At 41.9% G+C, this 72,089-nt stretch overlaps 1 protein-coding gene and 1 pseudogene across 1 annotated transcript; one reads left to right on the forward strand and one right to left on the reverse strand.

Moving 5' to 3' along the window:
- Positions 1–403: 403 nt before the first annotated feature.
- On the reverse strand, positions 404–35,443 carry LOC104611966 (ubiquitin carboxyl-terminal hydrolase 17-like). Its single transcript, XM_088890824.1, has 11 exons — positions 34,763–35,443; positions 31,055–32,369; positions 28,754–28,842; positions 8,771–8,856; positions 8,498–8,660; positions 8,291–8,411; positions 3,910–4,067; positions 3,425–3,509; positions 3,132–3,344; positions 1,403–1,464; positions 404–1,304 (listed from the first exon to the last, which is right to left on the reverse strand). Exons 1-11 carry the CDS (start codon positions 35,047–35,049, stop codon positions 494–496), a joined length of 3,390 nt encoding a protein of 1,129 aa, XP_088746950.1. The 5' UTR covers positions 35,050–35,443; the 3' UTR covers positions 404–493.
- A 34,241-nt stretch (positions 35,444–69,684) lies between these two features.
- Positions 69,685–70,416, forward strand: LOC109115501 (secreted RxLR effector protein 161 pseudogene; annotated as a pseudogene).
- Positions 70,417–72,089: the final 1,673 nt, after the last annotated feature.

The raw sequence follows: 72,089 nt of genomic DNA on the forward strand, positions 1-72,089 counted from the left end.
TGTTTCTATTTGTTTGACACCCTAACTATGCAAGCCCTTAACTAATCCTCGTAAATGAAAATGTGTCAAACAATAAGAGAAGAATGGGTTTTAGATAATAGTAGGAAACTAGGAACTTGGAAGAACCTGGGAATGTTTTGAATCCACGTGCTTTCAACTATGAACCCCCCATTATGAAGAATTTTTCCATGCACTCAAACGCTTCAAAACGCCTCCATTAGCCCCAATGTCAAATTTTAGAGGGAAGAATTAGGACAGATTTATGAGAACCCTAAAACATCCAAACATAATACGCTAAAGCAACTCCTCTTCAAAGCTGAAATGAAACGTGAAAATACAAATTGGAATTTGGAATTGCTGCATTCCAGGTAATTCTTGGACGACCACATGAGAGAGAGAAAGATGCAAATTAACAGCTGATTTCTTCCATTCAACCAGCAAAAGGTATACATTACATTACAACTTAAACTCTTATTTCCCAAACTCAAACCTTTCAATAAAATGTTTGAGCCGCTCTTTCCCTAGTGCCTCTTCTCATTGTTACACCAGATCTCCAACCAAAAGGGTTAACAACACCTAATCGTTTCCGGTCAGTCTCCCTACAACTACAACTACCAAGACTATTGCTGTTGCTGCTGCCACTACTACTACTACGATGGGTTGTAAACTTTCTACAGGATTTAGTTGTGTCAGAGTACAAAAGGGGAGGCCTTTCCTTCCCTTGCAGATCCTCTCCTATGCCGCTCTTATCACGTAGCTTCGTTGAAGCTTTACCTGTCTCCGGTTTTGTGCTGTAAGTTTGATACCCACTTGTATCAGGAGAATTCAATGAATGACTCTTTGACATTGATTGGGGTGAAAAACTCGAGCCCAAAGGGGAAGAAGCACCATCAGAGTCTGATGAAACCCTCAAAGGGCTTTTCCAACCACAGATCGCTTCCCCAAATATGTAATCATGCAAGTCCTCTGTGCTGGTAGAGTCCCTCGTACTCTCTGTACTGCAGGAACCTTCATCCGAGCAGCTGAAAAGGGACGAGCTATCACTGAACCAATCAACTTTAGGAATCTGATGACGGCGGAAACTCCTATTATCTGAATCAAAAGATCCATAGTTAATAGTACCATCCGTAGTCGTCCAAAAGGGAAGGTCTTTAGGGCTAGCACTTGGAACTACACTAGGCCTTTCATTAGACATATTATTCCCACTATGGCTGGAAGGAACAGCTTCAGAGCATCTGCTTCTCTTCACTTTGTCATCATGGATCAATGAATTCCTTACCAAACTTGGGGCCCGTGGTGAGCACCTAACCATAAGACAATTAAATTTGTTTACATGACAGGGATCAGAAACAAGAGGAATCATAATTCATAAAACATATGGATCCAGAAGTTGTCTCATTACCTTGCATAAAAGAGCATATATGCCCCTTTTGACAAAACCTTCTCAGGCTCAACAGGTTTTACCTAACATCCATGACCATAATTGTTAAAAGCAATACATCCAATAGACCAATACCATAATATTTTTATTTAAAAGTAAAAAGAATTAGTCACAGAAAACATGCTGACAGAACATTAGATTGTTGATGTTGTGAGGCACCACTACCCTAGTTGGACCATAGTTATCAATTTTGGTCACATTCATTTGTCGAATAGAAAAGGGGCCAAAACTTCATTCATTTTGAAGATATAAAGCCCAGATAAGGACTCCAATTTATTAACATTTCAAATAAAGTGCCTAGAATCTTGCATATTTTAAAGAGACCTAATAACTTAGTAAACAAAAATCAGTATTTTTCTTCATCAATAGCAATGATGATATTATTAGCCACATTTTATATAGAAATCCTAAACATTTAGGAACCGGAAGACCCTCCCTTCCCTAAAGTTTCTACAATGAGTTTGTCAACAACTCTGCCAATATTGAGCTTGTCATACACTTTCAGTCTCAGGCCAGGATAAAAGAGAACGGTTGTTACAGCCTTAAAGGTTAAACAGCTTGACTTGACACATTCCAACAGTCTTCAAGGTTTTTGACATGTTGGTCGACATAATAATTGGTATCAGAGCCTACCCATGTTTCAGGTTCAAATCATGGAAAAGGCTGCCTAGAGCAGAGTGCCACTAGACAGAAAGGGCTACCTGCCAGGACATTGGCTGCAAAAGCTTGGTCAAGTACATAACAAGCGTTGCATCAAACTGGCAGCAGCAATTAAAACTTCTTGCCAAACTCTTATGAACATGAATCCTGAATTGCCATCTTATTCCCATAGTCAATTCCATATAGTTGGGACAAGGCTTAGTTGGGTTGAGTTTGTCCTAAAAAAAAAAAAGAATACCTCCTTTTACATGTAAAATTTTAATCCGCATTTGCAAATTTTTTACCACATAATGCATCAATGCCATACATATAAAAAAAGGGCAGCCCAGTGGACAAGGCTCCTGCCAAAGCAAGATCAGGGGAGGGACAGACGTATGCAGCCTTACCCAAGCAGATACACAGAGAGGCTGTTTCCATGATTTGAACCCCGGTCACCCAGGTCGCAATAGAACAGCCCAACTGTTGTGCCAAGGCCCATCCTCATCAATGACATACATATAATACCACAAAATAAATTTTCCTTTGTTAAACACTCCCACCAAGAACTCTATGCACTAGAAAAGGAATATAATATTAGTCTTAGCAAACCTAGTTCAATGAAAGGATGCAGATTACGAACTCAGAATCCAATCAACCAAACAAACCAGTGAATAGGTAAACAATGAAGTGATGAAGTGGTAACATTTTGCAAGAACCAGAAATGTGAAACACAGGATCCAATTGATCCACCTACAAGACACTTTTAAGGCAAGATTAAACCATCAACTCTATGCTTTTTGACTAGAAGGTTCATATTTTCTTCTTATCATCCAAAAGTTTATACCAGATGGTTTGTTAAACCATCCAATTAAACAATTTCCATGTTAGGTGTAATCCCCTGGACTGGATGCATCCGCTACAGGTTGGTTTTCAAGGTACACAGAACTGATGCATTGCATTTCTCAAAGATGGTCCAAAATCATGATGTAACGCAGAACACAAATAGAACCATGTTCTAGAGAGATAGATTAATGGTACAAAGGAAACATACCATGCTGTCATCAATCTTGAACCATTTCCCTTGAAAATTTTTAATGTAGCATATGTAATGACCAGAGAATGCAGCATTCATAATATCCAAGTGAACCACAACCGCATAAAGTGTGTACACAGGAGATTTGTCACTTGTCGCATTCATATATGGAGTCAGGTTCAGGACCTCAGGGAACCGAACCAACTTATTTAGTTTGCCAAATTTACCAGTCTGCAAAGCAGAGAGTGAAGTTATCATTAAGAAGCTGAAAACAACCAGAGCATCAGGATTATACATTCTTTTGAAGTTACCTGAAACCGCTTCAAGGCAATGGTAAGGACATTAGGAGCCTCCAATACCGTCAACTTCTTTTTAGCCTTCTCATAAGATTTGCATCTGATTGGACAAAAAGGGCATTAAAAAGGTTTTATTTTTAAAGATCCTACAAAGGTGACAGGTAAGACTGCAATTAGCACAGCTCTGGCTATTATATAAGTTCAGACATTTGTAACGGCTTGGCCAAAACACCTTAAGATGGAATGTGAAGCTCAAGCATCCATCTGTGAGTTCTAATTCCAATGGTTGTACCATAGGCCCATCAATTTCTAGTGCAAGATTGAACTAGAAAAAGATATGGCTGCATTCTATAGGTTATATAATTGCTATGTCTTCTCATCCACGCTAAATTTCCCAAAGAGGATCAAGGAGGTCAGAAACTATGGTTCCCACCTCTAAAATGAATAATGCCAAAGGGTAATAATCAAGAGGTGTAAAGCCAAACAAGAAATTAACCTACCTCTCACACTGGTATTTGTTTTCTCCATCCAAGATTTCAGCAGTCGTAAATTTTGCAAGTGCCTCTTCAAGGGTTCCAATGTCACCTTCAATCTCAACAGTAAGATCCAGCATGCGTTCAATACGCTCAGATTTTCCTTGGCACTTCAAGCACCTTATCTGCATATCCCAGTCATGGTTATACAAAGATTTATTGGTAAAGGTTATCAAAAATGTTTTTCTTAGATCAGTATAGTTATACAAAGATTTTCTTTTCTTTTCTTTTATGAGAAAAAAAATAATCTTTTTACAAAGGAAAGATTAAACAAGATTTACCTACCAAAAAGTTTGTAGCAGGTATTGCACACCAAAAACAGTTCACCTATTTGTATCATTTGTTACTTATATGGATAAAGAACCTTAAAGAACTCAAGGACATTAAAGCTAATGATAAGCAAATCTTAAAGCAAGCAGAGTAACCCTTTTTTCTTGGTATCCCTCCAGGGAGGGCAGCAAAAGGAGAAGGGAGTGCTGCATAGAGACCACTTGAGTGATGTGTCATTTTCCTTTTGACCTATAACTGAATCCTTTTCATTTAATTATTAAAAATGAGTAGATCAAATGAACCAGCGAGAGATAACGCCTCTTATCTCTCCCCGAACACAGTTAGTTACAAATCACTTCTATTACAACTGTGCCCAAAAAAATTGAGTTCTACCTGTCCCCTGTCTAGCATGTGTCATGTTGGCTTGATCAGGTCATCTAAGAGAAAGAAACTCCCTTCATACTGGACTGTTTTCACAGCCCCAAGGTCTGAGACTATTTGAAATGTCATTTCCATGCGCTAATGTAAAGCCAAGTTTACTTCATACATTTGTCATATTATCAAAAAATGAGATTTTTTTCTTTGCAGTTTGTATAAAGCATTCTAAATATAGTTATGTCTATGATTAGAAGATCCTAAGGTGAGTGGGACTTACACAAGGGAGTTAAATAACTCAATTCCTTGTAGACCTAAAATATCCCTTCCAAGCTTGAGCCTGTGTAATTCACTTATATAGTTGACACATGTGATTGCCGTTGGATGGGACACTGATATTTTGACCATGGTTTTGAAAACCAGACTGGACCGGATCGTCAGACCAGTTGACCTAGGAACGGCCACGAGTCCAGGTCTGGTTTTGGACCCCAAAACCACCCGACCTGGGTTTGGACCAGATGGCCAGACCATTTGACTTTGACCTGGGAACCAGTGGCCAAAACGGTTCTGTTTCCAGTCCAGTTTTGAAAACCATGATCTTAACTACCAGAATGGGACTCTAGACCAACATGTGAGTGTGTACTATGATACATATTGATATGATCCATTTAAGAAGATTTATTAGGAATATTTTCACTGTTGGTTGCATCAATCACTCAAGTGCAAAACCTTGTATACCGTATTTCTAAACCTTGTATTTGCATACATACCAAGGTTTAAAATTTCATAACGTATCAGTTTGTATCGGCCAATACGTATCGTTTCTGTAGGAGTCCGATACGTGGAACGCAACAAAATCAAGAGTTCCGTTCCTTTTTGTCTGTATGGTTTGATACATGTCCGTATCGGATCGTTTTGGATCTGTATTTGCTGATACAGACCCGATACAGGCCACCACTATGTATGTATCAGCCAATACATTCCGATTTACTATTCCCCCTCCCTCTAATAACTCCTATAATTACTATCTATAACCCCTATAATTACTCCCCCTCTAATAATTCATTTATTTAATGCTATGTTAAACATACTCCTTCATTTCATGCTACATTTTCAATCAATATTCAAATTCAAATTCAAATTCGAATTTATCATATGCCATTAAACACGCCTTAAATTTGGCTATAAAAACTACATGTGAGATGATTCAAACCTTAGTCATTAGTTTGTAATGATCATAAGTCTACCATTGTGCCATATTATAGTTGCTTGCCATAAGCATATGCACTTTAATTCTTAAGTAAATTTTATCTTCTTAAGGAATGTTGGGTAATAAACGCTAAAATTGATATACTAATAAAAAAAGAATATAAACTATATTGGTTTTATGAAAATGAATAAACCAAAATCTTAATTCTTCCATCAATTTTCAATTGTTATTAAATGTGTTCCAATGTGTCACAATGTATACAAACTACTACAAACAACTAAGACCCCTCAAACAACAACACAGATAATAACTGACTACAAAGACAACTACATAAAAATACCAACAACTAAAAGAAAATAGAAACAAAAAATCAAGCAAATAAAAAGTCACATTCCAACTGCTACTATCTGCAATTTCAAAAGACAGCCTGTTTTTAAACAGCACACCAACTAATCAATGAGGGTGTCAAAAACTCTCCCAAACCCTCAAACCCCTATCTGTCGCTTTGGCTTTGATAGAAAATTTTTAGTTACAAAAATGTGTAGCATGGGAAATTTTATCAATAGTAAGATGACTTGATTAGTGACCAGTAAAGGTATGATATTGAGACTTTAGATCTATCTTGAGCCTAAATCAAAGTAAGTGCTTAAGACATATCAGCAATTGGTAAAGTGAGAAGATGAATCTACGAATCTATGACACAAACAAGATAGAAACAAAGATTGAAGGAGTTCAGTCATTAGAGAGAAATGAACGGCAGCGATACAGAAGAAATAGAATGAAAAAAGAAAATTCGGTTCACTGGTTTAGGTTAGTAAATTATAAGGATAAAGCTAGGTGGAGAAGGGAGTACCGTTACTAGAGTATATACTATGCATAATGCTTTGGATTTGGGTTGAGTCGGGTTGCTCATGGCCTCAACCCTAATCCAACTCAAAGTCAAATTGGATTTATAAATCTCAACCCTAACTCTAACCAACTCAACCCGACCTTTTTGAACTGGGTTCAAGTTGGGTTTGGGTTAACCCAGCCCAAGTTGCACCCCTAGGCATATATATATCTTCTGAAGGGCTACACGACAGGGGTAGCCCACCCCCCAACCCAGGTGCAGGCAGGATTTGATCCCCAAGTCTCTGCTACAACAAGCAGGAGACCTTACCAACCAGCTAGCTGGCGCCTTGCCTCTAGGCATATGATATTTAGAGACCTCAAAGCATATTAGATGTCCAGCCCTAGACAGCTGTTGGAAACTTTTGAGTTTAACAATAGCATTCACTTTTGACAGCTGATTGCTAGAGACAGAAAGGAGTAAATGTGATCTCCATTGGTGGACATCAAATTGTAGGTGGATCCCATCTCACATGTCAGAAGATTTTTCAGAATCTGATTTTCTGCTTGGAATATATGTAGGGGTGCAAGTGAGGGCTGGACCGGGTTTATGGTCAACCCAGGTCCAACCCTAAGATTTGGGCCTAAGGCCCGAGCCCGAGGTCAAGCCCGATCTTCCCAACCCAAGCCCAGCCCGCACTGTAATTTGATGCACTTGGGTTGGGCTCAGGCCTAGGCCAGGCTCAGGTTGGTCAATGAACCCACTCTAAAATTACACATGTATGTACGCATTTATGCAAATATGTATGCATATATGTATGTATATATGTACATATGTATGCAAATATGTATGTATATATGTAAATACATATCTATATATGTATGTATGAATGTGTATAGTTGGGCCAGACTCAGGTTGGGATAAGGTCAGGCCGGGTTCGGGCTAGGCCCAAGTCCAGCCCAAAAAATAAAAAATAAAAACCTGAAGTCTTGAGCCCAAGCCCAGCCCATGTTAAATTCAGGCTGGGTCAACCCATGCTCGGGTTAGGCCCGCCCATGTTGCACGCCTAAATGTATGCACATAAAAGAATAATGTATAATTTGTTTTACAAAATTAAAATAACAAGAACACATGGACATATTGCAAATAATGGTTAAAAACTATTTATACCAACAAAACCAAGGGGCCTAACAATTTATCCCCAAGGGAAAATATCTTAATTTGAAAAGTGAATGTTTAATTAATTATATAATAAAGAATGATCAACATTCACCAGTTAAAGTAAAGGAATTCTTTGTAATTTGTGCTAAATACTCAACAATTTAAAATATATATATTCGACATGTTAACAATACAAAGATAAAAAAAGGAATTCAAGCAACTAAAGGACACCCCCCAAAGAAAGTCCTCTTATATAACTTTATATAACCTTCTATACTTCACTCACACAAGTTCAATTTTGCTTGAGAGTGCATCATATCTGGAACATTGTATCAGTCCAGGTGGCTCCCATCCATGGTCCCTTGTATAGACTGACAACATTCCAGATGTGTGGTATATCATGCACTTGTACCCAATAAAATAATAAAAATTTTAACCACTAGCAACACTCAAGTTTTCCACAATAATCTGAACAGTAATTCCTCTCAAATGCCACAAAGTACCTTAGATCGAAGGTAACCCCCAAATATCAGGCCTATGAGAGTTGTTTCTTCTGCATAGGGGACATCCACATTTGATCCAGCTTCTCTTAGGCAAATAGATTGCATTGCATCAATGGCATACCTACCAAAATACTCATTGATTAAATCAGAATACAAACAACATGGAAATGACATAAACTCAAATAATAAGCACCCAAATATATTCACCTTAGAAATTCATGGGCATCCTCTTCTCTCCCATGACCAAGATGACTGCCAATGTTTTGTATTTGGGAAAGTATACCAATAGGGGATAAAGGGGATTTCCCTTCTCTCGCCCTCAGAATTAGAGCCTCAAACTCACAGGTGAAACACCACTCTTTCTTTGGGCCTGATAAAGACAAAAAAGAACTTAGCAAAACAAGGATGCCATAAAACAAATTATCACAGAAAATCAAATAAACCAAAAAACCAAAGACAAGATGAAGAGCAGAAACATGCATGCTTTGGAATGGTGCCCTTGAAGAAGATAACAAGCTAGAGGCCGAGTAAATGCCAGGCACTGGAGCACTGCATTAGCATAGCAGCTGCAGAAAATTAAAAAAAAAAAAAATAGAGATATGAGAAATGAATAAGCACACTTCAAATCAGATACAAATGTATACTTCTGTTGAGCATATGGTAATTTTATTCCATAAAATAATAAAAATAAAGTTGACCAACATACATCAATGAAAAGGAAAAAATCTTTAATAATGAGTACCATTGATACATTTGCAAACATAAAGTAATGACTGCTGTTTGAAGCGTTGGAAGGCCAAGAAAGAGATGGCAAACACAGTTTTTAGCAAAAACCTAGTAAGTGAAAGCCATCAAAAGCACTACAAATTCAAGACCACATACTGGTGTTAATTTGATAGATAAGAAATGCTTGTTAGTGTGCCATTCAATGTAAAGTGAAGACACAAAGGATCAAAATTGACTCAAGAACAAATAGATGTAAAAAGAAAAACAGCCTTTTGAAAAGAAAGGACTGTTTAAAAAGTTGCAGAAAATCAAAACAAAGTAGCAGAAATCAGGTTTCAAGAAGAGAGAAGAGGAAGAAGAAGGTGGCGGCAACTAGGGTTCAGAGAGAGATTTTCAAACATAATCTCCTCTTACACCCCTAATTCCATTTCATTAAGTTAAACTTTAGTAATTTACAGAGAGGCCCCTGATTGGGCAGAAAATTAAAAAACATAACATAAGAAAGAATAAGAGCCCAGATTAAGGCCCATTACAGCAAAGAACATAAAAAAAAAGATAAATAGCCTATGGGCCATTCGGCCCATCTTCTCTACACTCCCCCTCAAGCTGAGCATAGAAATCAATCATGCCAAGCTTGCCAGTATCATGCTGAAGTTTAGCCTTTGGAATGCCCTTGGTGAGGAAATCAGCTAACTGTCCTTTAGAAGTTATGAAAGGTAGACACACTTCTCCAGAAGTCAGTCTTTCTCGAATGAAGTATCTCTCAACTTCAATATGTTTGGTTCTATCATGTTGCACTGGATTGTGAGCAATGTTGAATAGCAGCCTGATTATCACAGTATAACATCAATGCCTTATCATGCTCAATACCCAGTTCCTCCATTAAGGATCTAAACCATAGTAGTTCAGAAACTCCATGAGCCATGGCTCTGTATTCAGCTTCGGCTGAAGATCAAGCAATAACTGATTGTTTCTTGCTTCTCCAAGAGGCAATATTACCTGCCACCAAGCTATAATATCTTGAGGTAGATCTTCTGTCATCAATATTTCCGGCCCAATCAACATCTGTGTAGGCCTCAAGTTTCATCTAAGTGTCCCTGGGAGCATGCATGAACTAACTAATGCAACTGACAACATATGCAATGTTTGGCCGAGTCATGCATAAATAGAAAAGTTTTCCAAGTAGCCTCTGGAAGAATCTCTTATTTTCCAACAATATTCCATCTAAAGCAGAGAGTTTATGACTCATATCAATAGGAGTAGAAACTGGTCTAGCACCCATCTTCCCTGTTTCAGAGAGTAAGTCAAGTACATACTTTCTCTGAGAGATAAGGATCCCATCTTTGGATCTAGCAACTTCTATGCCAAGAAAGTATCTCAATTCCCCCAGATCTTTGATCTCAAACTCTGTATGAAGGAATATTTGAGATCATTAATCATTGATACATCATTACCAATCACAACAATATCATCTACACAATCAGGTAAACTGCCAAGGATTGTCTCCTCTTCACAAAGAGGGTATGATCAAACTAAGTCTGTACATAGCCAAAGCTAACAAGGGCAGCCCAAAACCTTTCAAACCATGCCCTAGGGGACTGTTTAAGTCCATAAAGAGATTTCTTCAGCCTGCAGACCTTCCCTTTCATATTTGTTTCATACATCCCTGGAGGAAGAGACATATAGACCTCCTCATGTAACTCTCCATTTAGAAATGCATTCTTTACATCTAACTGATAAAGTGGCCAGTCTAAGTGTGTAGCCACAGATAGCAGAACTTTCACAGAAGTCATCTTGGCAACAAGAGCAAAGGTCTCCAGATAATCAATCCCATATGTCTGTGTATAACCTTTTGCAACCAGCCTAGCCTTGTACCTTTCAATGGTGCCATCAACATGATATTTGATGGTAAAAACCCACTTATAGCCTATTGGATCCTTTTCTTCAGGTAAATCAACAACTTCCCAAGTGTCATTCTTGTGTAGGGCATAAATTTCTGTTTTCATAGCATCCCTCCATTCTGGAATAGTAAGAGCTTCTAACACTGACCTGGGAATTGGGTTAGAAGCAACAGAAGAAAGATAGCCAAAATATGAAGGAGAGAGCAAACTATAAGAAAGGTGTTTGGAAATGCAATGTGTAGTACACTTCCTTTTTCCTCTCCTAATAGCAATAAGGATATCAAGGTCTGGAAATGATGACTCCAAAGGGGCTGTATCAGTACCTGTTGTCTCTTCTGTGACTGGAAGTGTAGGAGGCTCATGTGGTGTAAAGGAAACAATCTGCTCACTTCTGGTTCTCTGCCGTTGGTACAACCTAGGATTAAAAAGAGGACGAGGAGGTAAAGGAAGAGGGATAGGGACACTAGAATAAGAATGAAATGACTGATCCTCCCTTGACTCAGTTGAAGGAGGAAAAGTCTCAACAGAAGACTCAACTAGGATAGGAAGGGGGAGAGCAAACAACTGTGACAAATTCTCCCCCTTTGGACAATGCCTTTCCTGAGAATAATCATAAAAGGAAGAGAGCTCATCAAAGGTGACATCCATTGAAACATACCGAGTGCCAGTCTTCGAATCAAAACAATAACCCTTTTGTGTGGGAGAATAACCAAGGAAGATACACTTGTGGACTTTTGGTTCAAATTTATGTCTTTGGACACTTGGGATATGTACATAACAAGTGCAACCAAAGACACGGAGTGGAATAGGAAAAAGATCCTTACCCGGATGAAGAAGACTGAAGGGAGACTTAAACCCCAAAACCCTGGATGGCATACGGTTGATTAGGTAGGTTACAGTGAGAACAACATCACCCCAAAATTTTGTAGGGACATGTGAGGCAAATAGGATACTTTTTGCAACTTCAACAATATGTTGATTTTTTCTTTCAGCAACTTCATTCTGTTCTGGGGTCCTAACACAGGAGCTTTGGTGAATAACCCCCAAATTAGTGAGATAGCAGGTCAGGTTTTTCTCAAAATATTCTTTTGCATTGTCGGATCTGAAAATTTTAATTCTGGTATCAAACTGGATTAGGACAAATTCATGGAATTGCCTCACAAGTCTGGGAACTTCATCATGGGATTTCATCAAAAATATCCAAGTGAACCATGAAAAATTATCAATGAACAAGATAAAGTATTTGTAGCCACCCATAAAAGGTAAGTGGTAAGGCCCCCACACATCAAAGTGCACAATATGGAATGGAGAAGAAGATCTTTTATTACTCAAAGGATAACTGCTTCTACAATGTTTTGACAACTCACACGACTCACAATGAAGACTGGACAGACTAATTCCCTTAAACAGTTCTGGGAATAAATGACTTAATGTAGAAAAAGAAAGATGACCCAAACAAAAATGACATAACATGACTCGACTGATGGACTCTGTAGATGTAGACCCAAAAGTAGCTTTTCCAGGTTGTCCATGGCTCTGTCCAGGAGTGTCCAGTAGATATATTCCATTTGCCTCATAGCCACTCCTAGCCACTCCCAATCACTTTTTGACACTCCAGATCCTAAAAAACACAGTAGGAAGGAAAGAAGGTTACATAGCAGTTCAATGGCTTAATTAGGCTACTTACAGATAACAAATTTGTATTTAGCTTGGGTACATGAAGAGCAGAAGGAAGTACCAAGGAATCTGTAGCCTTGATGGTTCCCTTGCCGGAGATAGGGGCAAGAGAGCCATCGGCTAGGGTGATTTTGTCACGGCCAGGAAGTAAATCATAAGAAACAAACAAAGTGGAAAGGCTGGTCATATGATTAGAAGCAGCAGAATCAATAATCCAAGGGATCCTACGATTACCTGAAATAGTTGCATGATTGGCAAAAGTCCGTATACCTGAATGAGGAAATGCAGAAGAAGTTGAATTTCCTGGAGGGTTGGAAGAAGAGGCCACACCCTCTAGGTGACTGATCATCCTTCCAAACTTCTCATACTCTGCCTTCATAGCTACTAACTGCTCACTAGCAGTCATCTCTTCAGTTAGGCATCTGTCACTATCTGGACCAGCAGCAATATTGGCACTCCCTGCCTTCATATTATCAGACTTCTTTTGAAACCGAAGAGGAAGAAACTCATGATGCAATTTCCAACACTTGTCTTTAGTGTGTTTTGGCTTCTTACAGTACTCACAAATAATTTCTTTCTTCCCTGAGCTACTTGGAGTCCCTGTAACTCCCTTGGGTTTCACTCCCATATTAGCAAAGTGATCATTTAGACCAGCCCCTTGAACCTGGACAAGTCACCTGCTTTCTTCACTACTTACCAAGGCATAGGCTTGAGACAGTGAAACACTATCCTTGCATAAGATATTTTGCTTTGTGATATCATATTCTGAATTCAGCCTTGTCAAAAACTCAAAAACCTTGTTTCTCTCAACAAGTTTCCTGTAGGTCTCAGCATCATTAGTGTTGTCCCAGGCTACATCTTCTATCAAATCAATTTCTTGCCATAGAGACTTCAGTATTGAGAAATAAACAGCTAAAGGTTTCTCCCCCTGTCTCAAATTCTTCACATCACTCCTCAGCTTGTAAGCCCTAGCCACATTTAATTTCTGGGAATAGGTTTCAACAACACTATCCCAAATTTCCTTTGCTAAATTCATCCACAAATAGTGTTGACTAATCTGCGGTTGCATTGAGTTTACAAACCATCCAATAACAGTATAATTTTCTTGCATCCATTTTTCATATGATGGATCATCTTCCGAAGGAGCCTTTTTGCTCCCGGAGATAAAAACCCCATTTGCCTCTACTGCAGATATGAATTTTTATTGATTGTGACCAATCCAGGTAATTAGTTCCATCTAGCTTGACTGTGGTCACAGCCAGTAGAGAGTCTACAGAGGCTCCCAGAACCTGTCTGGATTCAGCAACATGCTTGTTTTCAACTTCCGAAAGGTTCATCTTCTTAAAATACTTCAAAAATAACTTCTAACAACTTCGAATAACAACAAATGAAGACAAAAGAAAGACTGTGTTGTGAGTCAACCTCTATGCAGTCGTACTTGCTACTTGTGTCACACCTGGAACCCGGGAGAAACAGAGAAATCTCAGTCGCTCCTTGTAGACTTCACAGAACACCAATCCACTTGAATCGATCTTCAAGATGAAGGATGAGAAGACTTTTAGTCACTGAGCACCCAAGTCAAACTCCCTATGGGGCCCGCAATCAAATTTCTCCAAAAAATTAGGGTTTTGGGCAACACACTTGAATCTGTCAGGAGGACGGCAAAACTAGTCCCCTTCTCTACAAAAACCACTAACAACTGGGCTGAAATAGGTTTCTTTAACTATTCATACGATTCAATTCTCCATACACACTGTGTATGGAAAAAAAGAGGTAAAAAAAGAGAAAAGTCGAGCCTGCTCTAATACCATGAAGAAAAACGGCCTTTTGAAAATAAAGGGTTGTTTAAAAAGTTACAAAAAATCAAAAGAAATTAGCAGAAATCAGGTTTCAAGAAGAGAGAATAGGAAGAAGAAGGTGGCGGCAACTAGGGTTCAGAGAGAGATTTTCAAACATAATCTCCTCTTACACCCCCTAATTCCATTTCACTAAGTTAAACTTTAGTAATTTACAAAGAGGCCCCTGGTTGGGCAGAAAATTAAAAAACATAACATAAAAAAGAATAAGAGCCCAGATTAATGCCCATTACAACAAAGAACATAAAAGATAAAAAAGATAAACAGCCTATGGGCCATTCGGCCCATCTTCTCTACAATGTAAAACATAACCTTGCACTAAGGCTAAGATTTCAGATCTAATTGATGTTCCAATACTAGCAGTGCTGAATATACATGAAGTATCTTTCCATTTGAGTTCCTAAAGACCCTCACAAGTCATGAATGTTAGACAGTTTTGTATGCCCTTAGCTTCAATCAGAATGATGTACTTTATGAGTTTATTGTAAATGAATAAAGATACATATTTGATTCATGTTCCCTTGGTATGTTTCTGTGTAATACCCTTAAACTGGACACTTAATGAGACTCGTGTTAGTTTAGAATGTTCACAGCCAGTGGGTCGGTCTGGGGAGACCTATCCTGACAAGGCTGACACTGTGGTGCCACCAAGTCGATTGGGGTGGCCTGTCTCAGCTGCCAGGGTGAGATCCTAGGCACATACAGTGTAGGATTAATTGAATCTTTGAACTGGACCAGATTTTCAGTATTGCCCTGGACCTTGGAGATTGATGGGCAAAACTGGAAAGTTACACCCGACCCCTACACTCGATTATGATACTGCACTAGGTGTCGGATTGGGCTATCTTTGGTGTACCAATCAGTGAGATCCTTAGCGGGGGTCAAAACCTGGGTATGTTGGGACAGTCCGAGAATTCATCTAAGTGGGTGATCATAGTGACAGGATCAGCCCCTTTGTCGGACAAAGGTAATGATCGGGGATGCACTCTCACTGATGGAAACCAAGACTGCCGGCAGCCGATTTCAACCGTTGAGATTTGTTGTGCAAATATATTTTATATAGGATATAAAAGTATATATATATTATCATTTCTAAAATGTTTGCAAAAGGTTTTAATACCCGGGATCCATATAAGTGGAGAGTGCAACACTGTTCCTTACAGCCGAGGGAGAGGTCCTCTCTTGTCGGGCAGTGTATGATCATTATGGGCTGAGAGGTTAAGTGTAAGACCATTGAGGATAACACCTGATGAGCTAATCTTGCATCTGCCCACAGTCCCTGGGTGTTACAAGGTGTCTTGGCCCAGGGACCACTTAGTGTAAGTGTTGGGCCCATAGAGCCCATTTGATGGGTTTCAGGGGGTACACTGTCTTCAGCAGTGCATTCGGCCAGGCCTTGTAACAAAGGCCGGGCTGAACCCATGTGGCTGATGTGTAGATCAATGCTTGGGTCCCACGCCATGCAAAGAAGCCCAACTGGACAGCAGTTTGGAAGGCTTTTTGAGTACATAACCTTAAATGGGCCTTAAGCCCATTTCGAACTGGGCTGATTTGATCAGTCATTTAAAGGGGGCGAATTCTGAAGTGGGTCAGCTAAAAGGATTGGGCTTAGACCCTATCCACTCAGAGAGTCCAAGATCTAAATGAGATTTAGATCTGGAAACCTCCTAATTAGATTTGGAGATAGCTGATCTGATCTGCAGATAAGATAAGGATTATCCCTTATCACTAAGGGACTTCTAACCCAAATATGATTTGGATTAGCAACTCCTAATCTGATTAGGAGCTGATCCCTTTGAGATTATAAAAGGGGAAGGGGGCGGCAGCCTTTTACATGATCAACAACATTCTTCTCTTTGAAGAAAGAGAGATTGAGAGATTTCCTGCATACTGCGAATTCTCTCCTGCCGCCACCTTCCTGCCATTGCCATTCCTTCAGTTCGATCTCCAGTTCTTGGGAGCAATCAAGATTTGATCTTGATCTCAATCTTTTGGGAAAAGATTGGTTGGAGCTGTACTCACAAGCCGTCCAGTTGATTCTTGCGAAGGGTCAAGTTCTTTTGAAGAACATTGTTGATTCTGCTTCATCCTTCAATGGGAGCAGATTTTGGATCCTTCCTTGGGCGTGAACACCTCCATTGGGAGATAGTATTTCTCCGTATCAGGTATAATCCTCTCCCACTCCTTTTGGTTCAAATCTGTTTCAGTTTATGGTTCAAGATTGATCCTTGAAAATATGATTTTCTAAATAGGGAATACGATTCCCAGTTGAAGGGAGAGATAAATTTTTGAAATTCGCCCCTTATTCCGCAATCTTTGGGCGTCCATAGGATGGATCTCTCATCCCTTCAGTGGTATCAAAGCCAGGTTCAAATCTTGAACCAGTTTGTTTCAGATCTGAACCTGCGCAATTGGGCAGAAGGTGTTCTACCCAATTTGCACAGATATGGGTTTTGGGAAATTTGTTCCCAAAATTAATGGGCGAATAATCTGAAATTAATTTTATATAAATCTGATTATTATTTAGAATTGTTCTTTATGATTTTCTTGATTTATGGGCTGTTCGTACAAGAGGAGATCGAAATCTTGGTTTGCGCAAGGAACCTGCAAGATTTGCAGTTTCTTGATTTATTTATTGCATTTGGTCTGTAAATAATTTTTTTTATTTTCTAGACTCAATGTATAGGTATTTGATCTGATGTAATTATTAATAGAAATAGGATTTCTATTTATTTTAATTATGGATCGAAGATGGCGGCGCAGAAAGGGAGATTTCGCAGAGAAGAAGATTTCGCAGATGGGAGAATCGCTATCTGCGATTTGCAGTTTGTGAAACTGCATTCTGTGATCTAACCTTTGTTTTGTAGGATGGATTGTGCGAACAGCCCTGATTTACTGATTGTTGTTTTCTTTTATCAGTAATTAATTTCAGATTATTTTCTTGAATTAAAGATTTAATTAAAGATCAAACCCTAGGCCCATTCGAACCAAGATTGGTTCAAATTGTTTGGACCGAATCAAGGGTTTAATCAAGGCTGAAAGTCAGCCCTAATTTTCCCACTAATGGGCCTAAGGATTGATATTTAATTAAATGGTTAATTCGGCCCAACCTGTAAAGGCCCAGTTTTAAACAGTTAAAACTGCTAAAGGCCCACTTAACCCTTAAAGCTATATGGGTTGAACCGTTCGGCCCACATACCTGAATAATATTAATGGTTAATATTATGGATTTAAAATGGGCTTCAAATGGGCTTTACAGAAAATTAATTGATTGGATCAATTTATCCCTGCATGTGATGTATGGATGTGTGATGTGCTACGTACATGGGCCATAAATACTTGGCCCATGCTCAATCGACAGCGGCTCTTTCGCACACCATGGCTGAATGCACATCATTGCCATGGTGTCCCTTTTTGGTCATTGGATGACCTCTCTCAGTGGTGGGCCCCACACCTCATCATGAGGTCTCGTGCGGAACCCTAGCCGATTTAGGCCCACCAAAATCTGGCTTTATGAAAATCAGTGGGAGCCACTTTGGTTTGACCCAAAGTTAGAACTAGGGCGTAATTATCTGTTCCCTCCAGACAATATGAGTGCATGTGATAGGGAGATTCATATGATGAACTCTCTAAAGGCCTTCCATCATTAGCGCAAGGATGGGTCCTTCAGTAAAGAGGAAACGCACCAGAAAATGGGCTATCCATTTGCTGTTGGGCTTGTCTAAGTGTTTCATAAGATGATAGGGGCGTCATAGACCGATGTGGGAGGGGCTTCACCAGAAAATGGGAACTCTCTCACGGTACCTTGGCGTTCACGAATATGATGGGTAAGCACTCACTGGACAGAAAGGTTTACCTGAAAACGGCTCTGAACCTTGTCTGACAGAGGCCAAAGGGAAAACTCATATGATGAGTGGATATGATCCTTCACAGAAAGGTGGTGGGGTTATGCAGCTGAAACAGTTGGCCTCATGCACCCTATGTGAATTTCCACATCTCCAGAGACAACCCGTAGTCTCCGTCACTGAGAAAGGAGGGAAATCTCAGAGATGAATAAATGGAAATGGATCGTAGATTAAAATCCATATCTATGAAATGAACATGAATCAAATTAGGTCGTGGACTGATGTTTGCTCTTTTATCAGAAAATGGCAAACGGATAATTTGCAAAGCTACTTGATGACAACAAGTTGAAGGGCCCAAACTATGCTGACTGGTATAGGAACCTTATGCTGGTCCTTGCTTCTGAAAAACTTGACAAAGTGGCAAAGAATCCTGCCCCGGAGCGTCCGGGAGATAGGGCTTCTAAGGCCCGAAGGAGAGACTATCAAGAATGGGAGGAGAAAAACTCCTTTGCCCGGTGTTACATCTTTGCCTCCTTGGACAATCCGATACAGAGGCAGTTCGATCAGATCAAACTTGCCAAAGACATATTGGACAGTCTCAGGACAATGTATGAAGAGCAGAATCGTTCTACTCGACAAAAGGTCTTGAAACAGTTCATGACCACACAAATGTCCAAGGGACAACAATTTCACGACCATTGTCTTCGGATGATGGGATACATCAACGAACTGGAGGCTCTTGGATCCGGACTGGACCTTGCAACCCAGATAGATGCTATCCTTAACTCTTTGCCTCCTTCCTTTAATCCGTTCATCATGAACTATAACATAAAAAAGCTGAATGTCAGCTTACAAGAGCTCAACAATATGTTGCAAAGAGCTGAAGAACTGATTAAAAAGGATGAACCTGTAGCCATGCTTGTTGAATCTGGCAAGACAGGCAAGAGAAAGAGGAAGGCAAAGAAGCCTCAGAAGAAAGCCACTAAAAGCAAGAAGCAGAAGAAAGACAAAGCATCGGATGCCTGTCACTTCTACAAGAAGACCGGCCACTAGAAAAGGAATTGTCCTGCCTACCTGGAATCCAAGAAAGGTAACTTCGAAACTTGTGTTATAGAAACCAATTTGTTGGTAGCTTCTGCGTCCTGGTGTATTGACTCCGGGGCTTCAACTCATGCGTGTAACTCACTGCAGGGGTTCAAGGTAAGCAGAAGGCTGAGTGAAGGAGAAGTCACACTCTACTTGGGGACTACTGCAACTGTTGCAGCCGCGGCCATAGGAACCGTGGAATTATATTTTAGAGAAGGAATAATTGTACTGAAAGATTGTCTTTATGTACAAAATTTAAGAAGAAATTTGATTTCTGTCTCAAAACTGTGTGCAGATGGTTATTCTGTCTTCTTTAGTAATACGATTACTATTAAAAGAAACAACAGATTCATCGCATACGGGGAACTGGAGAACGGTCTCTATGTTCTACATCCTTTTCTAGAAACTAACATAACCGAAACTACGTCGGCTGAAATCCCCAAGAGAGCCCGTGATACAGTTAATCCCACGTGTCTGTGGCATTACCGACTTGGCCACATCGGTGTTGACCGAATCACAAGGTTGGTAAAGGATGGTCCTTTGGATTTTCTAGCTATAGAAGATCTTCCCACCTGTGAGCCTTGCCTACAAGGCAAGATGACGAAACGGCCATTTAACGGTAAGCCTGAAAGATGTACGGGCACACTTGACCTAATACATACGTATGTGGTCCCCTGAGTGTTAGGACACAAAATCAACATGTGTATTTCATCACCTTCACAGATGATTTTTCACGATATGGTTACGTGTACCTAATGAGACACAAGTCTGAATCCTTTGAAAAGTTCAAAGAGTTTAGACAAGAGGTCGAGAAACAGTTAGGGAGAGAAATTAAAGCCCTTCGATCAGATCGAGGTGGCGAATATCTCTCTGACGAATTCAGGGACTACTTAAAGGACAATGGGATACTGTCACAATTAGCTCCTCCTGCTACACCACAACTTAACGATGTTTCAGAGAGGAGGAATAGGACCTTATTAGATATGGTCCGATCACTTCTCATACACTCAGAGTTACCCACATCCTTTTGGGGTTACGCATTAGAAACTGCGATCTACGTGCTGAATCAGGTTCCAACCAAATCGGTTCCGAATACTCCATATGAACTTTGGACCGGAAAGAAACCAAGTGTCAGACACTTGAAGATTTGGGGTTGTCCAGCACACGTTAAAAGAACGAGTGCAGACAAGTTGGAATCTAAGACCAGCCGTTGACTATTTTTAGGCTACCCAAAAGGCTCTGTAGGTTACCTTTTCCATGACCCTAGCGAGCAGAAAGTGTTCTGCAGTCGAAATGCGCAATTCTTGGAAACAGACTATATCCTGGACACCCATCGTCAGGAAGTTGTTCTTGATGAGGAGAACTCAGGAGCAATGGGAGATGTCCCACAAGTTCCAGGTAGTGACCAACTTAGAAGATCCACTCGGGCATCCAGGCCACCAGTCCGTTATGGTTATGATCAGGATAGTTACCTGGTGGAAACCTTGACTAGTGAGGAGGATCCTGTGACTTACGCGGAAGCTATGTTGGACATAGATTCCCAGAAGTGGGTGGAGGCCATGAGAGCAGAGATGGACTCAATGGAGGCCAATGGAGTCTGGACTCTAGTAGATCCACCCTCCGGGGTAAAAGCAATCGGTTGCAAATGGATTTACAAGAGGAAGAAGGGCCCCGATAGCAGGATTGAGACCTTCAAGGCTCGTCTAGTGGCAAAAGGGTACACTCAGAAAGAAGGCATCGATTATGAGGAAACCTTTTCGCCTGTGGCCATGCTTAAATCCATTAGGATCCTGCTAGCTGTAGCAGCATACCATGATTATGAGATTTGGCAGATGGATGTCAAAACTACATTCCTGAATGGAGATCTTACTGAAGATATCTATATGCAGTAGCCGCAAGGCTTCATTACTGCAGGTCAGGAAAACATGGTATGTAAATTTAATAGATCCATTTATGGACTTAAGCAAGCTTCTAGAAGTTGGAACATCCGTTTTGACTCTACTGTCAAATCGTTTGACTTCGAGCAGAATCCGGATGAACCCTGTGTCTACAGGAAGTTCAGTGGAGATAAGGTTACCTTCTTGGTTCTATATGTAGATGACATTCTACTCATTGGGAATGATGTAGGAATGTTAACTACAGTGAAAGTATGGCTTTCGCAGCAATTCTCCATGAAAGATCTTGGAGAAGCCTCCTATATACTGGGTCTTCGACTCTATAGAGATAGATCGAAGCGGATAATTGGATTATCCCAATCTGCTTATATTGACAAAATAGTCAAAAGATACAGCATGGAAAACTCCAAGAAAGGAAATGTTCCTTTCAGGCACAGAGTCACTCTCTCCAAGAAGATGTCTCCCAAGACTTCTGAGGAGATTGATGGCATGAAAGACGTTCCCTATGCCTCTGCCGTAGGAAGCATCATGTATGCCATGCTGTGCACTCGTCCTGACATTGCTCAGGCAGTGAGTGTAGTAAGCAGATTTCAGGCCAACCCAGGGCAGGAGCATTGGACTGCTGTGAAAAACATACTTAAGTACCTTCGAAGGACAAAAGAGTTTTGTCTGGTGTTCGACGGTAGCTCACTACAGATCCAGGGGTTTACAGATGCCGATTTCCAGTCAGACCCAGATGATAGAAAGTCTACATCTGGATATGTTTTCACGATAGGATCGTGTGTTGTTTGCTGGAAAAGCAGCAAACAGGGGTCCACTGCAGACTCCACGACCGAGGCCGAATACATTGCCGCAAGTGAGGCTGCCAAAGAAGCTGTGTGGATGAAGAAGTTCGTTCACGAGTTGGGAGTTGTTCCGTCCAGCACATCACCCATCCCATTGTTGTGCGACAACAATGGAGCCATTGCTCAAGCTAAGGAGCCACGAGCCCACTCGAAGTCGAAGCACATCGAGAGGAAGTACCACGTACTGCGGGAGATTGTTGGTAGAGGGGACGTCCTGATTCAGAAGGTAGCGTCAGCGGAAAATGTAGCAGACCCATTGACAAAGCCACTATCACAGAAAGTGTTTGAGAAACACGTGGAAAGCATGGGACTCCGGCTAGTACCTGATTGGACCTAAGTGCAAGTGGGAGCTGTTAGACAGTTTTGTATGCCCTTAACTTCAATCAGAATGATGTACTTTATGAGTTTATTGTAAATGAATAAAGATACATATTTGATTCATGTTCCCTTGGTATGTTTCTGTGTAATACCCTTAAACTGGACACTTAATGAGACTCGTGTTAGTTTAGAATGTTCACAGCCAGTGGGTCGGTCTGGGGAGACCTATCCTGACAAGGCTGACACTGTGGTGCCACCAAGTCAGTTGGGGTGGCCTGTCTCAGTTGCCAGGGTGAGATCCTAGGCACATACAGTGTAGGATTAATTGAATCTTTGAACTGGACCAGATTTCCAGTATTGCCCTAGACCTTGGAGATTGATGGGCAAAACTGGAAAGTTACACCCGACCCTTAGACTCGATTATGATACTGCACTAGGTGTCGGATTGGGCTATCTTTGATGTACCAATCAGTGAGATCCTTAGCGGGGGTCAAAACCTGGGTATGTTGGGACAGTCCGAGAATTCATCTGAGTGGGTGATCATAGTGACAGGATCAGCCCCTTTGTCGGACAAAGGTAATGGTCGGGGATGCACTCACTGATGGAAACCAAGACTGCCGGCAGCCGATTTCAACCGTTGAGATTTGTTTTGCAAATATATTTTATATAGGATAAAAGTATATATATTATGGTTTCTAAAATGTTTGCAAAAGGTTTTAATTCCCGGGATCCATATAAGTGGAGAGTGCAACACTGTTCCTTGCAGCCGAGGGAGAGGTCCTCTCTTGTCGGGCAGTGTATGATCATTATGGGCTGAGAGGTTAAGTGTAAGACCATTGAAGATAACACCTGATGGGCTAATCTTGCATCTGCCCACAGTCCCTGGGTGTTACAAGGTGTCTTGGCCCAAGGACCACTTAGTGTAAGTGTTGGGCCCATAGAGCCCATTTGATGGGTTTCAGGGGGTACACTGTCTTCAACAGTGCATTCGGCCAGGCCTTGTAACAAAGGCCGGGCTGAACCCATGTGGCTGATGTGTAGATCAATGCTTGGGTCCCACGCCATGCAAGGAAGCCCAACTGGGCAGCAGTTTGGAAGGCTTTTTGAGTACATAACCTTAAATGGGCCTTAAGCCCATTTCGAACTGGGCTGATTTGATCAGTCATTTAAAGGGGGCGAATTCTGAAGTGGGTCAGCTAAAAGGATTGGGCTTAGACCCTATCCACTCAGAGAGTCCAAGATCTAAATGAGATTTAGATCTAGAAACCTCCTAATTAGATTAGGAGATAGCTGATCTGATCTGCAGATAAGATAAGGATTATCCCTTATCACTAAGGGACTTCTAACCCAAATATGATTTGGATTAGCAACTCCTAATCTGATTAGAAGCTGATCCCTTTGAGATTATAAAAGGGGAAGGGGGCGGCAGCCTTTTACATGATCAACAACATTCTTCTCTTTGAAGAAAGAGAGATTGAGAGATTTCCTGCATACTGCGAATTCTCTCCTGCCGCCACCTTCCTGCCATTGCCATTCCTTCAGTTCGATCTCCAATTCTTGGGAGCAATCAAGATTTGATCTTGATCTCAATCTTTTGGGAAAAGATTGGTTGGAGCTGTACTCACAAGCCGTCCAGTTGATTCTTGCGAAGGGTCAAGTTCTTTTGAAGAACATTGTTGATTCTGCTTCATCCTTCACTGCGCCATCTTCAGTGGGAGCAGATTTTGGATCCTTCCTTGGGTGTGAACACCTTCATTGGGAGATAGTATTTCTCCGTATCAGGTATAATCCTCTCCCACTCCTTTTGGTTCAAATCTGGTTCAGTTTATGGTTCAAGATTGATCCTTGAAAATATGATTTTCTAAATAGGGAATACAATTCCCAGTTGAAGGGAAAGATAAATTTTTGAAATTCGCCCCTTATTCCGCAATCTTTGGGCGTCCATAGGATGGATCTCTCATCCCTTCAATGAACTCCCCAGATTTCTCAAGGATCAGCCATTGGAATTTTGTTTAACAGATCTATGGGAAGGAAGGGACCAAATCTACACATAATCCTGTCTTCTAGAGACCCCATTCCATGCTCTGATCCTCCAAGAGATAGGAAGACAAGGCCATCAATCTCAAGGAGTAAAATAACAACAAAAGTAGGTAGAAGAATTGCTATCTCAACACAGAGGGTCCCTAAAACCACTCATCTATTCCTACTTCTCCACTGGCTAAGCTAAATAAAATAAAGTATAAGAATTTTTATCCCAGCAAAATAACCAAGCATCACTCCTAGTCCTTTCTACAGCTCCTCCGATCAGACTTATCTGCTAAAGAGTTGGCTTGTTTAAGAATCCATCTGAACAAGATATCCATGCTAGAAGCTAGCATCTACAATAAGAAAATGGAAAGATCAGTGGTCCCTCATTCAGCTAATGACCACCTGAAAGTGTCTCTCCACTTCTTGCCATGTCTAAGATTTACTTAAGCTTATAGTTTGTTAGTTTGTTAACTTCTTAAAAGATTTTTAAAAGGTTAGGACTCTCAGTTCCTCTTTCAAAAGTGGAACTGTATGATCTGATACCATGCATCATCAGTTAGATACCATTAATTTACTGATTGATATCATTATCCTTATGCTATAACACTAAAAAATAATAATAAAACTAACTATGATGACTCTTTGTCCAGAAGTGGGGTAAGTAGGAGTTATATTGGAGCTCAGCCCTACCAGATTAGTGTAAAGAGACTGGGCCGAATGGGTCCTAGTATCTTCTCTTGTAATATCTTTTCTTTTATTGTTGGCTAATGGGCCTCTCTTAATGGGCCTGTTATTTCTTTTTGTTTAATCTTTTTATGTTACTGCCTAGCTGGCCGCCCACTTAAGGGCATACTTGTCATTACTCTAACTTTAATTCTTAATAAAAAAAAAGAATTAGAGGAGAAAGGGAAGATAATTCGATTCTTATTCTTCTTCCTTCTCTTTTCGCCATCTTCTTCTCTTGTGTTGCTGCTCTTACTTCTCTTCTTCCTTTTTCTTCTAATCTTCAAATTTACACCTAATATTTGAGGACTGATTTACATCTATTAGCTACTGTTTTTAAAGGTCTATGGATTTCTCTTTTCTCCTTTTAATTTCTTGCTCCTGCTTACATTTTTCCTTCTTTGTTTTTTTATGAGTAATAGTATAATTTTATTAATTTTTTTTATCAATATATAATTTTATTAATTCAGAAAATGATTTAGAATCATGATTTCATACAACATCCCACAGAGAGGCGCAAGCTGCAAACCCTCCTAGAAACTTACAGGTTAACTAGGAATAAATTATAGAAATCACAGCTGAGCCCAAAACAGTTCTTCCCTATTTTTTTCACTTCTTTTTAAGCAATAAAATTATCTTGATATTGTAATCAATCAAAATAATCTATATATTGTTATGCTGCAAGATTAGTGACACTTCAACCTTCATGCAGGATCTTTTTCTTTGAAGGTAAAGACGAAATTAAAAATAAAAAGAAGATTAGAAGAAGGATGACCAGCAGTCACCTGAAAGAAGAGAAATAAAAAGAGAAAAAGAAACAAACCAATATCACCCACTTACACCTCCCACTTCAACCAAAAAACCACACACACATCACAAACCAAATAAACCAACTACTTAAAATCAAAAAACCCAAACCCCCTCCAGACCCCAGCCAACACCCTTACAGACCTGAACCACTCCCCAAAACTCCAATTACTCATCTCTACCAAGAGATTGAAAAATCGCCTTTTTATTATCCTTCTGAAATTTCTTTGTTTTCTTCACCTTCCTGATAGGACCTAACCCAAACAAACCCCCTCTTAACCTTGCAAAGACTTTTGAAACCAGAACCTCCTGTCTAGGTCCTGTTGCATCTCCCAGACTTGACATTCCACTTATAATTTTTCTGGCCCTTACAGCTCTCATTTACCTTTCTAATTCCAAGACTGCACTCTTTTCAAAAGTTTGAGAAGCAGAAACTCTCCATTCTTTATGTCATCTTCCCTTGGAAAAAACATTTTTCATCTTCAACCTTATGAAAAACAGCTTTCCTTGCCAACTCCAAAACCTTCTCTCTCACAATCCTTTTCCTCCAGTTCCATGAACGCCTTCCTTGATGCTTCTTGATACTGTCCCTCTTCATCATCAGACTCACAACTACCTCCAACATCTTCTTCTGAAAGCTTGGTCCTGTACCGTCTTTTCCTTTTAAAAACTTGTGCATTTCAGCCACCTAACCTTCCTTTATCAGTGTTCACCTCTCTAACTTGTCCTCACCAACTTTCCTCCCAGATTCTTCCCCTACTTCCTTGACTCTGACTTCAAACCCCCTCTACTTTTTCATCCTCACCCCCGACCTAGCTTCTTTCCTCCTTACCCTTCTTCTCTCCCTACTCTTTCAACTTAGGCCACACAATTGTATTTAACACCTCCAACCACCACCTCGTCTCCCCCTTCTCCGCCTACCAACCTCTTTGCACCTTCTTCCCTTCCACCTATAAAATCCAGATTAAACGATATCCGGGCAGCAGATTCGGTATTTTGCTAACTCTATTCTCAAAGGTTTCTTGCAAAAAAATAATGCCTTCAAACCCAACCCACCCTACCCTTGAATGCAGGGAAGGTAGCGTCGGGAAGGGTTTTGCTTTTTCATGTGCAGGGAGGGTTTGGATTCTCAAAATCCAACCCGCTATGGGTGTTGGAGCAGGTATGGGATGGGATGTTTAGGGAGGCAGGTAGGGTCTAGAATTTACAAAACCCTCCCCAAACCCACCTTGTTGCCATCCCTATCCGCTATGAATGTTTCAACTCTGGATTGAACATCAAAAACCTTCTTACCCATATACCAGATCCTGATTCCTCACTCTTGATACTTGTAGGAATCTCCTTGTCAGTGTAAAAGAACTTTGCCATACACCATACGAAACCATCTCAATCACATAACGAGGACTCAATGACCTTAGTCTTACATAAAGCTCTAGCTCATCTGGGTTTTCAACCAACTTCAAAACAGAAGATGATAGACCACCATTAAGGTCTACCGAAAACCCAACACCAAATGAGCTCATGTTACCTTTTAGGATGCCAGAATGTCGCATGATCCATCCCCACTAAGCTTGGAATTGTTAAGAAGCCACACTTTTCAATACAGGCCTCCAAACCAAAATCTCCCATTCTCCCCTACAAGTTAGCCTCTTGACCCCAATCACATCTCTTTACATCCATTGCATTAAATTCGTCCCAACATGAGCATCAACACAACCACCCAGCCCAGCACAATTACACTTTTTATTTTCCATTTTGCCCTTATCTTCAACCTTTGAACTCCCACCCCTAACTTTTTTGACTCTCCTCCCCCCCTCCCCGCAGTCCTCAAGCCAACACATTTGAAGACAATCCTTAACCACTAACCTTAGGTCAAACCACTCCCCAATGAGTTCAATGCAATGGACGATGGGACCAAGTGAATCTCCTCAATCTTAACCAAAATCCGTGCCATTACCAGGTTCTTTCCACCTATTTGTACGAGGGTCAACTTTCCTGAAACTCCCACACCCATCCAAAGATATTGATCCAAACGAGCCTTCTTACCCCCACTTTTCATATTGCTCCAACCAAAAGATTCCATCTGTCCAACCTTAGCTCTGGCAACCTCATTTGATTAGCTTTTAAATCTAAAATCTCATCTGCTTCCTCCTTACTGCTCAATATAAAGAGAAAAAAACAAGCATTCAATTTTCTAACTTGAATTCTCTTCTTTGATTGCCCCTCCATGCGAACCCACTCCAAAACTACCGCCCTGCTAGTCATGTTTCCAACCACCTAACTCTCTCAACCACATTTCCAAGAATAGGATGTCTGACCTCAAAATCATGGGATACAAAGACCATCCACATAGATAAACCACACCATAAAAAACACGAGCAATGAAAACTATGCAATAAATTCTTCACCTGTCCACTCCCACATGTGGTTGAATTCAGTTGGATTAGGAGGTGGCACTATATAAGGATATTTTATCTTTTCTTTTCTTTGCTAGTATATTCTACAAAAATGAAGTTATTTGTTTTGTAACTACTGAAGTGTGCAGCCTTGAGATTCCTTTTCTTCCTCAAGCCCTAGTCTCTAGACCCATTAAAAACCTATGTCATAGAAGACCTATCTTTGAGTATGTATCCTACATCAAAATAACTTTACATGCCTTAACAGAAAACATGATTGCAATCACTCCATAGAACTGCATATATAATTGAACAAATATCATGTTCACATTGTCATGAATGTGAATGAAATTCACTAACCTGTTCCCACAGTTTGTGAGGCCAAAAGGGCACAGCTCCACCTTGTCCACATGATAGAGTTTAGCAAACTGTTCATATGGAAAAAGCATCTGTAACAACAAAAACAGAATCAGTGCAAAGAATGTCAGAAAAAAAGTCGACCAATCAAAAGAAATAAATCAGAAGAGCCCTGGGAAATTAGGCCCCGTTTGGCATCACTCCGGAGAATCATTTCTGGCGATTCTCACATTTCTTTGGAGCGGAATGGTGTTTGGGATCGTTCATTCCGAAGAATGGCTCCAATTCTGGATGGAATTTCTCATCTGAATGGCCAATTCGAAGAATCCACTTTTTACGTTTCTGGGGATGAGTGATTCTCATCCTCAAGTTTCTTGCTATGTCCTTTAATTAAAAACGAACACAAGTGCCCATGTTTCACGTGTGAACATGGGCACTTTTGTAATTATGCAATACAAAACACAGAAGCCCTAATCCCAGTCGCATTTTTCTCCGACCCTCAACGGTTCTCTTCTCCAATGTCTCTCTACAACACAGGCGATACCAGGTAACTCATCCTTCTTCTTCGTTTCACTTTTAATCTGTACTACCCCAAATTCTCACCAGTTGTGTTCTTTTTTTTTCTCTCTTTCTCTTACTGTCATTGCTCCCAGAATATTTCCAAGGAAAGGGTGTAGATCTCTGCAACTCTCCAACGGTGCCGTCTGCAACCCATACGATCTCAGGTAAACTACTCATCCTTCTTTTTTTTTCACTTTCAATCAATACAACACCGAAAGATCTCACGGTTTCTCTCTGTTTTTTGTCTTTTTTTCTCTGCCTTTGTTCTCAGACTTCTGTTTATACGCTACCCCTTTTGGATTGAGTTGGTTATTTCTGTTTATACATGGAGCTATGGGTTCTTTCTTATCACCATTATTCTTGTGGAGATATTTATTATAGGTATTTTTTTCATAGATTTGAACTATGGATTCATTTTCCTCACTACTTGATTTTATTTTCCTTTTTGTTTCCATTTTTGTGTATACATGTGCTGCATTTAGTCTAGTTACAGAAAGAAGGCAAGTAACTTCAACTTGGTAGTCGACTTGTGGATTTATTTAAATCATGTCCTGCTTTCTATTTTCTCTGACCTGAACATCAGAAAATGTAAAGCGAGACCAGAATCAGATCTTATACTTTTGCCACATAGCTATAAAAAAAATGAAAGAATTACATATATACATAGTGCAACGTCCATGATTCTTTTGATGCTCTAAGATGAAAACTGGGTGTATCAGTCTGGTTGACAAGATTTTTTTTGATTAATTAGCAATGGCTTTCCCCGTTGCCCCCTTTTTTTCCCAAAGTGCTGGTTGTGGGATTTGATTCCGCGTCAATGCTGGGACGACCAAGCTAACACACCAACAAGCCAGCTGAGAATGTGGTGTGGAATTTCAGGAATGAACTTTCAGATGGTTTTCAAAAGATATGCAATTACAAATCAGGTGGGTATGCAGGCCTGCAAATTATTGGCTAAACAAGGGGTGAATAGACAGCGGATGTTTTGGGCTCAAATGTAAAAGGGATGATGGGTTGTATCTATAATGTGTATGTTTTCTTTTGTATCCACAACCTATTGCTGTATTTTTCTTAAATTTAAAGAATGAATTACTTCTTTATTGCTGATCAGAAAAGGGAGGTAACATTGCATTAAGTTTTCTGGGTCCATTGGTTTTGGTAACTCTTTGAAAGCATAAATGATGGCCCCAATTAAGGGGCTGTTTGTAATGGTGGATTACTTTGTGGGGTCAGCAGTCCTCATTTGGAGTGTCTGATGTGTAATATTTTATGAACTACTGAATAAGAGATGAAAAATCCCCTTAGTATGATATTGAATCCATTCTACTTAAAGATTCTAGTTCTTTAATCAGTCATACTTAGTATTCATCTTTTCTGCTCAGACCGTTGGACAGATAAATATAGATAGTTGAATATTTGAGTAAATCCATTTAGTCAAGCATGCAGAGATGGCAAGATGGAAAAATGATGAAAAATCCACCATGAATATTTTCTGATCAATAGATTTTAAATCTATCAAACGGTCAAAGAATTGATTCAAACAAATTGGTGGCTGCCAAACGCGATTCTGCTTCTGAGAAGCAAGAATCAAATGACTGTGCCAAACAGGACTGGTGATTCTCAGGATGAAAATTCTCAGAATCCATTCTTTTCTAAAAGGATTCTGAGAATGAGAATCCCCAGAATTGATGCCAAACGGGGCCTTAAGAGCTCGAAATAATACGGCGTGAGTTTATGAAATACCTTGCAGCTGTGTTTTCCACCATTCTCAGTTCCAAACCCCATTGGATTGTATATCGAAATTTTAGAGGCCCTAAACTGCTGCACAACTTTACTGACAGATGTTTTCAAGCCATTACTAGCATTTGATGAATGTGCAGCCTCTAATACAGCAGTAGGCGCTACATGAATGCCATCAACCTTTGTGGACTTTGCGAAATGCCCTCCAGTGCGAGAACATGGAAGATCAGAAATGTCAGATGATAAAGATCTATTCCCTAAAGACTTCAATACATGTGAGTCTTTGCTCCTTTCTTTAGCCCTGGAATCTGCTTTTTCAGGTATCAAGGCTGGGGGGTTACTTCTTCCAGGCACATCTATAACCATCTTCTCCACAGCAGAAGCTCCATAAAATGGCATTTCATTCCTCAAGCTTTTCTCAGAAGCAACATCAGCCTTGGATTTGGAAGGTTGTGAAACTGAGGGAGGAATGTTATTTCTAGAGCAGTTAGCTGAAAATTGTAAAGAACTAGAACCAGACGAGATGATATCCCCAACTTCAGTTACACTTGAGTGAGTACAATTATCACAAAAATCATTTATAGACCCACTTGAGTCTAGAGCTCCTTCCCAGAAATCAGAAGAGGATGTAGAAGATTCAGAAGTAGTAGATTCATCAGAGCCATTGCTTGAACTTGAAAAATCATTTGAACTTGAAAATGACGGACTAGTTGATGTGCTGTAGACCTCATCATCACAACTCAATTTACTCTGCTTTAATTTACTTGAACAAGAAAAGCTATCTTCAGAACCAACCAAACTATTAAGCTCTAAAGGAGGTGATTCATTTAGCTTACTGTCATCAACAACAGTGGTCGCCTTGAGCTTAGCAGAACTGGTATCAACAGGTTGAGGAGCTTCTGATCTGCCAGGTGGATTTAAACTAGGGACCTTGCTAGCATAAATATCATCTGATGATTCATCCACACCAGTGGATGCAGAAATGTCAGACAACAATGATACACTGGAAGATTCAAAAGTGATGTATGTTTTCTTGGCATCCAAAAGTGGCTCAATTTTATTATCATGCTTCTCACGTGGAACTTCTGAACAGGAAACAAATTTAGATGATGCAGGTTCCTTAGATAAGGTTTCAACTGGTTTACCACCACAACTGTCTTCTAACTCAGTATTGTCAGAAAATTTACACTGTTCTCCTTGCAATACTGCCTTTTGGCCAGAGTTGGTTCCCTCGTTATTAAACTGGCTAGTAGCATATGGAGGATGACATTCATCCTTGTGACCTTGTCTCCAATGGATAATTTGACACTTCCCAGAACTGCAAGAATGCACAATAAAGGTGAAGTATAGAAAGAAAGACCCCTCAAAGAATCCATGGCCAGAATAAACAGCTAAAGGTTTTGTTTACAGTAGCGTGTCAACAATAAGTTGCATGCTAGTCCCATTATATACAGGGAAGCTTATAACCTGCCATCCCTGGAAATTCAGAAATCAAATCAACTCAACTCAACAAAGACTTAATCCCAATTATCAGTGGTTGGCCATGCTAATCCTGTCTTCAGGAAATTCAAACTTTTTTGTACTAAAAAAAGAAACAATAAATGCAACTGCAGATTGATATAATGGAAGACATCCAACCAAATATCTCCTAACTGCTGTATAACCATCTTTCTCCAGAACAGAAAAAGTGTAATATGATATGAAAATGAGATCAGCGCAAAGCTTAGGGTATCAAAAAAGACAAATGGTAGATTGGCAATTTCTAGATAAACTACCAGTACCTGCAATATGGTTGGTAGACCTCAATACCCATCTAAAGAAGGGATCCAATCCTAAGCGATTAGAGTGCAGCATGAGAACAAGAGAAGGAATGATAATGCAAGCATACCACCAGATTAGAGCACCAATTTATGTTAATGTGTGTGTGGTATACATAAAACATGTATATGTATTTATGCACATGTACTTATATAAACCATCAAATTTGTTGATAGTAGTAGCAATAAAAGTAGATAATAGATTTAAATCTTCCTAAAATATCTAGAATTATTTAAAACTTTAGTAAATAATGTAAGGGCAATGAGGAAGATACTACTTTTGGTTCATGGACTTGGAAAAGTGTATGATAATATGATATTAAATATTCAAATAGGTTCTTTCTTAATGTGTATGTATGTCAGAAGAAAGAGTGAAGAGGAGACGAACTAAAAATAGGACAGCTGAGAGAGTACATTTAATTTTTTTTATTTCTTAGTACTTGGCTGCTTACATGAAGATAGAGAAGAAAAGAGGAGGCTAGGGAAAAGATGATTATTGATTGCCACTGCCTAGAATTCACACTACAAATTTTCATTGCGCTTTTGTAAATTTTTGTATGCAAGTGTAAATCGGTGCACTCAGAGCAGGAATACTACCCAAAGAGCATGGATGGGGGCACTAAGGTCCAAATGTCCAATATAGCACTCAAACCCTCATTATTACATGCACTCTCCAAATGGATGCCTAATCCATGATTGACACACATCTCACTCCACTTTCCAAACACTCAAAGGATTCCTAAGGCACATTATTTCTTATAGTTCACGTTTTTCTCCTTGTTATAGATGAAGATCTGGCATATGCTACCTAAGACTAACTTTTAGATCAACTTATGCTTTTACCAAAAAAGATCAATTCATGCCCTCTTTACAGGTAATATGATGTTAAAACTTATGAGATAAAAAAAAAAAAAAAAAATTAATAGCAAATACATTTTTGCACGCATATCCCCAGGTCCTTTCTTTTCAGCCTGCCCAGTCAACTCCTGGACAAATTGGATTGAGGTGCACATAATACAGTCATTTGTGTCCCACAGAAGGGGACAAAATAAAGAATGTGAGGAAAGATGCAACCTGAAAAATAATAATAAATTAATAGATACCTTCAAAATATCATACTAGAAATAGCACAAGATATGCTGAAGCTTCTAGAAATCAATCCTATATTGAAGGATTCTTCCAAAACCATGTTCATGCAATCTAAGTTCACAAGAAAGGGAAATTTTGTTGCCCTAACTAATTAAAGCATGACCAAAACTAGCCTCTTTATCCTTTGAGGGATTTCACGAATTTTTTCCCATTAATGTTTATAAATTCATTACCTTGGTTGACTTTATCAAAACTGTAATGCTTCTACAGGTGGATATATCAGTTATCACTCCTTGCTAATTGCTATGAAATTTTAAGATATTTAAGAATTTTCTTTTATATAGGTTCCAGTAGGTTGATACTGTGGATCCACTAAGAAGATAATCTAAAGCAGGTTACTTGATATTCGGAGCTACATGCCAAATTTACAATGTCAATTGTTCCTTATCCATTCTCCAATCAAATTCCACTTCTTCCATTTGATCTAAAGAAAATGTTGGGTGTACAATGAATTAGTTTTCCAGCCCTTCCCAATAAAAAAGAGCTAGAACAACTGTGCTTCCACCTTCCCTAAATTACATTCTGAAACAAGCCCCCAACTATTTTGCCGGTTTGCCCAAATTATCCATTCAGTCTAAATACCAAATTGTTACCCATTAAACACAATTGAAGTTATATGGATGTATCAAGTTGATACAAACACATAATTCCGCGATTGTGCGGGCAGAATTTACACCAGCAACCAAGCCAACTGAAAACCCTAAACCAAAACCATAGATTCCAATTAGAATAAGGGTGTACATACCAGTAGCGGACGGCCTTGCATCGAGCACAGCGCGTAGTGGTGGGGCGATAACAAACAGCACACTGTGATTGACGAACAGTAACTGAAACGGTGCCGTACTCAAAAGCAGCCTCGACAGCTGCCCTGGCTTCCTGTTCGGAAGCCAACTCCATGAGTCTCCTGATCTCCTCCTGCCTGGCTACCGCAATCGTCCATTTCCGACGAATTACGAAGCCGAAGATGGGGCTGAAGACGAAGAAGAGGAGCAGGACCAGGTACGAAAACCCTAGATCCCCGGGAACAAGCATTTATCCGGCACCCAAGATGCATCCAGAACACCCGACCCCAGTTCTCTGCTCTTACCAGACCACATAAAGACCGGCGCTGCTTCTTCTTCTGCATGCAATAGATGACCAACGGATCAGTGGTGTCTCGCGATGTGCGCCATTGATTATTGACGACGATACATCATGCTTCAGTAATAATAGCTGCATAGGAAAGATCGAGGACGGCTGAGAGAAGAGCTTCCAGAGAGAGCGATGTCATAACTCACAACAAACAGCAGCAGCAGTGAAAGATGACGCTCGTTTCTAGTACTGACTGATTGGAGGTGCATTCGTTCGTACCTCGTTTCTCTGGATGGCCTAAAAGATTTCTGAGATCAGAGATTTTAGAAAGAAAGAAAGAAAGAAACTGACCATGGATGGCTGGATGGAGAAATAAACAGATTGTCAAATTAATTTCCATTTATTTATTTATTTCCTTGTTTTTTTTAAGTAAAATATAACCAGGTCACGATTGGAGGGAAGGAATTTTGAGGTATTCGTGAATCGTGGTATCGATAAGCGTGAACTCTGAGCTCATCAAATATTCGAACCGGACGGGACTCGGGCACGCATTGCACACGCCAACCATCTTTGGTCGGACCGGCCGACAAGAGTGAGGAAAGAAATCGTATAATCGTGGGTTCCTTCTTCCACAATCCAACAACTAGTTGCCACGTGGCTAGAATTTCGATCCGTCAAGGTTAACCACAGAAAATTCCGTGAAATCGATGCTTGATGGTCCAACCAATGTAATAGCTTTAACGGCTGTGACAGTTAAACCCCCAGAAAAAGACCGCCTGCCACGGAACAGTTTTCTATTCGTGGTGTGACGCGGATCCATCATCATTCGTGCAATATATGGGGACCAAAAGATGATCCTAGGGTCAGAGTGGGTTCTCGGCTGGCAGCCTCCCACCAACCACTGATGAAGATGTCTCACTCACCAAGCGCGTTAAAAAGTCAAAAACTGCCTCAACTCAAACTTGGACAGGCCGACATAAGCATAGATCGGATCTGGCATGATTGAACCCGATTACCCGAATGATGATCGAACCGGTCACGCCTTGGGTGGTTGGTTCAATCTTGGGTGTATACAAATCTTGGCTTCTTGGCCATGCTAGCCCGGTCCGGTCCGGTCCACTATCAGGGTGAGTAGTACCGTGGTGGTGGGCCCAAAACAGAGGCCGGCGAATCAGTGATTGGTGGTTAGAGTAGACTAGTAGAGTAGAATTTTGACTAAAACATCCAAGTGGAAGAAAAAAAAAAAAAAAGGACAAAATAAGGACTAGAAAACAAGAAGAAGCAATCAATGCTTCGTCAGCAAGACTCATAACCGGAGTCGAAACAAAGGAAAAACAAAACAACTTTTTCTAGTCAATCCATTCCATCTCGAATTAAAACTTTAAAAAGGAAGAGACGCGATTTCATTCAAAGTGCGAAAAGACAGATCTCGACGACACTTTGTGCCAGTAGCCCCATGCGCACCAAATTGAAATATACCCGATATGCGGCTGTTGTGTGTTTGGAGGTACGTCTGCAATATAATCCATTGATTATCTTATCTATACTAAAATTCTTTTTTCTTTTTCTGCGTAAATCATTTTAACGTCGTTGTGTTTTTTAAAAAAGGTCTTGACCTCCCCTTGGTATTAAAGGGACCTTTGGCGATGAGGGCAGTTATTTTCTTTCGGGTTGGACAGTTGTTCGTCCAATGCTTCCCGTTGCAAAGGTAATAAGGCACAGGAGGAGGTCTCCTAGTGGATTAGTGGCCTTGATAGTTTGGGCCTCCTTGTGGCTTCTTCCCTTGTTGGTAATTGTAGGGCTTGTTCGCGGGCACTGGTTTCTCCTTTGTAGAGGTTGATTGTGGATCTCCCCCACTCAAACTCATGGTACCTGGGCTGGATGGTCTTTGCACATCTTCCTTAGGTGGTCTTTGCACCTATACACCCCTTTTGTTACAATTTATCATGTTTTTTGAAAAGGTCTTGACCTCCCCTTGGTATTAAACGTACAAGACGTTTGTATTTGACAAACCTACCAAACAAGATGTAAATATAATTGTTTATGTGACACCTATGTGTCATTGAAACAGAATCACAACAAACCACTACAGGAAAATTGATTTCTAGCAATGGACAAAACCATTGTTAGAAGTACCAAAAACCATTGCTAGAGACTTCTAGCAACAGACACAAAATCGATGCCTCTTCCACTGTGGCGATAGGTTCTCACAACGGTTTCAGAAAACTGTTGCTAGAGCTATCATTTAGCAACAAACATTGTCAGTTGTTATAACATTACAAAAACCGTTGAAAAAGTACCTATAGCAATGGATGAAACCATATCTAAAAACATTTTTAAAAAGAAAATTAGTCCTTTTATTGCAACAGTTTTTCATGAAAACCGTAGCTAAAAACATTTTTAAAAAGAAAATTAGTCCTTTTATTGTAACGATTTTTCATGAAAACCGTAGCTAGAGAATGTCTATTGCAACAGTTTTTCATGAAAACTATAACTAAAGAATATCTATCGCAATAGTTTGTCATAAAAATTGTAGCTAGAAAATGTCTACCGCAACAGTTTTTCATTAAAATCGTAGCTAGAAAATGTTAATCGCAACGGTTTTTCATGAAAACTATAACTAGAAAATGTCTATCACGACGGTTTATAGAGAAAACCGTAGCTAGAAAATGTCTATCGCAATGGTTTTCATAAAAACCATAGCTAGAAAATGTCTATCGCAACGGTTTTTCATAAAAACCGTAGCTAGAAAATGTCTATCGCAACGATTTGACAATGGTTTTTCATTAAAATCGTAACTAGAAAATGTCAATTGCAATAGTTTTTCATTAAAATCTTAGCTAGAAAATGTTTATTGCAACGGTTTATAGAGAAAATCGTAGCTAGAAAATGTCTATCGCAACGATTTATAGAGAAAACCATAGATAGAAAATGTTTATGGCAACAGTTTATAAAGATAATCGTTGCTAGAAAATGTCTATCACAATGGTTTATAGAAAAACCATTGTTACAGAATGCCTATCGCAACGGTTTATAGAGAAAATCGTTGCTACAAAATGTCTATCGCAACGGTTTATAGAGAAAGTCATGGTTACAGAACACCTATCGCAACGATTTATATAGAAAACCGTTGCTACAGAATACGTATCGCAACGGTTTATAGAGAAAACCATTGTTACAGAGTACCTATCGCAACGACTTATAGAGAAAATCGAAGTTATATAATACCTATCACAATGGTGTATTATATAACCTGCTATAAAATAATTGGATGGTTATCAAACCATTGATATAACCTATTATAAGATAACTGTATAGTTATCAAACCATTAATATAACTTGTCATAAAGATAACTGTATAGTTATCAAACCATTAATATAACTTGTCATAAAGATAATTGTATAGTTATCAAACCATCAATATAACATGCAATAAAAGATAATTGTATAGTTATCAAACTATCAATATAACTTGTTATAAGGATAACTGTATAGTATCAAACCATCAATATAACATGTCATAAAGATAACTGATGGAAGGTGATTTGGCCCGACCACGCAGCACGGGTACACGTGGGCATGACCTTGCTCAAACAGTGACTCAGCATGACAGCGCAACGGACGTGACCACAACTCGGAGGGAAGGTCCCACCGAGTTCAGCTCGGCGACTGGGCGGATAAGCTACTCGCCGGAAGCCGCCTTACCCGCATCTCCTCCCCGGGTTAAGGCACTTCGGGGCACCCCGAGTTCGGGGCACCCTGACCTCTCTTGAGGCCCGAGCTCCTCCCAGCGGACTTCGGGCCACTCCCAGATAGGGATGCACCGATCCATCTCTGAACACCCGAGGCTTAGACACCTCGGGTCAGCTAGCTCGGCATAACTTGCTACAAGCAGCTCGTCACTCATGAGACAGCCTTGCACAAGGTAATTCGCGGAAGGATAGTTTGGTATACCACAGGAAGGCCTCCTGCTTGACCACCGTACCCGACAAATCTAGGGACAACAGCCATGTCCCTCGTCAGATAGCATTGCGCCTGTCATCTTTAGAAGGTGTCTCGCACCTGACAGGCACGTACCCTGCAACGGCGACCCCGCACGTGCCACCTCAGCCTTGCCTATAACGGCTGTGGCAGACTGATAGTGGCGGTTATACCTGCCCTGTCAGAAGCTAGAGGGCCTGAAGCAACAGATTCTGTAATAAGAAGCTGATTCTCAAGGAACAAGGTATCTTTGAACCACCTACGAAATTTGCACTCTTAGCCTTCGTTTTCCCTTTGCTTCTCACACAGAATATTGACTTAATCATCGGAGTGTTCCCGCCGGGCAAACCCCCCAGGAGTTCTTCTTCCTTCTCGTCTCAGGTACCCCTCAAGAGTCGCGTGAGTGCTAGCTAGGAGTGCCCGGATCGCGCTACATCATTTGGCGCCGTCTGTGGGAAACACTTCGAAAAGCCTTTCTCTAAACTTTCACATCTCTTTACTCTTCAGAAACTCAACACTCATGGCTTCCTCTAGCAACGTCGGACGAAGCACGGAAATGAATAACTCCAGGGAACAACCCCAGCTTCCTACTGTCTATATCAGACAGTTCACTGTCCCCCTCTCGGCGGACGGAATCCCCAGCTTGAATGTGCCTCTTGCAGTGGCACCTGTTGTCGCGCCACTCCCTGCTATAGTCGGAGCGACGTTCACCGAACCTTCGGTCGTGCCCCCAGCGGCTAGCCGAACCAACTGGAGGAGTTGATGCAGTGCATGCGGGCCATGCAGCCCAAATGCAACAGTTCCGGCAACTTCAGCTCTATCAACAACACATGCTGCACCAGGTCTCCCAATATCAGTATCAGCAGCAGTTTCCCCGGTTACCTCAACCTCAGCCTCAGCAATCACAACTTCCCCCTCGGTACCCAGTCTCACCGCGAGCTAGGTCTCGCCAATAGGAGGAGCACCCATCTCACCAAGGAGAGGCCCTCAGAACCCTCCAAGGAGCCAAGCCTTCACCCACGGCAAACAAGAAAGACCAGCCATCCCGACCTCGCCACGGGCAGTCAGGTCGAGAGGACCTCAGCTCGCCAGGCCCACGTCGCCTCAGCCCTCAAAGCCTGGTACTCCGTTCATGGAAAACCGATTCGAAGTCCTAGCCGCAGGTTTCAAGAAGGAGCCCTCTGTCCGAAGCCATCACCAGCGACCCGAGCTACTTCCTGCACATACCATTCCTGACAGTACAAAAGTGAGCAGCACGAATGCTGAGCCCGCCAGGAAGTAGAGGTGCCGCCGCCAAGCTCGCCGATCTGCTACCCACGACCTACCCGAGCTCAGAGGCAAAGAAGAGGTAAGCTCGGGCGAGGTCAAAGCGCCCATTCTTTCAGTTCAATCCCCCTTATCTCCCGAGCTCCTAGCAGTCCCAATGCCTAAAGACTTCAAGCTCCCCCCTCTTGACAAGTACGACGGGTCGTTCGACCCAAATGATCACGTGGACACTTTTTAGTCGCAGATGCACCTGGCGAGAGCTAGTGAGTCGTGCATGTGCGTAGCCTTCTCCACTACTTTTAGAGGAGCAGCCTGTACATGGTACCAGAACCTATCACCTGGATCGATAAGAAGTTGGGCGCAGTTCGCGCAAGCCTTCACGTCCCACTTCGTCACCAGCAAGTGGTGCCCGCGAACTGAAGAAAGTCTCCTCAGCATAGTGCAGAAAGAGGGAGAGTCCATACGAAGTTATATCAAGCGATTCAACGATGTGTGCATGCAGATACCGCGCTTGGACCCCACTGTGCGCCTCGCAGTAGCCAAGAAAGGCATGACGCACAAAGAGTTCAAATGGCACATGGTCGTCAACCAACCAACGACCATAACCAAGTTTCTTAAGCTCGCGGACAGGTTCATAACCACCGAGGAAGAGATCAACCAGAAGGGCGAAGGAGCGCTCGAAAAGAGGAAAAAGGAAGGAGAGCCTTCCAGTCAAGGGGACAACTGGAAGAAAAAAGATGTAGCTCGGGGGGCAAAGCCAGGATAGTTATTCCAAGCTCCAGTAACGGACCAAACTGATTACACCCCACTAAACGCAAAGCGGGCCGAAATCCTGATGGCGATCAAGAATGCTCCGTATGTGAAGTGGCCACCCCGCTTGAAGGGGAACCCCAATGAAAGAAATAAGAATCTGTATTACAGTTTTCACAGAGATCACGGTCATAGCACCGAAAATTGTAAAAACCTCCACGACGAGATTGAGGAGCTCATCTGTCGCAGATATTTAAGAAATTTTGTACATAATAATAATAGTAATAGTAATAGTAAAGCAGACCGACAAGGGGAGCACGGTAAGGATACTCTCGAGTCCAGCAGCAGGCCGACCGAACAGCCACAGAGGCAACCTCTGGAAGAGAGGCCGGTCCGGGGGACCATCCACATGATAGTGGGAGGTTCGATCATTGCGGGTTGCACTTTAGTAGCAGCTCGGACGTCAGTTCGCGAGGCCGCCCGGGAAGAGCAGAATCCTCCAAAGCGGCCGAGGGCAGAAGAGCCAATTTTCTTCCCAGAAGATGATGCGCGAGGGGTCCACTACCCCCACGATGACGCACTCGTAATAAAGTTGAGAATCAACGACTTCGAGGTCAGGCACGTACTCGTTGACTCGGGTAGCTCGACCGGCATCCTCTTCAAAGCTGCGTTCGACCAGCTTCAGTTGCAGAGAAGCGACCTGAAGCCTGCGGACACTCCTTTAGTGGGTTTCAGCGGAGAAAAAGTCTAGCCCCTTGGGAAAATAACAGTACCTGTGGAAGTCGGCACATGGCCTTGCGTGGTCAGATTCAAACATGACTTCTTGGTGGTCGCGACCCCCTCCCTCTACAATGCCATAATAGGTCAGCCGATCACCCATGTCCTATGGGCGGTGGTATCCACTTACCATTTGGCTATGAAGTTTCCAACAGACTTCGGTGTGAGGGTAGCACGGGGCGACCAGCTCGAGTCCCGCAAGTGCTATGTCGCCGCCCTGAAGGAAAAGACCAAGGTGGCCGACGACCTCGAATTGGAGCGGCCTACGGAGCAAGGTGAAGAACGAGCCGCGCCCACGGAAGAAACAGTCACAGTTCCGACCTTAGCGGCAGACCCAACCCGGACGCTTCAGATCAGTGCTTCCGTCCAGGAACCTCTACGATCCGAATTGGTAAGTTTCTTACTTCAGAATTTAGATATTTTTGCATGGTCCGCGGTAGAGATGCCCGGTATAGACCCCGACCTTATAACTCACAAGCTGAATAATGATCTTGTAGTTAGGCCCGTTAGACAGAAGAAATGCAACCTAGCCCCGGAGCGGTGGAAAGCGGTCGACGAGGAGGTCGAGAAGCTCCTCGTAGCTGACTTCATAAGAGAAGTCCATTACCCGAGCTGGGTAGCCAACCCCATCCTGGTAAAGAAGGCCAACGGAAAGTGGCGCATATGCGTCGACTACACCGACCTGAACCGGGCTTGCCCAAAAGACTACTTCCCGCTCCCCAGAATTGACCGCTTGGTGGACGTGACCTCAGGGCATGAGTTGCTAAGTTTCTTGGACGCCTATTCGGGCTATAACCAAATCAAGATGAACCCGGCGGACGAAGAAAAGACTGCCTTCATCACGGAGTTTGGTCTGTACTGTTATAAGGTTATGCCCTTCAGGTTGATAAACACAGGGGCAACCTTTCAGAGGCATGTAAATAAATTGTTTGCGCCGTTAATCGGCAGAAAAGTAGAATGCTATATAGACAACATGGTCGTCAAAACCCAATTCTCACATGAATTAATACAAGACTTGCATTTTGTTTTTGAAATTTTGCGTAAGTTTAATATGATATTGAACCCAAACAAGTGTGTATTTGGTGTGACCTCGGGTAAGTTCCTAGGATACATTGTTAACCGGTGCGGCATTGAAGCCAACCCAGATAAAGTTAAGGTCATCTTAGATATGAGACCACCCCGTAAGTTGAAGGAGGTTCAGAGGTTGAATGGCCGCATAGCCGCCCTGAGCCGCTTCATGTCCAAATCGACGGACCGCTGTCTACCGTTCTTTAAGGCAATCAAGAGCAAAGGGTTCGAGTGGACCCAAGACTGTCAGCTCGCATTTGATGAGCTCAAGAAATACTTCGCTAGTGTGCCGATCTTAACCCGGCCCAAGGAGGGCGATGTTTTAGGACTGTACCTCTCGGCAAGCGACGAAGTGGTCAGTTCGGTACTAATAAAAGAGGTAGATCGGGTTTAACGACCCATCTATTATGTTAGTAAAGTATTGCAGGGAGCAAAGACGAGATACCCAGAGATAGAAAAGCTAGCATACGCACTGGTAATTGCAGCTTACAAGCCGCGAACTGCCATTAAGGCCCAAGCCTTAGCAGATTTCATCGCCGAATGCACATTTAGCTCCGAAACCCCCAGGCCGGTTGAGCACGAGGCTCCCAACTCGGGTGAGCCCGAAACTCCCAGGCTAGTCGAGTCTGAGCCCCGTGAGGTAGCAACCAGTGTGGCATCTCTCCTAGTTCGGCCAAGCCCGAGCTGGGATGAGGAGACCTGGATCCTTCACGTAGATGGCTCCTCGAACCAGCAGGGCAGTGGAGCCGGAATAGTTCTGCACGGCCCAAGTGGCACGAAACTGGAGTACGCACTATGCTTCAAGTTCGCGGCATCTAACAATGAAGCGGAGTACGAGGCGTTGATAGCTGGACTAGCTTTAGCCAGAGAAGTAAAAGCTAAGCACATCGTTATCTGCAGCGACTCCCAGATTGTGGTCAACCAGGTCACCGGCGAGTACGAAGCTCGCGAGCCAACCATGATCGCCTACTTAGCCAAAGTCAAAGAGGCCCTGCTAAACTTCCAGTCACACTTTATCAGGCAAATCCCAAGGTCGGAGAACGCTGAGGCCGACGCCCTGTCCAGATTAGCCAGCGCCAGCGACATCACCATGAGAACCGTGTACATAGAGGACTTGCCTCGGCCTAGCATTCTCGGGGGGGTAGAGGAGGTCGCTCCCGTCGGTCAAGCAGAGCCGAGCTGGATTGACCCACTCGTGAGCTTCTTGTTACACGGGACCCTCCCTACAGATCGCAATGCAGCCGGAAGGGTACAGCGCCAGGTAGCCAAATACGTCATGATAGACGAACGACTATATCGGAGATCTTACACGCTCCCCTACCTGCGTTGCTTGCGACCCACCGAAGCCGAGCTCATACTCCGCGACACTCATGAGGGATTGTGCGGCAGACACTTGGGGGGCAGAGCCCTCGCCCAGAAGGCACTTCGGCAAGGGTATTATTGGCCAACAATGAAAGCAGATGCTATTGAGCTTGTTAGAAAATGCGACAAATGCCAGAGGCATGCCAATATTCACCCCCAACCCGCTGCCAACCTCAAGTATCTCACCAGCCCGTGGCCCTTTGCACAATGGGGCATCTATCTACTCGGGCCACTCCCGCCAGCAACGGGTGGGAGGAAGTTCTTAGTAGTAGTAGTGGACTACTTCACCAAGTGGGTAGAAGCTGAACCCCTTGTAACGATCACAGCCCGGAACGTCCAAAACTTCTTTTGGAAGAACATCGTGTGCCGCTTCGGATTACCTCGAGTATTGATTTCCGACAACGACAAACAGTTCGAAGACATCAAATTCCAAGACTGGTGCCAAGACATGGGAATCTGACAAAATTTTACTTCAGTCGCACACCCTCAAGCAAACGGTCAGGCAGAAGTCACGAACATAGCCATCCTTCGCGGACTGAAGGCTCGGTTTGATTGAGCTAAAGGGTTGTGGGCAGATGAGCTACCTAGTGTTCTATGGACATACTGGACCACGGAGAAGACTGCAACGGGAGAAACACCCTTCAATCTCACCTATGACACTGAAGCAGTGATCCCCGCTGAGATCGAAGTACCTACACTACGGCTAGAAGCATACAGTGATCAGACAAACGAAGATGAGCTACGTACCAACCTCGATCTACTCGACGAAGTAAGGGACCTCGCGTACATCAGGACCGCAGCCTACCAGCAGAGAGTAGCTCGGTACTATAACGCCAGGGTCAAGAGGCGGAACCTCTGCGTTGGCGACCTGGTCCTTTGTAAAGTTATGGTACCTGAGCTCGACGCTGGCAAGCTCGGGTCCAACTGGGAAAGTCCCTACCGAGTGAAGCGAGTGCTCGGGGAAGGAATGTACAAGCTTGAGACCCTCAAAGGGAAACAAGTACCTCGGGCATGGAATATTGTCAACCTAAGACAATACTATCTATAAGAATTGAGTAGGCCACGAGCCACTCCCAAATCCTAAGGGCCAAAATGCTGAGCTAATATGACCTCGGCACAACAGGACCCAGTCGCCTCCATGGCATGGGTAGACTCCAGAAGTGGGCCACGGGCCACTTTTCCTGCCTAAGGGCTGAAATGCCAAGCTAGTGAAGACTCGGCAGCGTACAAAACTAAGTTACCCCATCAGTGTGAACTAAGTACTTGCAGCGCCTGAGGTGCAGGTGGCTCGGGCACAAACCTTACAATAAATAGCCTGCTCTGGCATGCGAAGAGTTGAGCCCTTAAGGACAACTGACGGCAAACTACCCCGGATGTGGACAGGTCGGGCATGCGCCCTACTATGTCCCTCACCCTGGCATACGCAAGGCTCCCCCTACAAAGCAGTTCGGGGCCACAATGGCTGTTAAGGAACACCCACTTCGGAAGTTCAGTACAATAGGTTAACAGCTTGGGGTGAATGACCACTTCGACAAAATAAAATGCACAAACTTTTGGCAAAAAGAAAGAAAAAAATCTCTTCATTACAGGAAGTTCAGGACATAAATTCCATTGAGAATGTCTTAACTATAAGAAAGAAAAGGGGAGAAGATTCAGTTTACGAATACAAAGAGCAAATGACTTCGGGAGCTCGCCGCCTTTATCAGGGACCTCCTCGGGGGCAGTAGCTGGACCAGCATCCTCGGCCTCATCTTCAGCGCCCTCATCTTCGGAACGGAGTCATCTTTAGACTGACGCACGATGTTGTTAGTAATCTGCGAAGTAGTGATGGCGCTTGTATCCAGGTCGGGGTAGAGGTGCCTGATTAGCCACCGACTGAACTTGAAGCCCTTATGGTAGGCCTCCATCATTGATAGCTATGAATATATAACTCTAGCAAGTGCACTAGTTATCAAGTAATATAATAATATTGTTCCCACGGGAATTTAACAAAATAAGTATTAGAATCATAGTCTTCCCTAATTATTTGGACAATCGAAATTCAGATTTTAGGAAGCAAGAACTACTGAAAATAAAACTGGAAAAAGAAAATAAAAACAAGGGTGATCACTAATCGAATATGCAAATGATGGAATCGCTAGGATTTTTGGTCCACCTAACCAATGCAATGAATATTGATGGGTCCAATTATCCAAGACTAATTGTTATTCCCATAAGCTGAGATTTTCACAAATTTATTTAATATTCTCTCTCGAGATATACTAAACCTACGCCCATCAGGTAACCATTTGATCTCTCGAATAGAGCTCTCAAGATGGAAGTGCATTAAGTCCAAGAAAACCATTAAATTCAAATGAATCATGTATATATATATGTCTATATACCATTCAATTCACACTATGAATTATTCTGTCAATTATGTGAATTCCTCTCTCAATTCATTCACATAACCCAAATCAATTAAGAGGTGGCCAAGCTCTTAATTGCATTAAGCACAATAATTCATAGACTATATGGAAATCACAATCTTGGATAAATCAAGAAGATAAAAATATATCATTAACGTTGTTAGGCTTTCCATAGCCCTAGCAAGAAACAAATCAGTTCATGATGGAAGAATTAAAACAAACAAAGGGGAAGAAAGAACTCTTGAATTCGCCCATGGTGCTGAGATCTCCTCTTCTTGAAGTTTCTTGAATTCTTGAACCTTTCTTGAACCCTTCTTGACTGATTGCTCATTGCTTCTTGATTCAGATCAGAAGTTGAATGATTGAATGATTCAGTGATCCAGTGATGCCTAAAGCTGGTCCGCCCTCTCCTTTATATAGATTAAAGGGGAGGGGGTGGTCTCCTACTTTCTCTTGAAGTTGATCTTTACAACTGCGGATTGGGCCTTCCTATGAAATTTCCCCGACTTCGGGCCCGAAATTGACTTCGATGCAGACTGAATCTGTGAAAGCCCAAAACATGAAAGTTGTGGATTTTTCTCTTATCTTTTCATTGGATCTTGTATCAACCTATTCGGAGTTCGGAGACGCGAGTTAGACCCAAATCACTGAACATTGTCGAAACTGTGAAAAATCATCCGATTTGTCTTTCTTTGCTCTTGATGCCTTCTTTCATACCCTAGACCAAAATACAAGAGATATGAGTCCAATTAGATGTTAATTTAGTATAAAAGATAGAATAATTGGGGATAAAAATTTGACAAATTCTACTCTCATCAGTCATCACGTCGTCAAACCTTGAAGAATGGACGTAGTCGATGACGGCCTAAGTCTTGGCCTCCTCGAGAGCACCCTCGAAGATCACGATCTTCTCTCTTATATCTTCTTGGAGGTGCCCCACTTTGTGCTCCAGCTTCCCCTTTGCCTCCTTGAGGCCTTGCACCTCGAGCTTCGGGGCATCCTGTTCAGCCTTGAGGCTGTTCACCTCGAGCCCTAAGGCCTCCTGACCGACCTTGAGCCCGTTTACCTCGGCCCTCAGCTTATCTTTGTCTCGGGCCAGCTCCCCCTTCTCTGACATTAACACCTCGATGAAGCTCTTCTGAGCCGAGGCGTCACTCTCTAGGCGGTGGATTTGACAGCGAGCTGCCTTCAACTCAGTATGGGCTGCGTGAGATGACTTCTCAGCCTCCAGTGCCTGCCTCAGGTGCCGGTCTGATTGAAGGGTCAAGACGCGAATGGCGGATTTCACCTGCAAAAGGGAAACTGGTAAAAAAAAAAAGATAATAAAGGAAGAGAAGAAAAGAGAAGGGAGACTCACCACCATAGTATGGGTGGCAGCGCGGGCACCGAGCTGGCCAGGGGTGAGTTCAGCCCACTCGCTGACCTCCCCCGGGTACGCAGCCAACTTGCTCTTCTTCAGGCTGCATTGGGGGTTTAGGACGGTTTGGCTCCCCTGACCCTCCGAGCTGGATGCCGTCATCTCCACATCACGGGTGGAACTCTCAGAGACCTCGGTGACAGCTTTGGCAGGATGAGCCCCGGTAGCAGCACCTGCAGCACTAGCTTCGGCAACGCTCTCTCCAGTAGGACCGGCGGGTTTGGCAGCAGGTTCGGCGAGCCTAACGGCAGGCTCCGCTATCACCTCGGGCCCCTAAGGCACAGCCCCTTCTTCCAAATCGACGACAGGCACCGCTACCACCTCGGGCCCCGAGGCTGAAGTCTGCAGAGGTTGGGGCTCGGCTGAAGCTCGCAGGGACTCAACACGCGCCTTCTTGGCTATGCGTTTCTTCCTCTTCATCTGGCGGAAGAGCTTCTGGTTATCTATTCTCTCCGCCTCCATGGGATCTGCAGCAAAACACGACAGCAGCAACCCAAAGTAAACATATAGACAGAAAGCCGAAATGAAGGAAAACCTACCGGGCTCAAGCGGGCCTGGATGAGCTTCTCCTCGGATGTGAAGTCTTTATAATTCAACCCGAGCTGAGCCAGTGACTGGAGCGCCTTCTTGGTCTTCCCGTCTAGGATGACATTGGGGTCTTGAATGGCCATCCTCCAATCGGTGGGGAAGGGCCACCCCGTGCTGCTCCGAACTGCGAAGTAGTCCCGCTTCCAAGCTGGGACTTTACTCGGGAGCTTGTGCATGAGTTTGAAACCCGGGCGGGGGGACAGGTAGTAGGACCGCCTGTGCCTAGGGAGAGCGCCCGAAACACTCTTCTTTATGGCCAAAATTGTGCTGAGAATATCTAAATTTATGGAGAGAGAACGTTCAAAGCAAAGAGAAATGGACCCCACCACATTCCGTATGGAGTTCGGGTGGAGTTGGTCCAGGGTGATGTTAAAGTGTACCAACACCTCAACGATCAAAGTGTGAAGAGGAAGTCTGAGCCCGACTATTAGTTGCTCCCTAAAGATCACGATCTCATCAGGACCGTGCTCCCATGGAAAGTTGCCAGTGGGAAGGCTATAGGAGTATTCCTTAGGGAGGTGGAACCTATGTATGAGGTCCTGAAGCCTCTCTGAAGTCATTATAGAAGGGCCGAACTGATTTGGCTCCCGACCTCGGTGGGAGGTAGACGCCAGATGACCCGAAGCCATCCGTACTTCGGATGGCTGAGTAGCAGAGGAGCCACCCCGAGCCGAGGTACCCACCTCGGGCTCGTCGATAAGGCTGTCTACGCTAGACGACATAGCGGACCGAAGGGAAAGAAACAAACTAGAAGGGAAAAGGAAGCTCGAGAGGACTCACCAAAGAAACGCAACCGAACTGGGATAACATAACGAACCGGAGGACCCGAGCTAAGAGACCTCTGGCGCGAGCTCAAACGCTAACGACGAAAGCTTTGTGGCGAAGAAAATGGCCAAGGGACCCCTTATTTATAGCCGCAACTGCGGGTTCATCGAGGCGAAAACGATTTAGCGCGTTTTTGACGTTCGCGAAGTCCAAGTCGCGTGAAGTCCGCGTGTAATCTGGACGCTACTCGAGTCTTTTTTTGGTTGAATCGGGCACTAGACCGGTTCAGTTGGACGGAGCGCGTGACAAAGCGGCATAAATACCGACGCCAAATCCACCCGGCGTGTCATGACCTCCCTGCGCTGGGTCATAGCCGCCAGCGTAGGGAGTGGGGGGCAATTGATGGAGGGTGATTTGGCCCGACCTCGCAGCACGGGTACACGTGGGCATGACCTTGCTCAAACAGTGACTCAGCATGACAGCGCAACAGACATGACCACAACTCGGAGGGAAGGTCCCACCGAGTTCAGCTCGGCGACTGGGCGGATAAGTTACTCGCCGGAAGCCGCCTTTCCCGCATCTCCTCCCCAGGTTAAGGCACTTCGGGGCACCCTGACCTCTCTTGAGGCCCGAGCTCCTCCCAACGGACTTCGGGCCACTCCCAGATAGGGACGCACCGATCCATCTCTGAACACCTCGAGGCTTAGACATCTCGGGTCAACCAGCTCGGCATAACTTGCTACAGGCAGCTCGTCACTCATGAGACAGCCCTGCATAAGGTAATTCGCGGAAGGATAGTTCGGTATACCACAAGAAGGCCTCCTGCTCGACTACCGTGCCTGACAAATCTGGGGACAATAGCCATGTCCCTCATCAGATAGCATCGCGCCTGTCACCTTTAGAAGGTGTCTCGCACCTGACAGGCATGTACCCTGCAATGGCGGCCCCGTGCGTGCCACCTCAGCCTTGCCTATAACGGCTGTGGCAGATTGACAGTGGCGGTTATACCTACCCTGTCAGAAGCTAGAGGGCCTGAAGCAACGGATTCTGTTATAAGAAGCTGATTCTCAAGGAACAAGGTATCTTCAAACCACCTGCGCAATCTGCACTCTTAGCCTTTGTTTTCCCTTTGCTTCTCACACAGAATACTAACTTAATCATCGGAGTGTTCCCGCCAGGCAAACCCTCCGGGAGTTCTTCTTCTTCTTTCTCGTCTCAGGTACCCCTCAGGAGTCGCGTGAGTGCCAATTAGGAGTGCCCGAATCGCACTACATCAATAACTGTATAGTTATCAAACCATCAATATAACCTGTCATAAAAGATAATTGTATAGTTATCAAATTATCAATATAACTTGTTATAAGGATAACTGTATAATATCAAACCATCAATATAACCTGTCATAAAGATAACTGTATAGTTATCAAACCATCAATATAACCTGTCATAAAAGATAATTGTATAGTTATCAAACTATCAATATAACTTGTTATAAGGATAACTGTATAGTATCAAACCATCAATATAACCTGCCATAAATATAACTGTATAGTTATCAAACCATCAATATAATTTGTCATAAGATAACTATATAATTATCAAATCGTTGATATAACCTGTCATAAGATACTTGTAAATTTTAATTTTTTTCATATACAAATGTAAATACAAAAAACATGTATCATTTAATTAAAGTAATTAATGTTTCTAACAAAAAATAATAACATGATGTTCTTGTTTTTAACAATAAACATAATAAAAGAAGTGTCAAATGTCTTCAATGTCTTGTTAACTTCTCCATCAATAATTTCTCTATCGTTGTGTAACCTCCTTTTGAATCTGTAAGAATTGAAAAGCGAGTATAAGAAACAAAAAATAATCATTTCATACTATCTAAAACTAAATAGTAAAAGTTAATTAAGTATAAAATACTTACCAAAGCTGTAGGCCATGCAATGTGGAATATTCAAAGTAAATTAAGACATGAAGCAAAATAAAGTACAATCCAAAAATGAATATAAATTATTCTGATTTTATGTGTCAAAAAACTCAAAAAGGATTCAATCCAACACCAATGGGTATGTGGGGTTTTTAAATGGATTACAACTGGACATGGAAAAGCAACATCTCATGTGAAGAGTATCTCCAACCCGTTGAACCAAAACCCTCAACAAGGAATCAACAACACATCCATGGAAGCTAGGGTTCTTTATTCTAACTAAAGAAAAAAAAAAAGAAAAAGAAAAAGCCAATGACATGGTAAGAAACTTGGGGTCCTTGTTCCTATGTATTTGATGCAAAATTAGTGAGTTGGTTTAGGGCTTTTAATGCAAACTGAATCAAATATAATTTTGTCCAATTATCCAATGAAATTAAAATTAAAGTCTAACTAATTCCTGTGGGATGTTTGATGTTTGACAAGAACCACCAAATTTCCAACCATGGTCTAGATCCTCCTTTTAAGTCGATTTTTGGCATTAGATTTCTTTTACATGGGGACTCATCAAATGGACAATCTTGATCTAGAGAGAGAGAGATGGTTTCTCTAAGACATACTTTAATCCAAAGTTATGCTTCTAATCAAAGTCTTTGTAAGCTTTATCTCCAGCCCCAAGTTAAAATGACACCCAAGAAAGGTACATTTGTTTACAAAGTAAGATCTCTCTCTCATGTGCTCTTTTATTCTTTCTTGGTTTTTAAATAAATAAAAGACTCCCAAGTCTTTATATTTCAGAAAGCTCTTCCAATCTTGAGTCATTTGACAACCTAAATGCCCCATAAATTTTTGGTTGAGCTATAGAGAGACTCATCCACACTTTGTTTTACTAGAACCAGCTAGCCTTTCCACTTTGAGATAAATAATAAGATATAGGACACATCAAGTGATTGCAAATATTTGCAACAACTGTAATGGCAACAATTGGAAGTTGAGCCACATGTCTTTATGGCATTTATTTATGTATCTATGTCCATTAGTCCATTACCTTATTATTAATGCAATCTTTTGAACTGATATCCCTCCTCTCCCTGAAAAAGGCAGGTCTATCAAGCATGTAAAACAAGGGAGAAAAACTAAAGGACATGGGAAAAACATAATACCTTTTGACATCAATAAAATGGATAATCAATGGTGCTGATAAAACAGGGCAACCACTGCTAGAGAGGGGAATTTATTCTCAATTATAGTAAACTGAGCTCATAATTGCTAAAATGTTATGCCAATGCTAAGCATACATTATTATTCATAAAAAAAAACCAAAGCCTGATGTTGGGTAATGGTTTGACCCCATGATGTGGGGAAGAGGGTCACCAAAGCCAGTGATGGTGCTAAGAACCAAAGAGATCAAGAATGGCCAACTTGCAATGCTGGCTTTTGTAGGGTTCTGGTTCCAAGCCGTTTACACAAGAGGACCCATTGAGAACTTGATGCTCATATTGTTGATCCTGGACACTGCATGCTCATATCAAACACAGGAGGACCCATGTGTTTGATACATCATGGATGGTCAGAGTCAGACCCTTGAATCATCAAACAACGAGCTTGATCTTCCTGTAACATTTCATGTCAGATTGAATGGGTAAGTCCTTGTCCAACTCCAAGCCTCGTAACATCTATCAACCTCTTTCCTGCTACTTGTAGCTCAACTTCATCATCATCCTCCCTTATACAATCCTCGTGTGGACTACTAAAGAAACTTGAAGCATAGGGATCAAGTGATAACCGAATGCTTCTCCCACTCATTTTTTACTCCATTTAAGGTTGGTATGCTAATTCGTTCAAAAGGCCACTGTCATGGAGCTTGTAGAGCTTAATATAATTTGCTGAGCCTTTTGAAGCCTATGTGAACCAAACGTAAATATCTCAACCATTTCCCCCTTTTCAATAATTTTCTCTGGAACCAAACGTAAATCTATAAAATGAATCCAATGGATAAGATTCAATTAATGCCATTTGTCATAACCATTCAATCAATTACATTCACATTGACCACAGTCCACAAATCATTAAAGTCTCTGACTATGGCTGGCTGTAGTAGCTGAGAGATCAGAGATGGGCTATCTACCATGCCAATATGTTTAATTTCATTTTTCTAAAACAAACTTTACTGCAATATTAGCAAACCATGCCAATATGTTCAAAAGGCCACTAAGAAGGATGATATCATAGTGAGAACCAGCAAAGAAGGTTGTCACACATCTGAACTATAGGCGTCTCTCCAACAAGTCTATTATAAGGTGGGTATCAAAATGAATATAGAAATTCAAGCAACCATTCTGGAACAACAACATATGGTGGATATTGGACATAGCAAATGATGCAACTACATCGAGCTTCATGTTCCCACCAAACGTTCAAAAGATAAAATTAAATATTAAGATCAAAATCAAATGGCCATCTTGTTCCTTATAAAATGGAAAAAAAAGTCGATTTAGGAGTAGAAAGATTACTTAATTTGGGGATCAGCTAAATATGGTCAATCTACAAAGGACTAGATAATAGATCCTTCATTCACCAAGTACTGACTCAGTAAGAAAACCAATTCGCTTGGAAAACTCATTCAAGTTACATGCAAATATACTGTAGGTATTTGTAAAGATTCCAGAATTATCTATGTGAGTTAATTAGTATTGAACCTACATATCATGTCATAGGGAAACAAATCGCCATTTAAACCAAGATTAGCATGGTTAACAGAAAATGACACAAGAAATAAAACCCTAAACCCTAATATCCTCAAAATGTTGGTGGTTAAGGGGTAACTTGATACCTAAGTAAATGGAAAACAACGGATTAAGACACGAAGACATACCCCTTGGATTCTCTTTTCGGTAACAAGACACTTAGGTCCACTGACTCTCTTCTTAGTGCTCTGGAAAATGAGCTTTCCACCTGAATTCCAACACAATTAGAATAAATTAATACACCTCAAAACAAAATCAATGAAGAATATTATTATCGCACATGTCAGTTAAACAATGTGTCCCTTAAATAGCTTGAAGCTTGCCTGTTGCATTCTCCCCTCTTAGCTCCTAGTCAACTGTAATTCAGTTAGCCAGCTGTAATTCCGTTATTTACCTTTTATAAATTCCCATGTATATTGAATAAACTGCGAATTGTTCCTTTCATTTTTATGGTACTAGAGCCTCATCAACCCTGTTCCTCTACTACTCGCATGGCGACTGAAAGTAACTCTTCCTCTCCTTATTTCTTGCACCTATCGGATAATCCAGTAGCGGTGCTCGTCTCTAGTCCTCTCACCGGCAAAAACTATTTGACATAGCGACGGGCAATGCACAATGCCCTACAAGTGAAGAACAAAATACCTTCGAAGGACAAAAGAATTTTGTCTAGTATTCGATAGTAGTTCACTACAGATTCAGGGGTATACTGATGTCGATTTCCAGTTAGATCCAGATGATAGAAAGTCAACATCTGGTTATATCTTCACGATAGGATCGTGTACTGTTTGCTAGAAAAGCAGCAAACAAGGGTCCACGACTGATTTCATAATTGAAGCCGAATACATTGCCGTAAGTGAAAATACCAAAGAAATCGTATGGACGAAGAAGTTCATTCGGTAATTAGGGGTAATTCCATCCAGCGCATCACCCATTCCATTGTTGTGTGACAACACTGGAGCCATTGCTCAGGCTAAGGAGACACGAGCCCACTCGAAGTCGAAGCACATCGAGAGGAAGTACCATGTATTGCGGGAGATAGTTGGAAGAGGGGACGTCCGGATTCAGAAGGTAGCATCAGCAGAAAATGTAGCAAGCCCATTGACTAAGCCACTGACTCCGGCTTATACCCGATTGGACCTAAGTGCAAGTGGGAGCTGTTAGACAGTGTATGCCCTTAGCTCCAATCAGAATGATGTACATTATGACATTTAATGTAAATGAATAAAGTATATATTTGATTCATGTTATTATGGTGTGTTTCTGTGTAGTACCCTTAAACTGGACACTTATAAGACTCGTGTTAGTTTAGAATTTTCACAGCCATTAGATAGATCTGGGGAGATTTATCCTGCCAAGGCTGACACTGATGTGCTGTCAAGTTGATTGGGGTGGCTTGTCTCAGCTGCCAGGGTGAGACCTAAGATACATGCAATGTGGGTTTTCTTGAAACCCTGAACTGGACCAAAATTCTAGTATTGCCCTGGACCTTGGATATAGATGGGCAAAACTGGAATGTTACACCTGACCCCTAGACTTGATTATGATACTACACTAGGTGTCGAATTGGGTGTAAGTGATATGCCAATTACTGAGATCCTTAGAGGGGGGAAAAACCTTGGTATGTTGGGACAGTCCAAGAATTCATCTGAGTGGGTGATCATAGTGGCAGGATCAACCCTTTTCTCGAACAAAGTGAATGATCGGGGATGCACTCTTTAATGGAAACCAAAACTGCCAGCAGTTGATTTCAACTGTTGAAATTTGTTTTTGTAAAATATATTTATATAGAGATACACACACACACACACACACACATATATATATATATATTATGGTTTCAAAATATTTGCAAAAGGTTTTAATTCTCGGGATCCATGTGAGTAGAGAGTGCAACATTGTACCTTGCAGCCGAGGGAGAGATCATCTCTTGTCGGTCTGTGTTTGATCATTTTGGGCTAAGAGGTTAAGTTGAGGGTAATATTTGATGGGATAATCTAGCATCTGCCCACAGTCCTTAGGTTTTTATAAGATGGCTTGACCATTTAGTATAAATGTTGGGCCCGTTAAGAGCCCATAGTGATGGACTCAGGGGTTTATTGTCTCCTACAGTGAATTCGGCCAAGACTTGTAACAAAGGCTAGGCTAAACCCATGTGGTTGATGTGTAGATCAATGTTTGGGTCCCATGCCATACAAGGATAGCCAACTAGGCAACAGATTAAGAGGGCTAATGAGCACATAGACTTAATGGGCCTAAACCCCAACTCGAACTGGCTTAATAAGATTAATTAAATAAGGGCGGTTCTGGGATTTGGATCAGCTGATAGGATAAGGTATTATCCCTATCCACTCAAAGATTCCAGATCCAAATAAAGATTTGGATCAAGAAACTCCTAATTAGATTAGGAAGGCTGATCTTTATCTGCAGATAAGATAAGGGATTATCCTTATCTCTTAAAGAGAGTCTATATCCAAATAAAAGATTTGATACATGTTATTATGGTGTGTTTCTGTGTAATACCCTTAAACTGGACACATATGAGACTCGTGTTAGTTTAGAATCTTCACAGTCATTGGATAGATCTGGGGAGATTTATCTTGACAAGGCTGACACTGATGTGCCACCAAGTTGGTTGGGGTGGCTTGTCTCAGCTGCCAAGGTGAGATCTGAGGAACATGCAGTGTGGGTTTTCTTGAAACCTTGAACCGGACCAGAATTCCAGTATTGCCCTGGACCTTGGAGATAGATGGGCAAAAGTAGAATGTTACACCTAACCCCTAAACTCGATTATGATACTACACTAGGTGTCGGAGTGGGCTGTCTTTGATATGCCAATCAGTGAGATCCTTAGAGAGGGTCAAAACATGGGTATGTTGAGCAGTCCGAGAATTCATTTGAGTGGGTGGTGATAGTGACAGGATCAGCCCCTTTGTCAGACAAAGTGAATGATCAGGGATCCACTCTCTCTAATGGAAACCAAAGTTGTTGGCAGCCGATTTCAACCATTGAAATTTGTTTTGCAAAATATATTTAAATAGAGATATACATACATACATACATATATATATATATATGTGTGTGTGTGTGTGTGTGTGTGTGTGTGTGTATTGTGGTTTCAAAATGTTTGCAAAAGGTTTTAATTCCCGGGATCCATGTGAGTAGAGAGTGCAACATTGTTCGTTGCAGCCGAGGGAGAGGTCCTCTCTTGTCGGGCAGTGTTTGATCATTATGGGTTGAGAGGTTAAGTGCAAGACCATTGAGGGTAATGCCTTATGGGCTAATCTTGCATCTGCCCATAGTCCTTGGGATTTTATTGAAGGAATGAGAGATCCATCCTATGGACGCCCAAAGATTGCGGAATAAGGGGCGAATTTCAAAAATTTATCTCTCCCTTCAACTGGAAATCGTATTCCCTATTTAGAAAATCATATTTTCAAGGATCAATCTTGAACCATAAACTGAACCAGATCTGAATCAAAAGGAGTGGGAGAGGATTATACCTGATATGGAGAAATATTATCTCCCAATGGAGGTGTTCACGCCCAAGGAAGGATCCAAAATCTGCTCCCACTGAAGATGGCGCAGTGAAGGATGGAGCAGAATCAACAATGCTCTTCAAAAGAACTTGACCCTTCGCAAGAATCAACTGGACGACTTGTGAGTACAGCTCCAACCAATCTTTTCCCAAAAGATTGAGATCAAGATCAAATCTTGATTGCTCCCAAGAACTGGAGATCGAACTGAAGGAATGGCAATGGCAGGAAGGTGGCGGCAGGAGAGAATTCGCAGTATGCAGGAAATCTCTCAATCTCTCTTTCTTCAAAGAGAAGAATGCTATTGATCATGTAAAAGGCTGCCGCCCCCTTCCCCTTTTATAATCTCAAAGGGATCAACTCCTAATCAGATTAGGAGTTGCTAATCCAAATCATATTTGGGTTAGAAGTTCCTTAGTGATAAGGGATAATCCTTATCTTATCTGTAGATCAGATCAGCTATCTCCTAATCTAATTAGGAGGTTTCCAGATCTAAATCTCATTTAGATCTTGGACTCTCTGAGTGGATAGGGTCTAAGCCCAATCCTTTTAGCTGACCCACTTCAGAATTCGCCCCCTTTAAATGACTGATCAAATCAGCCCAGTTCGAAATGGGCTTAAGGCCCATTTAAGGTTATGTACTCAAAAAGCCTTCCAAACTGCTGCCCAGTTGGGCTTCCTTGTATGGCGTGGGACCCAAGCATTGATCTACACATCGACCACATGGGTTCAGCCCGGCCTTTGTTACAAGGCCTGGCCGAATGCACTGCTGAAGACAGTGTACCCCTTGAAAACCCATCAAATGGGCTCTATGGGCCCAACACTTACACTAAATGGTCCCTGGGCCAAGCCACCTTGTAACACCCAGGGACTGTGGGCAGATGCAAGATTAGCCCATCAGGTGTTATCCTCAATGGTCTTACATTTAACCTCTCAGCCCATAATGATCGTACACTGCCCGACAAGAAAGGACCTCTCCCTCGGCTGCAAGGAACAGTGTTGCACTCTCCACTTATATGGATCACGGGAATTAAAACCTTTTGCAAACCTTTTAGAAACCATAATATATATACACTTTTATATCTCATATAAAATATACTTTGCAAAAAACAAATCTCAACGATTGAAATCGGCTGCCGGCAGTCTTGGTTTCCATCAGTGCGAGTGCATCCCTGATCATTACCTTTGTCCGACAAAGGGGCTGATCCTATCACTATGATCACCCACTCAGATGAATTCTCGGACTGTCCCAACATACCCAGGTTTTGACCCCCGCTAAGGATCTCACTGATTGGTATATCAAAGATAGCCCAATCCGACACCTAGTGCAGTATCATAATCGAGTGTAGGGGTCGGGTGTAACTTTCCAGTTTTGCCCATCAATCTCCAAGGTCCAGGGCAATACTGAAAATCTGGTCCAGTTCAAAGATTCAATTAATCCTACACTGTATGTGCCTAGGGTCTCACCCTGGCAGCTAAAACAGGCCACCCCAACCGACTTGGTGGCACCACAGTGTCAGCCTTGTCAGGATAGGTCTCCCCAGACCGACCCACTGGCTGTGAACATTCTAAACTAACACGAGTCTCATTAAGTGTCCAGTTTAAGGGTATTACACAGAAACATACCAAGGGAACATGAATCAAATATGTATCTTTATTCATTTACAATAAACTCATAAAGTACATCATTCTGATTGATGCTAAGGGCATACAAAACTGTCTAACAGCTCCCACTTGCACTTAGGTCCAATCAGGTACTAGCCGGAGTCCCATGCTTTCCACGTGTTTCTCAAACACTTTCTGTGATAGTGGCTTAGTCAATGGGTCTACCACATTCTCCGCTGATGCTACCTCTTTACACTATCCTCCCGTAGGTCCAGCGTTGTCATACAACAGTGGAATGGGTGATGTGCTGAATTCCAAATTCAAGAATGAACACCTTCATTCATAAGGCAGCCTCACTTACGGCAATGCTTTCGGCTTGGGTTGTAGACTATTAATTTGCTACTTAGGACCCCTGTTTGCTGACATTCAGGAAACAACACATGATCCTATCGTGAAACCATATCCAGATGTAGAATTTCTATCATTTGGGTATGACTGGAAATCGGCATCTGTATACCCTTGGATCTGTAGTGAGCTACCATCGAATACTAGCAAAACTTTTTTGTCCTTCGAAGGTACTTAAGTATGTTTTTCACAGCAGTCCAATGCTCTTACCTTGGGTTGGCCTGAAATCTGCTTACTACACTCACTGCCTGAGCAATGTCAGGCAGATGGCCTAAAATCTGTACAGTTAATTTGTAGAGAAGGAATTATAGTACTATAAGATTGTCTTTATGTACAAAATTTGAGAAGAAATCTAATTTCTGTTTCAAAACTGTGTGCAGATGGATATTCTGTTTTCTTTAGTAATACGATTACTATTAAAAGAAATCACAAATTCCTCGCATATGGAAAACTTGAGAATGGTCTCTATGTTTTTCATCCTTCTTTGGAAACTAACATAACCGAAACTATGTTGGATGATATCCCCAAGGAAAGAACCCGTGATACAGTTAATCCCATGTGTCTGTGGCATTACCGACTTGGCCATATTAACATAGATCGTATCACAAGGTTGGTAAAGGATGGTCCTTTGGATTTTCTAAATGTAGAAGATCTTCCAACCTATAAACCTTGCCTTCAGGGTAAGATGACGAAACGACCATTTAATGGTAAGCCTGAAAGATGTACAGGCACGCTTGACCTTATTCATATTGATGTATGTGGTCTCACGAGTGTTAGGACACGTAACCAACACGTTTATTTTATAACATTCACTGAGGATTACTCTCGGTATGGTTACGTGCACCTAATGAGACACAAGTCTGAATCCTTTGAAAAGTTCAGAGAGTTCAGACAAGAGGTCGATAAACAGTTAGGGAGAGAAATTAAGACCCTCGATCGAATCAAAGTGGCAAGTATCTCTCTGACGAATTCAGGGACTAGTTGAATGTCAATGGGATAGTATCACAATTAGCTCCTCCTGCTACACTACAGCTAAACAGTGTGTCAGAGAGGAGGAACCCGACTTTATTGGATATGGTCTGATCACTTCTCATACACTCAGAGTTGCCCACATCCTTTTGGGGTTACACATTAGAGACTGTGATATATGTGCTGAACCGGGTTCCAACCAAATCAGTTCCGAAGACTCCATATGAGCTTTGGATCGGAAGGAAACCAAGTATAAGACACTTGAAGATTTGGGGTTGTCCGACACATGTTAAAAGAATGAGTGTAGACAAATTGGAATCCAAGACCAGTCGTTGCCTATTCGTAGGCTACCCCAAAGTCTCTGTGGGTTACCTATTCTATGACCTAGGAGAACAGAAGGTGTTCTGTAGTCGAAATGCCCATTTCTTGGAAGATGATTACATCCTGAACAATCATCGTCAGAAAGTTGATCTTGACGAGGAGAGCTCAGGGGTAGTGGGAGGTGTCCTACAAGCTCTAGGTAATGACCAACCTAGAAGATCTACCCAGGTTTCCAGGCCTCCAGTTCGTTTCGGCTATGACCAGTATAGTTACTTGGTGGAAGCTACGACTAGTGAGGAGGATTCCGTGACTTATATGGAAGCTATGTTGGACATAGATTCCTTGAAGTGGGTAGATGCCATGAGAGCTGAGATGGACTCAATGGAAACCAATGGAGTCTGGACTCTAGTAGATCCGCCCCCTGGGGTAAAAGCAATTGGTTGCAAATGGATCTATAAGAGGAAAAAAGGCCCGATGGTAAGGTTGAGACCTACAAGGCTCGTCTTGTGGCGAAAGGGTACACTCAAAAAGAGGGAATCAATTATAAGGAAACCTTTTCGCTGGTGGCAATGCTTAAATCCATTAGGATCCTGCTAGGAGTTGGAACATCCAGTTTGACTCTACCATCAAAAGGTTTGACTTTGAGCAAAACCCAGATGAGCCCTGTGTTTAGAGAAAATCCAGTGGGGATAATGTTACGTTCTTGGTTCTGTATGTAGATGACATTCTACTCATTGGGAATGATGTAGGAATGTTGACTACGCTGAAAGTATGGCTTTCATAGCAATTCTCCATGAAAGATCTTGGAGAAGCCTCCTATATACTAGGTCTTTGGCTCTATAGAGATGAACCGAAGAGGATAATAGGATTATTCCAATCTACTTATATTGATAGGATAGTCAAGAGATACAATATGCAGAACTCCAAGAAAGGAAATGTTCCTTTCAGGCATGGAGTCACTCTCTCCAAGGGTATGTCTCCCAAGACTCCCAAGGATATTGAGGGCATGAAGGACGTTCCCTATGCCTCAAGCGTAGGGAGCATCATGTATTCCATGCTGTGCACTCGTCTTGACATTGCTCAGGCAGTGAGTGTGGTAAGTAGATTCTAGTCAAATCTAGGGTAGGAGCATTGGACTACTGTGAAAAACAAACTCAAGTACCTTCGAAGGACAAAAGAATTTTGTCTGGTATTTGATGGTAGTTCACTATAGATAATTGGGTATACTAATACCGACTACCAGTCAGATCTAGATGGTAGAATGTCTACATCTAGTTATAATTTCACAATAGGATCGTGTGCTGTTAGCTGGAAGAGAAATAAACAAGGTTCCTAAGTAGTAAGAATAACAGTCCACAATCCAAGCCGAACACATTGCCGTCAGTGAGGCTGCCTAATGAATGAAGGTGTTCATTCTGGAATTTGGAATTCTACACATCACTCATTCCACTGTTGTGTGACAACACTGGATCTACGGGAGATTGATGTTAAAAGGTAGCATCAGCGGAGAATGTGGCAGACCCATTGACTAAGCCACTGACATAGAAAGTGTTTGAGAAACACATGGAAAGTTTGGGACTCCGGCTTGTACCGATTGGACCTAAGTGAAACTGGGAGCTGTTAGACAGTGTATGCCCTTAGCTCCAATCAGAATGATATACATTATGACATTTAATGTAAATGAATAAAGTACATATTTGATTCATGTTATTATGGTGTCTTTCTGTGTAATACCCTTAAACTGGACACATATGAGACTCGTGTTAGTTTAGAATCTTCACAGCTGTTGGAAAGATCTGGGGAGATTTATCCTACCAAGGCTGACACTGATGTGCCACCAAGTTGGTTGGGGTGGCTTGTCTCAACTGCCAGGGTGAGACCTGAGGTACATGCAGTGTGGGTTTTCTTGAAACCTTGAACCGGACCAGAATTCCAGTATTGGCTTGGACCTTGGAGATAGATGGGCAAAACTGGAATGTTACACTTGACCCCTAGACTCGATTATGATACTGCACTAGGTGTCGGATTGGGCTGTCTTTGATATGCCAATCAGTGAGGTCCTTAGAGGGAGATGAAACCTGGGTATGTTGGGACAGTCCAAGAATTCATCTGAGTGGGTGATGATAGTGACAGAATCAACCTCTTTGTCGGACAAAGTAAATGATCAGGGATGCACTCTCACTGATGGAAACCAAAGCTGTCGGCAACCGATTTCAACCGTTGAAATTTGTTTTGCAAAATATATTTATATAGAGATATACATATATATATTGTTGTTTCAAAATGTTTGCAAAAGGTTTTAATTCCTGGGATTCATGTGAGTAGAGAGTGTTGCACTGTTCCTTGCAGCCGAGGGAGAGGTCCTCTCTTGTTGGGCAGTGTTTGATCATTATGGGCTGAAAGGTTAAGTGTAAGATCATTGAGGGTAATGCCTAATGGGCTAATTTTGCATCTGCCCACAGCCCTTGGGTTTTTATAAGGTGCTTGACCCAGGGACCATTTAGTGTAAATGTTGGGCCCATTAAGAGCCCATGGTGATGGACTTCGGGATTCACTGTCTCCTACAGTGAATTCGGTCATGCCTTGTAACAGAGACTAGGCTAAACCCGTGTGGCTGATGTGTAGATCAATGTTTGGGTCCCACGCCATACAAGGATACCCAACTGGGCAGCAATTTGAAGGATAAGTGAGCACATGGACTTAATGGTCCTAAAGCCCAATTCGAACTAGTTTAATATAATTAATTAAAGAGGGATTGTCCCTATCCACTCAGAGATTGTCCCTATCCACTTAGAGAGTCCAGATCCAAATAGAGATTTGGATCAGGAAACTCATAATCAAATTAGGAGGGCTGATCTTTATCTGTAGATAAGATAAGGGATTATCCTTATCTCTTAAAGAGAGTCCAGATCTAAATACAAGATTTGGATTAAGAAACTCCTAATGGGATTAGGAGAACCTCTCTTTAAGGCTATAAATAGAGGAGAAGGGCGAACCCCAATTCATCCTTCAAGATTACTGATTCAAGAGAGAAGACAACTGCATTTGGACTGACGCCATCTTCTGCTCTTGCCTTCTCTTGTAATTGCCGCCATTGCCAGTTCGATCTCCGCCTGTAGGAGCGATCAAGAAAGGTTCTTGATATCAATTTTTGGAAGGAAAACTGATCTAAAGTTGTGCTCACTCGACCTCCATTAGATTCTTGGTGAAGAATCAGGTTCTTGCTGAAGAACCACCCTGTTGATTCTGCTTCACCCTACGCTGTGTCATCTTCAATGGGTGCAGTCTTTGGTGATTTCTCATCCCTTCAATTAGGAGAAACTCTCTTTAAGGCTATAAATAGAAGAGCTGGGTGAACCTCCAGATCATCTAACTGACTGCTGATTTCCAGAGAGAGACAACACAGTTTGACTACACTGTCTCCTTCTCTCCTGCTCTTGCCGCCATACTAGTTCGATCTCTTCCTGTGGGAGCGATCAAGAAGGGTTCTTGATATTACCTTTTGGTAGAAAAAGTAATCTGAAGTCGTGCTCAGTAGCCCTCCATCACATTCTTGTTGAAGAATTCGGTTCTTGCTGAAGAGCCATCCTGCTGATTCTGCTTCATCCTGCACCGTGTCATCTTCGGTGGAAGCAGTCTTTGGATTTTTCCTTAGGCTTGAACACTTTCATTGGAGGTTATTATTATTTCGTATCAAGTATATCCCTCCACTTGGATCTTTAATTATTTAGCAAGAGATCTCCATGAAAGTATTGTTTACATTGAAACTATGCAAGAAATTTGGAAAGATCTTGAAGATTGCTTCTCTCAGATCAATGCACCACGCATACATCAACTGAAGCAGGACATTGCTCTGTTATAGCAAGCCGGACAATCGGTTGCAGCCTACTTCATGAAGCTGAAGGGGCTCTGGGACGGACTCGCAGTTTTGTCGTTGGTACCTACATGCACATGTGGTGCTGCGAAGGAGTTTGTAGTTTAGTGCGAATGAGAGCGGTTTCATCAATTCCTCATGGGATTGAACGAGAACTTCAATACCATTCGAACCAACATTCTCAGTTCAGATCTGTTGTCTGGAATCAATAAGGCCTACAATCTTGTTGTCCAAGAGGAATGGCATCAATCTCTTGTTGTTGTGCGATCAATTCATGCAACAGATGCAGCGGCCTTGAATGTTGTCACAAAACCAATCAACAAATCAGGGGAATCATCATGGAGATCAAAGCTCAAATGCGACTATTGCAAGAAAGGTGGACACACAAAGGATCGTTGTTACGACTTCATGGCTACCCTTTTAACTAGGAAAGGGGCACAATTCACGATCCAAGAAATCTGGTGACACTCGGAGTGTAGCACATATGTCTGCTGAGACGAAAGAAGTTAAGTAATCTCTTTCTGATAATGCATCTCTGATCATCGGACTAACATATGAACAATACCAGAAGCTGATCAACATTCTTGGACCTGAGAAAACCCCATCAACAAATCCTATGAGTTCATCTAACTTTGCTGGTATGATCACTGAATCTTCATCCCATGCATCATCCTGGATTCTAAATACAGGTGTATACCTTTAGCTCCAATCAGAATGATGTACATTATGACATTTAATGTAAATGAATAAAGTACATATTTGATTCATGTTATTTTGGTGTGTTTTTGTGTAATACCCTTAAACTGGACACATATAAGACTCGTGTTAGTTTAGAATCTTCACAGCCGTTGGATAAATCTGGGGAGATTTATCCTATCAAGGCTGACACTGATGTGCCGCCAAGTTAGTTGGGGTGGCTTGTCTCAGCTGCTAGGGTGAGACCTGAGGTACATGTAATGTGGGTTTTCTTGAAACCCTAAACCGGACCAGAATTCCAGTATTGCCTTGGACCTTAGAGATAGATGAGCAAAACTGGAATGTTACACCTGACCCCTAGACTCGATTATGATACTACACTAGGTGTCGGATTGGGCTGTCTTTGATATGCCAATCAGTGAGATCCTTAGAGGGGGTCAAAACCTGGGTATGTTGGGACAGTCCAAGAAGTCATCTGAGTGGGTGATCAGAGTGACAGGATCAGCCCCTTTGTCGGACAAAGTGAATGATCAGGGATGCACTCTCTCTGATGAAAACCTAAACTGTCGGCACTGTACCTTGCAGTTGAGGGAGATGTCCTCTCTTGTCGGGCTGTGTTTGATCATTATGGGCTAAAAGGTTAAGTGTAAGATCATTGAGGGTAATGCCTGATGGGCTAATCTTGCATTTGCCCATAGTCCTTGGATTTTTATAAGGTGGCTTGACCTAGGGACCATTTAGTGTAAATGTTGGGCCCATTAAGAGCCTATGGTGATGGACTTCGGGATTCACTGTCTCCTACAGTGAATTCGGCCAGGCCTTGTAACAGAGGCTAGGCTGAACTCGTGTGGCTGATGTGTAAATCAATGTTTGGGTCTCATGCCATACAAGGATACCCAACTGGGCAGCAGATTAAGAGGGCTAGTGAGCACATAGAATTAATGGGCCTAAAGCCTAATTCGAACTGGCTTAATGTGATTAATTAAAAGATGGCGGTTTTGGGATTTAGATCAGTAGATAGGATAAGGAATTATCTCTATCCACTCAAAGAGTCTAGATCCAAATAAAGATTTGGATTAGGAAACTCTTAATTAGATTAGGAGGGCTGATCTTTATCTGTAGATAAGATAAGGGATTATCCTTATCTCTTAAAGAGAGTCCAGATCCAAATACAAGATTTGGATTAGGAAACTCCTAATGGGATTAGGAGAACCTCTCTTTAAGGGTATAAATAGGAAAGCAGGGCGAACCCTCAGAGTACAACAAAAATCATTTGACTGACTGCTGATTTGTAGAGAGAGACAACACAATTTGACTACATTGTCTCCTTTTCTCCTACTCTTGCCGCCATACCAGTTCGATCTCCACATGTGGGAGCGATCAAGAAGAGTTATTGATATTACCTTTTGGAAGAAAAGGTAATATAAAGTTGTGCTCACTAGCCCTCCATCAAATTGTTGTTGAAGAATTTGGTTCTTGTTGAAGAACCATCCTGCTGATTCTACTTCATCTTGCACCGTGTCATCTTCGGTGGAAGCAGTCTTTGGATCTTTCCTTGGGCGTGAACACCTTCATTGGAGGTTATTACTACTTCTCATCAAGTATATCCCTCCACCCCTATTTTTGGTTTCAGATTTGGTCTAGTTTGGGTTCAAGATTGATCATTGAAAATGCAGTTTTCTAAAATAGGGAATGTGATTACCACATGGGAGAGAGAAATTTTTGAAATTTCACCCAACTTTCCTGCAGGGTTTGGCCATCCATATGATGGATCTCTCATCCCTTCACATATGACACCATATCTTGATCATTTGATTCAGCTGGAATCATCTCATCCTGTGAAATTACCGGACGGTATAGTCTTGCCAGTTACTCATCATGGATCAGTGTCTGTTACACCTTCCCTCACCATTGATAAAGTGTTGTGCGTCCCACAATTTCAATGCAATCTCTTATCTGTGAGCAAATTGACCTCACAACTTCACTATTGTGCTATATTTCTTCCGGATTTTTGCATATTGTAGGACCTAGTCTCGAACAAAGTGATTGGAGTGGGTAGAATGCACATTGGAATTTATCACCTACATACTTCCGAATCCATGCCATCCACAACCTCCCCATTGTTGATAGTTGATGCTGATTCTTTGACTTCACCTACCATAAATAATTGCACTACTGTTGATTACCAGTTGTGGCATAGATGGTTAGGACATGCATCCTCCAACCGAATTACTTCATTGTTTGGTTGCTTCCCTGCTGAAGATAATTGCTGTGAAGCTTGTCACTGAGCAAAATTCACTCAGCTCCCCTTTCATCTCAGCACCTTCAGGGTTGTTGCACCCTTTGATTTACTGCATTGTGACATTTGGGGTGGGTACCGAACCCCATCCATCACTAGTGCTCATTTTTTCTTAACCATTGTAGATGACCATTCTCGATGCACCTAGGTGTATTTGATGAAAAATAAATCAAAGACATTTTCTCTTTTGACTGATTTTTGTGCTATGGTCAAAAATTAATTTGGAACCTCAGTTAAGGTTATCCGTTCTGATAATGGGTCCGAATTCACATCTGGACCAATGATGGAGTTTTATATGAAAAATGACATTATTCATTAGCGTTCATGTGTTGACACTCCTCAACAAAATGGAATTGTTGAGTGAAAGCATTGACATATCCTAGAAGTGGCACAGGCTCTTTAGTTTTTGGCATCATTGCCCTTACGTTTTTAGGGTGAACGTGTTCTAACAGCTGCCTATCTCATCAACTATACACCCACATCCACACTGAATGGACGTACACCTTATGAGAGTCTATTTTGCAAAGCCCCTTCATATGATCATATCCGTGTTTTTGGATGCTTGAGATTTGCTAGAGTCGCTCGAAAACCATATGACAAGTTTGTTGCAAGGGCACGAAGATGCATCTTTGTTGGTTATCCTTTTGCATAAAAGGCTTACCGTTTGTATGATCTTGACACACTTCAAATATTCGTCTCACGAGATGTCACCTTCCATAAATTTGTCTTCCCTCTCGCCGCCACCACAGATCCGAATAGTCAAGTACAATTTCCGGTTGTGCCATTACCTAGTGCTGATGATGGCCTACCTATGGTTTCTCACCCCCATCTGAGTTGAGACTAATTCCAACATGGAATCTTCTATAGCACTAGCACTCACTTCCAATCCTGCCCCTGTCACTAATCAACCTATTGAACCCAGGCCAACACGTGCCTGACGCACACACTCTCATCTTCAAGACTACATCTGCTCCCTACCTACTTCCTTACATTCTGCCTTCTATACTTGTATTTCATCTCACAATGAGCCCCAGATCTACCATCAAGCTGTCAAGGACCCAAAATGGCAGCAAGCTATGGTGGATGAAATATATGCCTTAGTATGGAACAATACTTGGAGTGTAGTGGATTTACCCCCGGGAAAGCATGCCATTGGCTCAAAATGGGTGTACAAAGTCAAATTTAAAGCAGATGATTCTGTTAAGTGGTATAAAGCTCGCCTTGTCACAAAGGGTTACAACCAAGTTGAAGGGTTAGACTACCACGGCACCTATGCTCCTGTAGCCAAGCTAGTCACTGTACGAGCTCTTATTGCTGTTGCCACAACAAAACATTGGGATTTGCATCAAGTAGATGTAAATAATGCCTTCTTGCATGGTGATTTGCATGAAGATGTTTACATGACTGTTCCTCAAGGGTTTGAACAAGGTCAACCTAATAAAGTTTACAAACTATATAAATCCCTATATGGGCTCAAACTAGCCTCTCGAATGTGGTTTGAGAAGTTCACCATCACTTTGAAGCAGTATGGTTTTCAACAATCTCTCAATGATTATTCTCTCTTCACTCTTCATCGTGATGGGCATTTTACTAGTGTAGTTGTGTATGTGGATGATCTCATTATTACTGGTGACTCTTCATCATGTATTGAAGACCTCAAGAACTATCTTTAGTCATGCTTCCCACTCAAAGATCTTGGCCCGTTAACTTACTTTCTAGGTATTGAAGTCATCACTACTCAACTGGGTATTTTTCTTTGCCAACAAAAATACATACATGACATTCGTCAAGAAACTAATATGCTGGAGTGTTGGCCCAGTCATATTCCAATGGAGCAACAGAAACATTTCCATGATGATGGCAGCCCATTACTTCCAGCTCCATCTCAATATCGACGCTTGGTTGGCCGCCTAGTGTATCTTATAGTCACACGGCTAGATTTATGCTATTCAGTGAACATCCTAAGTCAGTTCATGCATCAGCCAAGACAAGAACACATGGATGCTGCCATGAAAATTGTTCGCTATCTTCGGGCCACTGCCAACCTAGGGCTCTTTTTCTCATCTACCAATGATCTATGCCTTACTGGATATAGTGATTCGGACTGGGCAAGCTGTCTTATCGCTCGACGCTCCACCACAGGTTACATTACCATGCTTGGTACACCGGCCATATCCTGGAAAACCAAGAAACAACATATAGTCTCCCGTTCTTCAGCTGAGGCTGAATACCGAGCTATGGCATCCACAATAGCCGAGTTAATATGGTTAAAGCGCATCTTACAAGAACTTACAGTTCCATTTGATCAGCCCATCGAACTTTGTTGTGACAGTCAATTTGCTCTACATATTGCGACCAATCCGGTATTTCATGAACGTACCAAACACATTGAGCTAGACTGTCATTTTGTTCATGAGCAAATCATCAACAACACTTTTCACACTTCTCATTTGCGAAGCACACAACAGCCTGCTGATTTGTTTAGAAAGGCACTTGGCACTGATCAATTTCATTTCCTCATACACAAGTTGGGCATCCAGTCCCTTCATGCTTCAACTTGAGGGGGCGTATTATCGCATATGTCAGTTAAACAAAGTATCGGTTAAATAGCTGGAAGCTTGCCAGATGCATTCTCCCCTCTTAGCTCCTAGCCAGCTGTAATTTCGTTATTTACCTTGTATAAATTCCCATGTATATTGAATAAACTACAAATTGTTCCTTTCATTTTTAAATATCAAAATTGCTTCAAAGGCAACTGATAAATTTAGAGATAGCGAAAACGAAACCTTAAATGATTTGCGGCTGTCATCATCTTACCACAACTCATTTTGCGATGGATTGGCCCTTTTGTTTGCTTCACAATAAGGAGAAACTCAATTGTAGATTGAGAGGTTGAGATGGAATGCCCCTGGACACGTTAGACTGAGAGATTGAGAGGTAGAGACATCGCCGAATAGAGAGAGATAGAGACCGCGAGAGAGAAGGGGAGGTAGAGAAATACTAGGGATCGTGAGTGAAAAGGTGTTGCAGGCTATTTGGTTCTGATAGGCTATTCCATTTTGATAGCGTGAGAAAGAAGGGGAGGGAAGAAATTCGAAGGGGCTTCGAGTGGGAAAATTTTGCTAAATATAGGGTTTCTATCGGGGATGCTAATGAATCGGGTCTGGCCGGTCCTAATTAAATATATTAATTATATTTTATTTTAGTTTTTCATCTTTTTATAAATAAAAAAACTTAAAAATTACTTCTAGAGGCAAAAAATGGTTTTTTTTTTGTAAAATGGTTGAAATAAGTTATTAAATAAGTATTACTTTATCAATTACTTATAAAAAGTATTTAATAATTAATGAAGTTTTAATTTATTAAATAAATACTTATTTTTAATTTACTAATAATTAATAATTACTTATCTATATTTTATATATAACTATTTAGAGATGTAAGGTGTTGTCGGGCACGGACCACAAGCGGCCCACACAAAGTGCGGGCTGTTATAGGCCGTGCCATCCTCCTTGGGGAAAAATTTGGGGGCTGACCCAGTACGGCCTGTGGCTCAAGCCTATGCGGGCCGGGCTAGCCTGTGGGCCGAGCATTGGGACAGGTCGGGCCGAGCATCGGGCCAAAGCTATTTACTTAAAAAAGAATTGATACAAAACTTAAAATTTTAATTTTATATGAATTTTACATGGTTTTTAAAACCGACCCGGAGACCGAACTGGTCAGGGGTCCAGTTACTAGGTCGAAGGGTCGGCCCGTTCTAACAAAAAAAATAAAAAAAACCGTTCAAACAGTTCGAACGGTTAACTGCTCAGGTCAACGGTTTGCTTACCAAAATCAACGGTTTTTATGGAAAATTTGGTTTTGGGGAAAACCGGAACCAGTCACCTAACCGGTTCCCATTTTTTTTGGTCCAACCGTCCAGTCCGGTCCAGTTTTGAAAAACATGGAATTTTGTGTATACAATTGCTTATATATAGAATAATTAAATAAATTAATATAATAAAATAAAAAAAAATATTTATTTTATTAAACCATTCGACCCAGTAACCGGACCTTAACCGGTTCGGTCTCCGAGTAGGTTTTAAAAACCACGATGTTATGTCATTCGTGTGTGTGATTCATATGACCCAAAAATGGAATTGTTTTGGTCACCGGTTTTTGGGTCAATGGTTCAACCATCTAGTCCGAACGGACGGTCCGTTCTGACAACAAAAAATAAAAAAATAAAAAAATA

Source organism: Nelumbo nucifera, chromosome 1 (assembly GCF_055504915.1).
Source record: "Nelumbo nucifera cultivar China Antique chromosome 1, China Antique-T2T, whole genome shotgun sequence".
Taxonomy (NCBI): domain Eukaryota; kingdom Viridiplantae; phylum Streptophyta; class Magnoliopsida; order Proteales; family Nelumbonaceae; genus Nelumbo; species Nelumbo nucifera.

What these genes read in the sequence shown, in the direction of transcription:
- LOC104611966 (XM_088890824.1), bottom strand. Translation starts at nt 35,049, where the DNA reads ATGCTTGTTCCCGGGGATCTAGGGTTTTCGTACCTGGTCCTGCTCCTC. An exon ending in GTGGAAAACACAGCTGCAAG is followed by an intron (nt 28,843 to 31,054) that starts GTATTTCATAAA and finishes TTGTTGTTACAG; the next exon opens with ATGCTTTTTCCATATGAACA. An exon ending in GGGGTTACCTTCGATCTAAG is followed by an intron (nt 4,068 to 8,290) that starts GTACTTTGTGGC and finishes TGGGATATGCAG; the next exon opens with ATAAGGTGCTTGAAGTGCCA.